The sequence below is a fragment of the Quercus suber genome, unplaced genomic scaffold (assembly GCF_002906115.3).
Source record: "Quercus suber isolate HL8 unplaced genomic scaffold, Cork oak 2.0 scaffold_70, whole genome shotgun sequence".
In the NCBI taxonomy this organism is placed as follows: domain Eukaryota; kingdom Viridiplantae; phylum Streptophyta; class Magnoliopsida; order Fagales; family Fagaceae; genus Quercus; species Quercus suber.
In genome coordinates this window covers 523734-587312 of record NW_027069535.1, presented here as the reverse complement: position 1 = coordinate 587312, position 63579 = coordinate 523734, and the positions used below count along the sequence as shown (strand labels likewise).

The window sequence follows — 63579 nt, the reverse complement described above, 5'->3', positions numbered from 1 at the left end:
CGAATTAGCTTATAATTTCCTAAGTCATAATATATATGCATGGGCAAACAGAAATTTTCTCTAATTAATCAGATTAGAAAAAGCAAATAAAATTGTCATGTTATTCCACGGGAAAGTCAGCAAAGCTTTAGTGTAGAAAAATTACCATATTGATGATAATGTGAACAAAAGTAGTCCAGTGAAAGACAAATGTTACCTATCATGTAAATCCCATCCAGAGATATTGCCCACTTCTTTCAAAGCAGCTTTCCATGCTTGTACATCCTCTTTGTTAACCTTGGATCTTTTTCATGCTTCTCAATGACTTCAGCAAGAGTACCGTCTGGTTCCGTACATCAGAGGATTAACATGGTAAAAGATGGGCAAAACTGTCAACTTGGTCTCTTCTATGCATTCAACGATCTTAGCTAGTTCAATCAAGCACCACCTTGAAGAAACATAGTTTGTTGAGAGAACGATGATTGCATACTTGGACTCTTCTATTGCTTTCAAGAGCTGTGAAGAAATATACTTTCCTTGCTCAAGTATCTCATCATCATCCCTGAAGGTGATAATACCCTTTTGTGTCAAAGCAATATAGAGATGGTCTGTAAAATTCTTGCAGGTGTCAACTCTGCAAAAACTAAGAATACATCGTATTTCAAAGAAGAAGAAGAAGAAGAGGAGGAGGAGGAAGGAGGAAGCTGTTTGAGTGGACATAGAAGGATATGGAAGAAATTGGATCAATGACCAAAAATTTCAGTCACTTTCCCCGTAAAACACCACCAAATTAAGATAGCCAGAGAAAAAAAAGAAACAAAGAAATAGATTCGGTGCGTAAACTGAAAAGCTGTTGACGAGAAAATCTTAGATGATGAAAGCAAGTGAGGTTGAAAATTGAGAATTGGGTTAGCTTAGCTTTCAGCTGCAAGAAAGGGAAGAAGAATAAAGATAAAGGTGAGGTTAGCATGAGGATGATGCCATTGCAGACTTGCAGTGCTGGAAAGAGAGAAGGAAAACAAATTAACAAAAGAGATTGTCGGAGTTGGTGCGCTTTTTTTTTTTTTTTTTTAATTTACTACTTCGAAAACTGTAGAAGGTGTGGTTTGTCTAGTCAACAAAGCAGTCTTCCTTTCCATTAAATTACCATTTACATTATTCTTTAAATATATATATATATATATATTATTTACATACGTTTTTTTTTTTTTTGGTTAAAACCATTTACATACTTAAAGTTTAGTCATTTATTATTTATACCTTAATTTTTAAATACTTAAATTAGACCCGTAACATTATGTAGCGTTTTATTCGCACTTTATTCCCATAAAGAAAAAAAATTATTTAATCAACATTAGTATTACTATTGAGGCAAATGAGCGTTCTTTAGTTCTTTATTTATTGGAGGAACTCTAGATGCAACATCAATTTGCATTCACATGCACAATAGACTTAGACGTAGTTATTCTTTCTCATATAGGATGCAACTACACATCATCTATATATATATATATATAAACCGTAGTCTTTGAAAATTTCACAATTTTTCACGTTCCCCTTATTTTCTTTTTATTTTAGGTTTTATATCTTATATATTTGTTATTTTTGTTTAATGTGTAATTATCTTATTAAGTGTTACAATAATTTAATTTAAGTAAAACTTTATTAGATATATATTTCAAAAACTTGAAAATTCTACTTCAGCTAAAATTCTATAACAAAAATGATATATCCAAGTCAAACAATGTGGAAAAGCTGATAGGTTTATCCAACCTGTCATTAACTCCTGAAAGCATTAGCATTACATATTCAAATAGAACTTTGTAGTTATTTTTGAAGCGAAGTTCCTTCCAAAGGGTCTCAAGAAGCAATCCTAATTTATACTTCCGGTTAATTGGCATGATCCAGTTTTTGACCTAATAAGTATATGGTGCAAGAGAGTAATTCTTTTGTATGCATGCGCATGTCTCATATGTCAAAATGAAAATTGAAAGTAAAATACCTCATTAGTTTCTTTTGGCTTTTCAGAAGTTTTAACATCTAAATTTTGGGTTCATATTTTGCAATATATGAAATTATCTTAACAAATTTCAATTGTTATAATGATGGATTATTCATTTGACATATCCTATCTTTCTCTTATATTTTTTCTATTATGTAGTCATATATTTTTTGGCTAATTCTTCAATTTTTTTCTTCAATTTTTTAAGCCATGGATAATAACCCATCTTTCCCTTATATTTTTTTTTCTATTATGTAGTCATATATATTTTTTGTTTTGTTTCAATAATTTTTAGGCATTGAATCTTCTGATTCTTTACTTTGTCTTTTGGCTTTTTAGAAGTTTTAACATCGAAATTTTGGGTTCATGTTTTGCAATATATGAAATTGTCTTGACAAATTTCTATTGCTATAGTCATGCATTATTCTTTTGAGGTAACCTATTTTTCTCTTATATTTTTTCTATTATGTAGTCGTATATTTTGCCTATTTGAATTAATGTGATTTAAGAATTATAAATTATTGTTATTTTTAAAATATTATTATTATTATTATTATTATATATATATGGCTCTTTTTGCATTTTTACTCTATTTTTTGTATTGTTTTTTATGTTGCTGGGTCTTGAATCTTGATGAACAAGGTTAGGTTATGCGTTAATCTCATAAATTTGTTCTTTAAATTTTTATTATTTAAGAACCAAAAAGGGTGTTGATATGTTTCTTGTGGCATTTTTTTCAAGTACATTACCTGAAGGCAAGAGTGTCTTTCTCTTGTCAAGAATAAAAGTTGAAATCATAAGAAGATGAGGGGCAAAAAGGTGGCAGCCGAGGCTATGCAGATAATAGGAGCATTCCAAGTGCTTCCTAGATTGGTCGTCTTCTATCTCGATTAAAACTCTATGGCCTTTCAACTAGTACTTCATTCTTCTTCTTCTTTTTACATTCATATATTCTGAAACCTATTCTTTCTAGTGCATTTATTTGTCTTCATTCTCTAATGAAGTCAATTTATTCATATGATACACCTTTTTGTTGTTGTTCTTCTACGTGTTAAAATATTATAACTATTGCCTATAACACTAAATTAGCCTTTTCAATTCTCAAAAAAAAAAAAAAAAAAAAAAAATTTCCAAAACCTATTGCCTTAGATTAATGACTCTTTTTGAGTGTCAATGTCATTTTTGAGTGTAATTAATTACTATTCTCTATGTAAAAACTTCTATAGTTTTTATTTTCTTATTTTTAGGTTTAATTTTGGTTGCGTTTTATATGGAAAGAAAAAACCTAGTGTAAGGACTCAATCCAAATTGAACTGAGTGTTGGGTTTCAGCCCAATAAGCCCAAACAATAAATTTATAGAGAGTGGGTTAACAGGCTTGGGTGCTGGCCGTCGATCACCATACATAAACTTTTTCTTATAAAATGGCTAAGTGTTTTCTTACAAATAGGGGAATGCTCCTCGGCCTATGGCCGAGGAGGCCTCCATGTTCCTCTCCTCTTCTTGGTTTTACTATCTCTTCTTTTATAGTTTTCATCTTCCTATCTCCGGCTTCCATCTGTTGATCGTCCATTTGCTTTTCTTCTGGTTGTCTGTCCCATCAGAGGCCTTATCGGTACTCAAGTGGCTCGCTCTAACCAACGTTATCCTGCCAAAGGGTTACCTCCCCATTAATGCGGCCAGGGGGGTTGGNGAGAATGAAAAGGATAATTTAGTGTTATAGGCAATAGTTATAATATTTTAACACGTAGAAGAACAACAACAAAAAGGTGTATCATATGAATAAATTGACTTCATTAGAGAATGAAGACAAATAAATGCACTAGAAAGAATAGGTTTCAAAATATATGAATGTAAAAAGAAGAAGAAGAAGAAGTACTAGTTGAAAGGCCATAGAGTTTTAATCGAGATAGAAGATGACCAATCTAGGAAGCACTTGGAATGCTCCTATTATCTGCATAGCCTTGTTGCCACCTTTTTGCCTCTCATCTTCTTATGATTTCAACTTTTATTCTTGACGAGAGAAAGACACTCTTGCCTTCAGGTAATGTACTTGAAAAAATGCCACAAGAAACATATTGATGTAGGACAAAATATTCTAATTAATTTCTGTAATTTTTTTATATTTGGTATTTTTATGTAATTTTCGTTATTTTAGGTTTAGGGCATTTATTTCCTTATTTTTAGGTGCATTTAATGCTTTTTAGGTCAAATTTGGTTCTTATTATGGTTAGGTATCAATTAGGAGTTAATTTAGATTATATTTTCTTGTCAATCAAGTTTTAAGGAGCCCTTAAATAGGCCCCAAAGTCTGTAAACGTTTTTTTGGAATAGACTATTATCAATAAACACAGACTTTTGTCAAATTTTCTTCTGGTGGATTCCAGTTTTATCTCCTTGTGGATTCAAGGAAACCCCTCGTGGATTCGAGGTTTACTACCAGAAACTAACAGTTTAGTTTCTGTTCCATCAAGAGAGCATCGTGTGTGTTTCTCTTCAGGCTTCCGCGACATCAGTTGGTATCAGAGCCTTGACTTACCCTGGTCTGATGGCTAACCGGCGAGACGGTAACCACCACAACAATGACGGCAGTGACGACGTCAACAACCTAGTCCTCACTAGGGCTGAGTTCCTCAAGTTTCGTGAAGAGGCTCGTTATGAGCAACAATTTCATGAAAAGAGTCAGAAAATTATGGGTGAAATCCAGCAAAAGATTGCTACTCTTCTTGCTAGGAAATCATCTCACAACAACAATGTTCAATATATTCAAAGACGCACTCCTAACTACAAGAAAATTTCATTCTTTGACGGAGATATGTGTAAGATGGATTTTATTGACTGGCTTCTTGATTTAGAAGAATATTTTAATTTTTGGAAGATTTGTGATGAAGAAAAGGTGCGGCTTGCATCTAATAAATTAGACAATGAAGCAGAAGAATGGTGGGAAGACATTCAAATTGATAGAAAGCGACGAGGTAAGCATCCAATCTGCTCTTGGCAAAGAATGAAAAAGGTATTAATTGATTTATGGTTTCCTAATGACTATTATGATATACTAGATTATACAAGTGTTGATTATAAATCTGTGTATTCATATGAAAAGCAATATATTCGAAACCAAAATTTTAACAGCCAAGTCCATGTGTCAAGTAAAGGAAAGGTTTGAGGGTTGAGAAGAAGCAGCCTATTTCTAAAGAAAATTTTGAAGTGGTTAAAAAAGATCAAGATTTGCTACCAGTTATTGAATTGAAGAAAAAAAAAAAAAAAAAAAAAAAAAAAAAAAAAAAAAAAAAAAAAAAAAAAACCTATTTCCCTAGATTAATGACTCTTTCTAAGTGTCAATGTCATTTTTGAGTGTAATTAATTACTGTTCTCTGTGTAAAAACTTCTATAGTTTTTATTTTCTTCTTTTTGGGTTTTTTGGTTGCGTTTTATATGGAAAGAAAAAACCTAGAATTTTGCAAACAAACTAAGTAATGAGAGTTGTAGGGTCAGTTTTTGTAACCCAAGCCTAAAAGGTATAGATTCGAGGCCCAACGAACCCAGGACAATGAATTTGTAGAGAGTGGGCGAAAGAGCTGGGCTGGTTATGAATTAAACGATAGTTGGCTAAGGCATTTAAGATCGAAATAACATGAAATAGTGCCTGAAAAACTCAATGAATGAATGTCCGAAGAGATGTTTTATTGAATGAACAGTAATTGCAATACTCAGAGCTACAGTAAAGTTTTTGTTTTCTTTTTTTTCTCCCCCCTCTTTTTGGGCCCTTCTTCTTTATATAGCCTCATCCCTTATCATCCATGCCGTCCACTTGTCCCTCATTTGCGTACCTACTTGAGTATGGGTCACATCAAGCATCTTCTCTAGCTTTCGGGAGTGGCGGTAGGTGTGGTTGCACTGCCCAAGGGTCTTCTCCACATAAATGCAGCCAGAAAAGTTGCTGCAGTACATTAAATACGGTGGCAACAGCTTTTCGTTGAGATATTTCTTTGTCCTTATCATCTCCTGACATGCCTAGAGTTTATCTTTGTCATTGGGATTGCTGGGAAGGTCATTCGGACTCTCCCAATGCTCGTTTGGTCTAGACTAAACGTACCCGAGGAGTAAGGTCTCTTCGAACAAAAGGTAACCTCTTCGGACTATATTCCTCCTCCACTTCCGGGCTTCCTGCCTTCAGATGGACTCTGCTCCAACCAATTATTACTCTTCGGAAATACAGTACTCCTCAACATGGGGCCCTAGGCCCACTAAGTAGTTTTGGGTTTTTACCCCCCACAAGAGTGATTATATTATATTAAAAAAAATGATTGAGACCTTAATTTTCATTAAAGAAAGGCTGCCATTAGTAATAGACATGGCATGCCTAACATTATTGGTGTTAGTATTTTATTTCTCTCTTAAATTGTAACTTATTTTTTCAAGTGATCATAACTTTAGGCAAATTTAAAATTTAAAATTTTGTTCAACCAATCCATGTATCACACGGGTTAGCGACTAATATACTATATAATAAAAGTTGGGTTTAGAAGTCATGGTTGCGCCAAGTGGCTTTATCAAATTGCAGAAATTTTGTTAGATTTAAAAAAAAAAATAGATATAATATTAGATATAATTTTTCTTCTATTATAATTTCTAAGTTGATAAAAATCATAATTTTTTTTAGGATAAAAATCATAATTTGATTACAATCCAAATTCTTCATCTAATCATTTTCTTATTATAATATCTAAGTTGAAAAATAAAATCTTAATTAAAAAAACAGCAACAAAAAAAATCTTACACGTTTTAGATTAGATTTTTTTTTTTAAATAGTTATAATTGCAGAAATTTTATTAGATTTAAAAAAAAATAGATATAATTTTTTTCTTATAATTTCTAAGTTGATAAAAATCATAATTTGATTACAATTCAAATTCTTCATCTAATCATTTTCTTATTATAATATGTAAGGACTCAGTTTAGGAAGGTTCCCCAACAATACATTTTTAGAGAGTGGGACGAAGGGTTAGGCCCTAACAGGCTAGCCACGAAACACAAGCCACCTTTTTCCATTAAAGGGGAATGAGCCTAATCTTACAACTAAGGCTAGCTCCTCGGCCCTCGTCCGAGGAGGTTCCCCCCTTAAAACTGGTATCACCCCCCAGTCCTTCTATGTCCTTCCCTTGAATCATCCAATGCCCCTAAACTGCTTTGCTTGCTTTTCCTATATAGTTCTCTCCCTCCTATCCCCTTCTTCCTTCTGTTGATCATCTATTGGCATTTTCTTTGACCGTCCGTCCCATCAGAGACCTTATCCATACTCGAGTGGCTCACAATGATCAATGGTACCCTGTCAAGGGGTTACATCCCCATTAATACGGCCAGGGGGGGTAGGTGAGCGCATTTAATGCAGAGGTGACAGCTCGCCTAAGGCCTGCTCCTTCGCCGTGCCCCCGTCGCCGACGCGTGGCATTAGACCCTCTCTTCCTCGGATATTCAAGGAGTCCCCTTTGGTGGGGTGGTGCTCGTGAGGCCTCAGACGCCCGAGGACGGGCCCTACTCGGATATGTTCCTCGGGGGTCAGTCCCCTCGCTTTCATCTTCGAACCCCTCATGAATCCTCGGCACAGGCTTTTGGGCCTGGCTTGGAGTGGGCCAAGGCTACCTGATTTTCTGGCCCCACAATAGCCCCTCAAAATCTTGCTGCACGCATCCTCGGGCGGGGAGAAGGATTTTGACCTCCTTGGGCCTGCTCCGCGCCCAGTCGAGCCTTACCCCCCGTCAGCACTGGGATCTGTTCATCTGCCCCAAGCGCGTTGCTGACGTTTCGGGGTGCGTAACGTGCCTGTCATTAAATTCAGGCAGCTCTGTGCTCCCCACGTCTAGCGAGGCGTTACCAATCCAACGGTGGAGGTTTGCCTCGCATTTATGGACGGGAAAACCCGCATGGCTCTTCGATTTGGGGTATAAATACCTATTCGAACCGCTTCTTCCTGTTCCTTATTTGCAATCAAGAATTTTCGCGCGTCCTTCCTAAGTTCAGCCACACTCTCACTTACATCTCTAGCACAAAAAGCCTATCCGAGGAGCTCCTCCTCTTTCCAGTAAGTCGCTCTATCCCTCTCTGAGCTCTCTTCCTCTTTACCCCTTCTTCTCCTTCACCTATTCTTTCTTAGTTCCTTTAGGCGTCAACTGGGATGGATAGGTTTAAGAAATACGTCTACATTGAAGAGGCGATGGAGAAATTCATCGCCGACTATAATATTCCCGGTAATGTAGGTCTGAGATATTGTGAGGATGGGGAGTGGCTCTTACAAAGACAGGAGGGCGAAGTGGTCATACCCATTATCGCCTTCCTCGAAGGGGGGATGACGATCCCGATGGGGCCGGTGATGAGGGACTACCTCACGCACTTCCGGTTGGCCCCTACTCAGTGTGGAGTAAACATCTTTAGGATTTTGGGCTGTGTGGACACCCTGAATGAGAAGATGGGGCTAAGGTTGACCCACCATGACGTGAACTGGTGCTATAACCTTCAGCTTCTTAAGGGCAAGTCTTATTACCTGAAGACGAGGGACGACAGGGTGCAGCTCATCCAGCGCCTTCCTGAGTCCAGCAAGGGGCTAAACGAGGATTTCCTCATCGTGTCTGGGGAGTGGCACGATGGCCTTCACTGCCCAACAACGGAGGGAATACCAGGTGGGGCAGTGGGAGTATGAGGGGTTTCAAGTTCTCTTGTCTTTTTTCTTCCCTTTTCTCTTTTACTAACGTGATGGTGTTTTCCCTTTGCAGACCCGTACGCTTTTGAGCGCCACTTCCACTTGGTCAACCGGGAGGATTTGCAGAAGGTGCTGAGGGCGTCAGTTTATATAAACGAGGATGACAACCAAGTTAGGGTCGCCCACAAAATCTTGGGGTATACTCCTGTCCAGAAGTCATTCTCGGTTCCGAAGCACGTGATCCGAGCCAACGATCCTCGGCTTTAGAGAATTACTGTGACCGAGGACGGATTTCAATTTCCCAAGGGGCCCTCCGAACCAGAAGTTGTTACTGTAGCCGTCTCCTCTTATTCCCAAGTATTAGCCGAGGTTGCCGAGGAGGCTCTAGAGAGGGAGAAGAACGCGTTCGACGTTTTCGCCCAACTTGATCAGTCCGATGACCCTCCCGGGGACTTGGGTGACTCTCGTTTGACCGAAGCAGACCTCCTCGCTTCAAAAGCCCCTCCTCTACCAACAATGGGTTACAAGAGGAAGCCCCCCACCAGCTTGTTGGACCTGATTGAAGGCCAACCGGGGAAGTTCCAGCAGAAGCTTCCTCCTTCTCCTCCGAAGACTAGGTCGACTTCTGCTCAGCAGAAGCTTCCTCCTCCTCCTCCTCCTTCCCAGACGAGCCTGCCTTCTGGGTCCGTACCTGTCGACCCCAAGAAGAAGAAGGATAAGGGCAAAAGGCTTATGGAGGATAAGCCAGTGTCCTCGTAGGAGGAGGACAACACTCTGCGCCCATCCAAGCAGATTAAGATAGGCGGCAAGAGTCAGGACAGGCAGGTCATCGACACCTCGTCCGAGGCTCAGGCCTGGCTCCCAGCCCCGATGCTCCATGGAGAGCCCTTGAGGGATGACGCCTCCCTCAAAGACTTCAATGAGGGCGAAGGCGCGCACGTGGCCGACATGCTGGAGAGGTGCCTGCTGCTCCCAGCGGACATGGCCGAGCTAGACTCTTTGAGGAGTAAGCAGGTCTTCCTCAGCCTCAAGCGGTATCTAGGGATGGTAAGAACTATAATTTCGGCTCCCTTTCCTTTCCTCTCCTTTTCTCCACTTTTCCTTTTGAGTTGGGCTTACAGTGCATTGGTTACTCTGGTAGGCTGTCCAGGCCATCTATAGGTTGGAGGGGGCGGCCAATGACCAGGGGAAGGCCCTCGACCAGGAGCGTAATAGGCGGTTTCAGGCTACCCAGACTCTGAAGAACTCCAAGGCTGACCTCGCCAAGGCCCGAGAGGAATTGAAGGCGATGACCAGGGCTAGGGACAGTGCAGTGTCTGGCCTTGAGGGTGCCCAGAACCAGGCCAAGGAGCAAACGAGGCGCCTAGGTGAGGTGAAGGAGCAGCTGGGGATCACGAGGGAGCTAATCGCCGATCTTCAAGCTAAGGTGGCAACGGCCGAGGGGGCCCAGAGGGAAGCAGAGTGGGCCAGAGAGGAGGCTCGGCGGGCTAAGGTCGAGGCAGATTTTGGCAAGGAGATGGCCCTGACTGCCAAGGAGGAGGCCGAGACTGCAGCCTACGCTGATGGGGTGGCTAAGGTAGAGGCTCTCTATAAAGCTCAAGTTCTGGGGGTATGTAGGCGATACTGCTCCCAGGTCTGGGCTGAGGCCCTCAAACAAGCTGGGGTGGAGGCCACGTCCGACCTATGGAAGGCGGAGAGCGTGTACTACCCCCTGCTATCCGCGAGGCCGCCCTTGAGGGCGTTAAGGCTGGGGAGATTATTGAGGAAGTGGGGGCTGCTGAACTAAGGGAAAATCCGAGCGAGGAGGTGCCCCAAGAGGTAGCGGAGGTCCCATCCGACACTCAAATCCCCACCACCGAGGAAGCAGCCATTCTCATCGTACCCCTGCAGGCCGTCCCCTGAGGCTTGGGCTCGTAGGATTTTGAGGTTGCCCCTGTCCAGCCTGAGCAGAAGGATTAGATTCCCTGGCGTCTCGGTTCAACCTGCTTTTGCCGCTTGCTTGACCTTTGTCAATGCTTTTTATGGCATTTTATTTTATTTTGTTATTCTTCTCTCTTTTTATTTTTATGTAAGGTGGCTCTTGTCACGCAACTTCTATGAACACTTTGTTGTAAAGGGAGTTTAATTTCCCTTTTTATTTATTTTAGTTGCTTATTTTTTTACACGCTGCCTGTTTCCTCTCTTTTCCTCTTATTTGCCTGAATTTAGCTTGAATTATATGTTGGCCAATTGCGTCAGTAACAATGATAAGGGGAAAGAATGTATGCGTGGTCAGTCCCTTTATGTCCCAAGGGTTAGTTAGGGTTTTGATCCTTTCCAAACTTAGGATATTTTGAAGTAGTTAGTTTCCCCATAGGCTTGAGTCCGAGGACCATGCAATGCCTTGGTTCCGTCTAACACTTAGGATATTTTGAAGTAGTTAGTTTCCCCATAGGCTTGAGTCCGAGGACCATGCAATGCCTTGGTTCTGTCTAACACTTCCATTCTTCTGTAAGTATCTAGTTTCCCCATAGGTTTGAGTCCGAGGACCTTGCAATACCTTGGTTCTGTCTAGTACCCAGGTATAGCTGAGTGGTTAGTTTCCCCATAGGCTTGAGTCCGAGGACCATGCAATGCCTTGGTTCTATCTAGTTTCCCCATAGGTTTGAGTCCGAGGACCATGCAATACCTTGGTTCTGTCTAGTACCCAGGTATAGCTGAGTGGTTAGTTTCCCCATAGGCTTGAGTCCGAGGACCATGCAATGCCTTGGTTCTGTCTAACACTTCCATTCTTCTGTAAGTATCTAGTTTTCCCATAGGTTTGAGTCCGAGGACCATGCAATACCTTGGTTCTGTCTAGTACCCAGGTATAGCTGAGTGGTTAGTTTCCCTATAGGCTTGAGTCCGAGGACCATGCAATGCCTTGATTCTGTCTAACACTTCCATTCTTCTGTAGGAAGGGGTTTGTCCTCGGACCGCTTTACTGGAGACGGTTCCTCCTCGGGTCGGACTGTTAACCCTGCGGTGCTTTGGGCAGGGATTGTTCAGACTTTGATCTTACATGTAGCATTGATCTTGCCTTCAATTCAAGTTCCCACCTTCCTCATTTGCGAGGCGCCCCTTGGCCGTTCGCACTCCGCGCTTGACGCTTCGATGCGCGAGACGCGCCTTCATTAATATTCTCGTGAATTGATACAAATCCAGCGGTTTACGGTCTCTTTGGGATTTGGCATCCTCGTGATTAGTACCGCTGATAATTCTCCTTTTGAACTTTGTGTGGATTAATTCCCACCAGTCTTCATCCTCTATATAAGGCTTTCTGGGGGAAACGTTTCTCCACACTCCATGAACTTCCCATCACAACTAGAAACACATCCCTTCAGCTCCCCGAGCCCCTTCAATAACCTTGCCAGGATTGTGACCAGAGTTGGAAGATATGGGGCGGCCCTAGGCGGGTGTGAGGACACACGGGCCAAAGGCCCTACCGTCCCGGCCAAGAGCCGTTGTGACCGTAGCCCGCACTAGGCTTCCGGTGTGGCAGAGTCTAGGCGTAACCCTGGTTGTGCCCTGCGTGGTGGCCAGGAGGGATGTCCCTGAAGTACTTAACGTTCCTCCCCGGGGCGCACCCCTGCCAGAGGAGGCGCAAGATCACGTCATGGCTAGTGCCTGAGTGTCGCCGTCTCCAACGGCCAACGCTCGCGAGGATTGGAGAGAATCAAGGGAACATCATGAGGGAGGGCGACCCGGTGCCCCTGCGTCGGCTCCTCTCTTTGTTCCAGCTCCGCCGCACCGGACAAGGAGTTGTTGGTGGCCTTGAAGCATACTAGCCTTAGCCCCATTCCCTCTAGCTAGTTTTAGAACAGGTCCGCCTGGGCCTCTGTTTGTAGAATTAGCTTGTAAAATTAGTTTTAAAACACGCCTGCCTGAGCCTCTATTTGTATCTTGTACTTTTCTGTTTAATAAAATAATATGAAGTTCTTTTTCTTTTCTGTTGAATCTTCTATTTTGGATCTTCTATTTTTCTGCAATGTTGGTTGGTTTTTTTTTTTTTTTTGATGCGTCCCCACCAACCTTCCGTAAAATGACTACTTAGGAACGATCGCCCGTCACGCCTGCCAGTGCACTAATCCTTCCCACAGACGGCGTCAATTGTAGGGACTCAGTTTAGGAAGGTTCCCCAACAATACATTTTTAGAGAGTGGGACGAAGGGTTAGGCCCTAATAGGCTAGCCACGAAACACAAGCCACCTTTTTCCATTAAAGGGGAATGAGCCCAATCTTACAACTAAGGCTAGCTCCTCGGCCCTCGTCCGAGGAGTTTCCCCCCTTGAAACTGGTATCACCCCCCAGTCCTTCTATGTCCTTCCCTTAAATCATCCAATGCCCCTAAACTGCTTTGCTTGCTTTTCCTATATAGTTCTCTCCCTCCTATCCCCTTCTTCCTTCTATTGATCATCCATTGGTCTTTTCTCTGACCGTCTGTCCCATCAGAGACCTTATCCGTATTCGAGTGGCTCACAATGATCAATGTTACCCTGTCAAGGGGTTACATCCCCATTAATGCGGCCAGGGGGGGTAGGTGAGTACATTTAATGCATAGGTGACAGCTCGCCTAAGGCCTGCTCCTTCGCCGTGCCCCCGTCGCCGACGCGTGGCATTGGACCCTCTCTTCCTCGGATATTCAAGAAGTCCCCTTTGGTGGGGTGGTGCTCGTGAGGCCTCAAACGCCCGAGGACGGGCCCTCCTCGGATATGTTCCTCGGGGGTCGGTCCCCTCGCTTTCATCTTCGGACCCCTCATGCATCCTCGGCGCAGGCCTTTGGGCCTGGCTTGGAGTGGGCCAAGGCTACCTGATTTTCTAGCCCCACAATATATATATATATATATTCTTATATATTAAAAGTCTATACACTTTTTTCTTTTTTCTTTTTTGAAGAAGTAGTACAAGACTACACGTTTTAGATTTTTTTTGAAAAATATATATAATTTTTTTTTCTTATCTTCTTCTCCCATAATTATATTACTACGTGTAAAAATAAAACAGAATACTACATGGAAAAAGAAAACAGCAACCTAACAGCAACGTAGTACGCTTATAAAATGTCTCTATTAAAATTCTATTCAACTAACATTTTACTAACATTAGACAAATAATTCATAATGAATAACTACAACACAGTTCTTTTTCTCCATTCTTATATTCTTCTACCTATAACCTCTATTCTTCTTGCAAGTATGTATTACATATTTAAACTTTTACATTTACATTGCAATATTTGTTTTCTCTTTATGTACCTTTATTTATCTATTATAGAAATTATTCTGAGTGTGGTACTGTAGAAGGTCTAGATATTAACGTAATTCAATTATAGCATAAATTCTATGATTTTTTTATAAAAAATTTTAGATAATGCAATTCATCTTTGATTTGGTGTTTTTAATTGATTATGCTAATTATTTCCTCACTTAAGGTAACATTAAAATAATTTATGTAAACTTTTACATTTACATTTCAGTCTAGAAACTCTAATAGTTAAATTTTTTGTAATTTATAGAATTTTTTTTGGTTATATATGCAAGAAATTTATATATGATTAGCACTTCTACTACTCTACATGTTAGCAAGTATAATGGAAAGATTTTTAAGTTCCATATATATATATATATATATAAACAAATTACAATTTTACTACTAAGAGCTTTTAGAAATTTAAATTTGCCTAGCATTGATGGCCTTATTTTATTGATGACTTTATCATGGACAAGGTTTGATGGCATGTTAGAAGCAATTTTCCTAGACTAATTGAGCAATTATTGGAAGATAATGGTTAAAGGTGACTCTCTTGTGAACAATGTTTGATGTGGCATGTCAAAAGCTATATTTATAGCCTAATTGAGTGACGGTTCTCTTCCTTATCTCCATCACTTTCTCATCTCTCTCTTTTTTACTACTAAATTGTTCTTCTTCTCTCTCTGTCTCACAGTATGGAAAAGTGGTCCAGATGTAGAACAAATTAGGAATTTGTCTACGTTTAGTTGTGGTGGGTTTAGGCTTAAGAAAGAAGAAGAATTAGAGAAAGTTAAGGCTATTTAATTAGGGCTGTGTGATAGTACCCATGAACAATAACCCTAGAAAGAAAGAAGAGACAAAGTGAGAAGAAAGAAAGAAACACAAGGCCAACGTGCCTATTGCTCAAAACACTCAATTTATTAATTGACCTTTGAATAAATTGAGCACAAATATATAAAGACTCATACTTGTAGTAATAAGATTCCTACTAGTATTAAGACTACTAATAAACTAATAAATACTAACTAGACCCAAAATAAATAAACCTAAGATACTTAGAATACCTTACCAAAGTTTCTAGACTCAACTAAATACCAAAATACCCTTAATTCGCAGAAATTACAAATTTGACCCTAATTAAAACTGACCATAACTAAAAAATAAAACCCAAACTAAAAATTGATTCAACCCAAAAAACTCATACTTAGACATTAAAATGGACTTACACGAGAACCTATAAAACTTAGACCAAATGAGGCATACTAATGTGCTTGTGAGTTGAAGTAACCATGGGAAGTAAATTTAATCAAATCACAAAGAAAAGAGGGAATAATGAGGATTTGAAATAAATCTATGATAGAAAACTGGGGGGGATGCATATTAGTAGCTTAGAAGGAAAAGCTCAAAAGTAATAAAGGCAGCAATGCAAAAGGATATTGTACATCTCGTTTTCCTCGTCCTTTAGCATGGAATCAATGTGTAATCTGAGTCTTTTTAGGCTGAAATGAGGGAAAAGAAATGGCGCCAAAATTCTAACAAACTAACTACCTAGCGCTGACTACACGGAGCCAATCATGTCATGACACCTGGACAGCTTCAGTAACNAAACTTGCCATAATTTTTAAAATATTTTGACTATTTATTTGTTATTAAATTTAATTATATTATCAAAAAATATTTTTAAAAATTTATCTATAATTTTTTTATTAAGTCGTGCATCGCACAGCATAATACTAGTATCATCTAAAAGTTTAAGAAAAATTCCTTGAAAATCTTAACCCACATATACGACAACTCTTATAATAATTTGCCTAGCATTGATGGCCTTATTTTATTGATGACTTTATCATGGACAAGTTTGATGTGGCATGTTAGAAGCAATTTTCCTAGACTAATTGAGCAATTATTGGAAGATAATGGTTAAAGGTGACTCTCTTGTGAACAATGTTTGATGTGGCATGTCAAAAGCTATATTTATAGCCTAATTGAGTGACGGTTCTCTTCCTTATCTCCATCACTTTCTCATCTCTCTCTTTTTTTACTACTAAATTGTTCTTCTTCTCTCTCTGTCTCACAGTATGGAAAAGTGGTCCAGATGTAAACAAATTATCATGACACCTGGACAGCTTCAGTAACTGTTTCTGGTGTTAAGTTGTGCACGTGCTGATCTTGTGACTTCATTTAAGTCCAAACTGCCGTTTTGTTCCTTCTTATATTTTTTGTACAGATACACTACACGACACTCTTTCTTTTCTTTTCTTCACAGCATCACCATCTGAGGAACACAGAGACAGGCATTTATAAAGTGATCTTTATCTTTATCTTTTTATCTAACTTTTGACTAACAAAAAGAAAAGTAGGCCTTTCTTTGAGTGCACCCTTTATTCCTTACCCTGTAGAATAAAGTCTCCAAAACAGAATAAACTAAAAATGAGACAGCGTTCACATGTCTGATCAATTAACCATTCACACGTATAAAGAAAGAGAAAAGAAAGAAAGGGCTTGAGTTTAAAGCAGCGTATGTGTGAAGTTGGAGTGGTGTCCGAGTGACCATTAATTTTTATTAGAAAAAAACGAGGTATCTTTAAAATTGTAACTTTTATCCTAAATAGACTATTGGATTTTGTTAGAGCATTTACACTGTGCATTAACTATTAAAATATACTAACTTTATAGTACACGCATTATGCTAGACTTGCTTGTAGTGAGAAATGCACTATTTAGGACTGTAAATGAACCAAGCTATTCATAAACAATTAGGCCTTAGCTTGATAAAAAACTTATTCATGTTTGTTTATTTATAAATAAGCTAAGCTTAAGCTTTAATTTTAGGCTTGTTAAGAAATCAAGCTAAGCCCAAGCAAAAATATTTGTTTATCAATAAGCTCATGAGCTACAAGGCTAAATACAAAACAAGTCAAGTATAGACTCATTTATAGGCTTAATATGTGCTTTCTAAATAAATTCATTAGACATATCTCAATAATATCATGTCTCATATGGGACTAATAACCTTTGCCTTAAATTTTCACTTCCCCCCTAAACTGATCAAGAACTACTTTAGACTTTAGTTACATATTTTTTTAATGTATAAGTGGGCCACATATGGTCCTTCCTTATCTATCATCTAATGTAAAGTCATGAAACATGTTAATCCTTTCCCATTTACAATAGTTACAAAAAAGTCTTTTTTTAGTTCCTTACTCTCTAATGTGGATGTAAAAATTATATTTTAAACAATTGACGAAGCTTTAGACAATGAAGGATGAATGGATGGATTTAATTTTGTAAAGTTGTAATTTGAACAATGGCTAATCATAGGTGGGACTAAAAGCATGATAAAATGAGTATATTATTTTCTTATTTTTGTTTACTTGATTTTGGGAGATTTAAGTATTTGATAATGTAATTTTGTTGGATCTCAAGCTCAAAAACTTAATCTAAGCTCGAGTTTGAGCTTGATATTAAGCTCAAGCTTAGCTTGACTAATGAATCAAGTCAAGCCAAGCCAAGCTCAATCTTTTTGGCTTTCCCACGAGCTCAAGCTCAAACAATATTTTAGGCTCAAGTTCAAGCCAAACTTAAGCTTTTGACTTTTACTGACGAGCCAAAATTGAACATGCACTATTCAGCAAAGCTTGGCTTATTTACAATCCTAACACTATCTAATCTTGAAACACAATGACTATATACCAGCTAAGACATGATAAGATTAATATTTAACTCTAAAATTGAGCTCAATCATTGCGCATCAGACCAATAAATGTGAAATATTAGTTTCCTACTTAGTGAGGGAGGTAGAAATTTATAAAAATCAATATTTTTTTGTTAAATGAATTAAAGATTTCAATGGTAGAGTATATTAATTTTTTGTAAGTTCCAGTTAGGTCAATTGGTAAAAATGCCATAGATTAAAACTTTATTTAAAAAAAAAAAAAGTTTTAAGGAACATAAAATGTATATAAATCAATTAATTTTAAGTAAATTAAATAATAAACGTCACTTTTATATGCCTTAATATACAAAGGAATATCATAAAAATATAATCATAACATTAAATGAAAACTTTTCTCTTTTGTTTATGGGTTGCAATGTAGCACATGTCTCAAATTTGTAACCATGAAGTTTATAGCATCTTTTCCTGTAATGGAAAAATAAAAAATCCATGCATATGTGTATCCCTACCTCTCGAGAAATTATAAGATCCACATGATAGACAAATAATATAGTCCACCATTCTACTAAAAAACTGCCACTTGTTTAAAATTGTTAGTTAGAAATTTTTTTTAAACAGAAATTAATTACTGACTCAACAATTTTAAACAAGTAGAAGTTTTTTAATGGAATTGTGGACAAATGACGTGGTCCACCAAAGGACCCTATAATTTCTCCTAACTCTCAAATTACAAAATGAAAAGAGTTTGTTTTAGGGGAAAAAATAAAGAAATTTTACTAAAGAGATAAACTTATATTTTTGGAAACATATGCTTTAAATGCTCTTAAAGTTAATGAGTAAGATGTATCAAAAAAATAAAAGAAATAATAAAAGAAAATATAAATAAATATAGATAAACTGGGGTGTTAATTCTCAATATTCAAAAATAATAATTAAATACAAAAGTTACACGAAGTCAAGTGATGAAAAGAAAATTCAAATCCAAACATTATACATAAATTCAAATTCAAACATTATACTTGTAGTTTAAAATCTCTCGATTAAAATAACAGTGTTCTAAAAATTCTCTTGAAGAAAACCAGAATACAAAAGCTTTAAAAGCCGAGCTACACTTCCTGCATTTCATACATTACAAATCCAATTCAGTGGTGTTTTGTCACTGGATCCTGAAATGCAAGCAACTTCAAATTTTAATCACATGACTATGAGAACAGAAAGCTGTACAAATAAATTTAATCAAGGTAGGCAGAGGAAGTGTATCTGATATTCATGCTATCATGCTACCAGAAAATGCTTGGGGCTCAACATACCCATAATGGAAGGTCAATTGAAGTTCAAGTTGCTACACCAAAAGAAATTTCTGTTCCTAGCTTAAAAGAATGCTTTTTTTCACATGGATTGCTTTCTTTTGGTACCTCCTGTAATGTGTTCCAAATCTTTGTTTTAACAGCTTTCTGTTCTCATAGTCATGNCAACTTCTCAATTATCATAAAAAAGAAAAAAAAAAGACAACAAGAACCTGGACAACCCGCGACGTGGTGGCTTCCTATACGCTGCAACCGGTTGTATTTAAATCTCTCTAAACCTAATGTCGGTGATTCCTACCTTCTTTATATATGTATCTCAAACGTTTCAAGTTGGATGAGACTTGACTATAATTATTGGATTCAAGAGGTTCCAGTTCAGAATAATATCTCGTGCGTCTACGGCGTCGTTTCATTCTAGGGTTTCGCATCGTATTCAAATCCAAGTGCATTAACCATGTCAGGAAACTCAGATTGCAAAGTTTACGTTGGTAAGTTCCATTTGAATTCCTTTTCACCCCGAAAGCCTTATTGATTTTGTTAATTTTGCTTGCTTGGGTTGGTTAGAAAGCCTTAAAATTTTTATTTTTGGTTTTTGAAAACCAAATTGCTAAAATTGAATTTTGATGTAATAGTTCATTAGGCTCCTTTTGATTTGAGTGCTTTTTTTATTTTTGGGTTTCTGGTCCCAAAATTTGAAACTTTTAGTTCATTATTCTATGTTTTCATTTAAACTGTTTGATTTTAGATATGAAGTTTAGTGTAGAAATCTCTGTGTATGTGTTTGAAAAGTGAGCTCTGTTTGAGTTTTTAGAGTAAAGCTATGTGTTATTGATTTATTTCCTTATATTATTGTAGTTAATGGATTCTCTGTTATCAATTGAATATCATTAGTTGTGTTATATCTGGTCAGAATCATATGTATTATGTACTTCAACACAACACTTTTATTAGGTAAAATATCATTTTCGTCCCTAAACTATCACAAAGTTCGTTTTCGTCCTAAACTTCAAAAGTTCTATTTTCGCCTAAACTATCACAAAAGTTCGTTTTTCGTCCTTAAACTTTCAAAAGTCTATTTTCGCCTAAACTTTCCAACGTATTAATTTCGTCCCTCCACATCAGCACTCTGTAAGCCACGTCAGCACTTCGTCAGAACTTGAAAGTTAGGGACGAAATAGACTTTGAAAGTTTAAGAAAAACGAACTTTTGTGAAGTTAGGACGAAATAAACTTTTGAAGTTAGACGAAAACGAACTTTTGTAATAGTTTAGGGACGAATGATATTTACCCTTTATTAATTAATTAATTAATTGTTTGTTTTGGTTATTAATTAATTTGTCTGTTTATCACACTTTAATTATGTGATTATTTCATCCCACGTGCGTGCGCATCATCTAAGTGTCAATGTAAGTGTGTCTATACATAAGTTTTTGGGTGGAATGCAGGTGTTTATTTTTGTAGTTTTTGAAGATGTACCAAATAAAGCATTAAGCCTGTGATATACTTAATTTTTTTCCTGCTTTTTGTATGGTTTTTTATTCTGATACATTCATTGATATGAAAAAGCTACCTATAAAAAAATTGATTTGCAAAAAAGGTATTTGATTAAATTGTTAGTGAGGGGGGCTTCTTTTGCCTTTGTTCTAATGTGGTTATTTTCGTTTTCTTACAAAGGTAATCTGGATGAGAGGGTGAGCGATAGGGTCTTGTATGATATATTGATTCAAGCAGGGCGGGTGGTAGACTTGTACATTCCCCGAGACAAGGAAACAGATAAACCTAAAGGTTTTGCTTTGCAGAATATGAATCTGCAGAGGTTGCAGACTATGCGTCCGCTTTTCTCTGGCCTTGTGTCCCTCTACAATCGAACACTAAAATTTGCGGTGCGTCCCTGTTTTACCTATGGTTTCTACTTGCTGTGCTTTGTTGAGTACCATTTAGCTTCAAAATAGTTTTTCTTCTAGGATTAGTTGTCCTTTGCTTTTTTTTTTTTTCTTTTTAATGATAATTGAGAAGGAGTAGTATCTGTATTTTAGTTATGTTTTTCCTTTTTGTTTTGTTTTTTTTTTTTTTTAAATAATAGATGGACGTTGCTTTATGAAATATTATTTCAAAACTTTTTATGGGTAAAGAAAAAAATAATTTTTTTCAGCTCTTTATATTTCCAATAAAAGCAGTATAAAAAATTTCTAAAAATTGTCTATTAGTAAATGACACTTAAGGGCACCGACCTTTTGTTTAATAATAGGATGGAAAAATTTAAATTTTAAAGCTTTATGATTTATCGGAATATTATTTCCAAACAAAATATTTTAGTGTGCTTTGTATTTGTGGCAACCTAGTGCCAACGGGCCAATTGAGACTCAACCTATTCTAGGCTCAGCCTCTATCAAGATGCTTGACTCGGCCCACTTGGCCTCCACCCAACAATTTTTTGACTAATTGACTAATTGAGTTGAAGCAATTATGCCGCAATGCCAATATGTGAGGTGGTCTTAATGATCATGGATGCAGTGGGACTGTTATTGGATGATATGATAACTACCGTGTATGAAAGAAAATATGTTAACTGTATTAAGAAGAATTTTATTATAATTCATTCAAATAGTTTTCTATATCTTTCCCATAATTGTGCTCTTGCCATGTTCAAGTCCTAAATTATCCGGATTTGCTTTGTTGCATGTTGATTTTGTATGGTAACATAGGTTGGCAACATATATCATAGTATTCACAATAAAATTAATGCGCAGAAGCAATGAATTTCCAAACTAAATTACATTTTGCTTCTTCTGAAATTATTACCTTTAGCCTTTTATGCATCCTAATAGCTTCTTAACACCAGTTAAAACCATCAACAGACGGGACATTTTATTTATTTGCTTTGTTTTGCCTTTTCAGCTGGGGAAGAAATTAGTTTAGCAAATGCTAACCAAGCATTACTCCTATACAACAGCTACTGCCAATTTGGCAAGTGGAACATGCAGGTCTAATATCACCTTAATAGAGACGATTTGATTTTTCAACACAAGAAGCAAATTAAATTATAGCACACCCCTGGAGTTACTGAGTCCACAACAACCGTAAAACCTTTTAAGTTCATGAATTTCAGACATAAGCCAATGTACTGAAAAACAGACCAGGTATTCTATGGGGTTAAATGGAAGACCAATTTGTGTGCAGACATACACAATACAGAAAGACATCGTATTTTATTTCTGTACAAAGGAAGACAATGCTAATGGAATAAAAGCCATAAAGGAAATTGATGTGCTTGAACAATGAGTTTATAGATTTAGACTGATAAACTCAGAAGGCCACTTGAAATATCGTGTATTTCGAATGGGCCCTATGAGGCAGAGGGAGCAGCATTCAAGGGTCAACAATTCATTTTCTATTAGAGTTCGCGATTAAGTGACCCTCCTCTTCTAGGTATCTTCCTGGCCAAACAGCTATTTAAATTAAATTGTTAAACCATATACTAATATATTGGTTATTAATGGGAACAAGCATTTGAAGGAAAAGTTTTAAGTTTAGCCGCTAAAAGCAATTGCACTTTGCTTCTACTAAAATTTTAGGCCTTTAGCTTGTCTGCATCCAAATAATCTCTTAAAACTATCACCTGCTGGGTTTTGCCTTTTTAGCTGGAGAAGAAATTAGATTTTGAAATGCTAACCAAGCATTACTCCCATATAACAGGCACATCAGCAGGTGGAACATATAGGTCTACCATCAACATAACATAAACTTGATTCAATTTTCAATACAATAAGCAGATTAAATAATAGCACACCTTTGGAATTGCTAAGTCCACAGCAACCATAGAACCTTTGAAGTTCATATGATTCAGACATTATCCGGTATACTGAATCTGAAAACAGACCAGACAATACTATGAGGTAAAATGGAAGACCAATACAACAAATGATGAAGTTCCACAATTATCGATCTTCCAAATGACACCTCAAACACTATGTTTATAGTTTAGAATCTCTTGATTAACACTGTATTCTACAAATTCACTTGAACAAAAAACCAGAATACAAAACTTTAAGACTCAAGCTCCACTTCCTGCATTTTCATGCGTTACAAATCCAATTCCATGTTTTGTCACTGGATCCTGAAATGCAAGCAACTTCAAATATCAATATTTGAATCTAAAAATAGTGAGAATGCAGTTCAATGTAGAATATACAAGCAAGAAACTCCAACAAAATAACAAATTAGATTACAAATGACTGGTCATTATTATAAATTAGTGTAAGTACTTATTAAACCTGAAAAGGAAATTTCAAAAACACCAATAGCACTCAACTTTGTTAACTTGGCAAGGCCACGTTTCTCAAAATCAAAACCCAGAAATGGAAATGTTAAGATAAAATGAAAATATTTGAAATTACCATTAAAGTTAAGAGAATTAGGATACCATATATGCCTTAGGTGTAAGCATCTATAAGTGAACTATAGTTCATAAAGTAACTGCAACAATCATCAACAACCCATCCAATTTTAATTATTTTACAATCCTACAGAATTAATTAGTGATGCATACGGCCCTTGAAGCATTTAGGTCTGCTAGATATTACTAATTGCATCAAGAGGTGGTGAATGTGATCAAGAATTTGATACCTGCCAAAATCATCACCTGTGACACTAGGAGGTATTCTAGCAACAAAAACTCGAGTCCCACCCTTGGAAGTTAATACCATTTTTTCCTGTTGAAAACAGTGAGTAAATGTTCTGTAAAGACAAGTGAAGAAGAGAGCTTTTTCTCATGAACATATTGTAAAATTCAATTTCAAGAGTTTTATATATATTAATAAATAATCAAGAGATTATCCCAAGAAGCTACAAATTATCCTGGCAAAATAATGGCAAGGGAAAAAGGCAACGTCTACCCCATGGAGTAAATAAGCATTAGTGCATTAACATTATTATCATACAAGCAAACTGCTATAGCTGTATAATGGAAAAACCAAATCAAATATTTCTTCAACATTTTTTTTCTGATAAGTAAATAATTCATTGATTGAAAAAAGGTGCTACCCTGGTAAAGGACTGCATACATAAGAGTATTACACAGAACAGAAGATAAAAGAAAATTAGGAAAGTGAAAAATCAAAACTAATAGAATACAAAACTGGTGAAAGTCAAAGAATTCAGAAATTCTAGGAGGCCTGCAACAGAGAATGAAGAAGGTGGTGAAGACCAGTCATATAAGGGAAGTCATCAAATGGTGTTGGTAAAGGCTACAAGCTGAAAATTTGAGTTTTTCTTGATCTCCTATGAGGATGTATAGCGATAAACAACTAACAAATTATGTTGTGATAACTCAGTTTTCCATGAGATAAAGAAACATATCAATGCAGATGATCATCACTTAGTACTGGTTTTCAGCATAGAAAGTTAGAAACATACTGAGCTTACACTCTTGGGCTTAATGGATTTATATTTCAAGCCGACCCTTGTAGATACAATCTGTCCAATCTATTGTAAAAAGTAGGTGGGTTCTGGCCAAGAGCAGTGGACTCACTGCTGAGATGCTCTAGGGGGATTATATGCCTTCATAGGTCTTGGTACTATTTTTGTTTTTGTGCTGTTTTCCTCACCTTCTATGATGTATTTTTCCTTTGTTTCTTATTGTATCCAAAATAGAGGCCCACTTGAAGCTAGCTTTTCTTTAGCATTGTATCTTTTATACTCTCTTTAAAATAAACTGTGTCATAGACTTAATATATTGTACAATTAGAAAATAAATAGAGAAAGTTCTTTGGTAAGAGGCACCTTTATTGATCTTTGTAACAAATTGGTCATGACAGATATCTATGAGCCAGCTTCAAGTGCATGGAGGAAGAATTTTTTTTTAATTTAACATAGGCTATACAGCTTGTTCCACAAAAAGTCCTACGTTTGAAAGAAATTCAAGAGCTCCTCAAAATATAAAATCAGAATGGTGAAAGTGAACGCGAAGACATTAGGCAATACTTCATCATGTAGATATAAGTCTTAACCCTTAATCTGAAGGATCAAGCAACATAATTTAAAATTATTTGAAGTTCAATCAATTAATTTTCAATTTCAAAGCAGAAATAGCTTTTTTCTACCTGCTACCAGAGATTTTTTACCCTTTTTTTTCCTTTTGTGGCAACTATACATAAGTTAAAGAAGGAAGTAAAAAGAGTTGGGAGTAAAACAACAGGCCAATCAAGTTTAAACACACGACTTAGTTTAATGCAAAGATAATTTAGCACAAAACTAAGGTCATAGGTTCTTTACTCTTACGTAAATGAAATGATCGGATGCTTAAGACTGTAACTTGGGCTCTTATATAGAGCTATGGGCAACTAATTCTGGGCAAGTTTTGTTGCAGAAAACAAAAGGACAAAACTTAAATAAATACTAGAAATCTCATTTAGCTGACTGTGGACTCCTATAGTGAGAAGGCAACACAACTATAAGATCCATCTCTAAATAACAACTTGCCCAATCATCCAAATGTACAGCCAGTCGATTTTCTGTTTCCCCCCTTTATAAAATTAAATCACAAGACAATGGGAACAGAAAGCTGTAAAACCAAAGATTTGGAACACAACACCGGAGGTAACATCAAGAGTGTAATTGATGGCATCCTGATGATATTCACTACAGAGTAGCATATGATGTTGCAAGTAGTCTTACGGCAAAAGTTTCCAGTGTATTGGTGGAATCCTGATGATATTCTTTATACCAGGTATGGTTACAGAGCAGAATATGGTGTTGCAAGTAGTCTTGCAGAAAAGTTACAATTGTATAGCAGGAAAAAAGCTGTGTCTGGAAGCCACTTAAGTCTAACTCTCTGGTTTCTTTTTTTTTTTGATAGGTCAATTCTCTGGTTTCTATACAAAGCAAACTTCCTCTCGTGGATATTTGAGAAGTAGATAGACCTATTTGGGTTTTTGCCAAGGGGAGCATTTATACCTGCTAAGAAACCTAGAGTCCAATTCAATTGAGGTAGTCTGAGGTTAATTGGTGGAAGCTAATCTGGATTTTTACTGCCTTTACTAGACATGACTCATCACTTGGCTTGCTATGAGAAAAAATTATCCATTTGGGATAAATTGTTATAGTGGGGGTACAAGGGGATATTCTGTTTGCATTTTGCAGAAGTTGCATAAAATGTCCAGACCATTTTTTTTTAAATGCATTTTGTCAAAAAGATTGTGGAGGGAAGTAATGAAGAGATGCCTCATAGACTCTCCGGAAACAAATTGGATTAAATGGGGGTTGCAAAGTTTAAAAGGTAAGCTGAAAGCTTCCTCATGTAAGTTAGCATGGGGGTGTGGTTTACCATTTATGGAGTCAGAGAAATGCAAAATTTAGGGAGGGAATATTTAAAGTGAGGAGCAGATGTTGGAGAAATGGAAATTGGTGTAAGGATGGAAGCTAGAGGGAATTTCAAATGCTCTTGAACGAAGAGATATCTGTGTATTAGCTGGAATATTCCATTATCTGTTTTCCAAGTGAAGCCTTTTTTTGTATGTGATGTCCTAGTAAGGGTCAAGACGTCATTAGGAAAAGTTAGAAAGTGTCTCGTCAGTTTGATGAAAGTTTTGTTCTGCTTCAAATTTGAGTGTATTATGACTAGTTGTTCTGTTGTTACTACAGAGATGTTGTGTGTGGACTTGATAAACACCTGGGCCAAGATCATGTAGGTATGCAAATTTGGAATATTTGATTGACAGGAAATTTAAATAAAGGATAATGCCTAATTTTGGTATAAATTTCTGTGAACTGTTAAACTCAGAAATTTTGGGAAAAAAAATGAAAAAAATTGGGTAGTGGTAATGTAAGTTGAAGTTTCGCATGGGAATGTTACATCTAATCAAATCACAAAGAAAGGAGGAAATAAATGTGCGATCTTTATAAATCTATGACAGAAGACTATGGGATGAATGACATACCATGAGCTTAGATATGAAGAGCTGAAAAGTAATAAAGGCAGCAGTGCAAGCAGAGGAGAGGTTATTCTACAACTCGTTTTCCCATCTTTAAGCATGGAATCAACGGAACACCAAAGCTGATTTGAATTCCATATTACCTATCAAAACAAAAAAGAACTTTCTCATCACAGCTTCTAATTCTACAGGGTCTTGCTTCACCATTACAATTTTGCTTATTTCTTTCTCTATTGTCAATAATCAGTTGACAAATGAAACCCAAATGATCAGATAACAAACCCATGAAGTGACAAAGGCCATACTCCTGCACTTGTGCAACCACTAGCAATTGAAGCTTCGAAGCAATTGTATTGATTCAAACACTAAAAATAATCCCACGCAATATGTAGGACAGCCACATCAGTGCACCTAGATGGAACAACATGACACCCAAATGACAAATAAGACAATGAGAAGTTTCTAATTCCAAATTGTCAAGGATGATAGCTGGATACTCATAGACTGAAAAAGAAGCACATAGAAAACAGGGAAAAACAAATAAAGCAAAAGTTTCATACTGACTGCTGAGTACATCAATAATCTGATTTTGACCAGCAAGAACACAACGAATGATATTCAATAGATGGTAGAGTAGCCATCTATTGCTAATATTCCAAATCCAAAGAAAATAATCAACAGAGCTAACTTGTCATACAGACACACACACATTAGGAAATCTAGACAAAATTTCGTCCTTAAATCAAATTGTTTAAATGAAAACAGAAAATAATGATATTTTGTAAGCTTGTTATAAGAAAAACAAGTCAAACCTCAGGAACCTAATTCAACTGTTTCAGCCCTAATTCAAGGACAAACTCAGCACAAAATCCTAATACCTAAGAGCAAAAAATTCCACAGCTTTCCAATCAACCAAACAATGGGTGGTGTGGTGTGAAGTCAAAATAAAAAAAATTAAAAAAAAAAAAAGAGAAAAGAAGGGTCCTTTAAGTTTTAAAATAGTTGTCCTACTTCTAAATGATAAAATAGTTGCATTAGTTCTACTGTACATGACAGGAAAGCTTTGCAAATAATTTTATCTACTTTGCTGCAATTTGACTTCACTTGGAAACAGAGGCCCAAATTTTCTTCATTCCATTTGATTTTACAACACTGGAGCGCCATGCATCAATTGCATTCTCCTATGGAAAGTTGTAGTAAATACTATAAAAAGAGAGCAATAACAGAGAGTTCCAAACATACCATCCAACACAATTGAACAAAAATGACTACCATACAATCAGTTCCACATGCCTTCGTCAGCTAGCAATGTGACAGTTTCTCCTTTCCAACAGAGTCCAAATACTTCTTCGTATCTAGCAAAAATGAGAAAACAAATTACCAAACTAAAAGAATCGGCAATAAATTTTCAAAAAGATAAAAGAAATACACAACTACAAACAATCTCACGCAAAAGGGAGAAAAGCTGGTGACTTACAATAAAATCAGAGAGGAAAAAAGTTGATCGGCAGTGCAGATTCTATAAAAGCTATAACTTTCATTGAGATTCCTCTTCCTCACAATCAGAATTCCCAAACCAATTTTCAATTAGATTTAGGTGTGGTGGTTCGTCATTAGAGGTAGCTTCTCCACTAGGCCCAGCCCCTTCCCCATCAGAGTCATCACTGCTTCGCTTAATTTTGGTATCTTTTTCTGAATCCTCAAAACCATCCTCATCGTAAGGAGTGATGATGCAGCTGCTAGGCCCAGCCTTAGTTTGGTTTATTAGGTCTTCAATGTCTCGCTCAGATACCAGATGGGCCCCGCATTTTGTAACCTCCAAGCCTGGACCTTCGGCTTCAAATTTAACTTCAATCTGGCTGAATCCGTTAGTGTCGACTTGATTCAATATTTCTTTCCAGTACGATCCAAAGTATGTAGAGGGACAATAGCTCACGAACAGGTGATACGATTCAATCGTACCAAATTTCTCCGATAAACCAATGCCAAAACCTCCATTATCTCTACCAATGAAACAGTAAAGCTTATGCGTATGTCTCATATTTCCATAATCTTGAAATGGATGATGCTTGCGGAATACAAAAACAGCGCACACAGCGATTCCCATCAATTTGTTACCTAATAAATCTGAGGGCACTTGCAGATTCACTGAACCCCCCACATTTTGGTGGCTAAACCATTTCGGAATTTCACTCCCAGGAATCGTGATAACGTAATGAATACCATCTTGCCGACCCTGAAACATACAATTCATGATGCTTAGAACTTCACATGTGAGAGAGAGGGAGAGAGGGAGAGAGAGAGACAGACAGACAGACCATAGCATCGTTGAAATAACGTCTTAGCATTGTTGAAACTAGATCACCGTAGCCTTGATTCTTGATCAATTTGTCGCAATTGAGAAGATTAAATATCGGCCGAAAATCGTTTTCCGGTCTTAACGATAATGTTTCCAGTGAGGTACACTGTGGTGCATAAATACGCCTAATATTTAATGGAAGCTTGGGCAATATTCGAAGATGAGTGCAACCGCCCAAACCAAGAGAACACAGATTAGATAGTTGAATGATACTTTCAGGAAGGCAAACAAAATTATTTCCCTCTAGCAATAAAGCTTTTAAAGATGACAAGCACCCAAGAACATTAGGAATCGTCTGAACATTGCAATAACTTAGATTAAGTTTGGTCAAAGAGCATAAGCCTGTTAAAGTATGCAGTAGCATGCCCATGGGATCTGGCCTTCTTCTAGGTCGCATTAAAGGAAACCTCGTGAGCTTATTAGATGATAGCCCCCCGCATCTGGAGAGAGATAGTCCTTTGAGATTTTTTAAGTGAATAATGGATGAAGGTAGGCCCGTTATAGCAGTCCCACTCAAGTCTAACTCCTCCAAACCTTCGATATTCCCCAAATTTTCTGGCAATTCATCAAGTTTTGAGCAGCCAGATAAATTGAGAGTTTTTAGAGACATCAAACTACAAATTGCAATAGGGAGACTTGTGAGTCTTGTACAACGTTGGAGAATTAGCTGCTTAAGATTTGGGACTCCACTAAGGTCCGGGATCTCAATCAAGTTTTGAGAGTCACTGAGGTCAATGAGTTTTAACTCGTTTAAAATCTATTATAAAACAAGAAATAATTAGACAAACTCAAGCCTTAATGAAAAAGCAGGAAATACAAATCAGTATACATGAAAATCTTACCATAATTCCTTTCCATAGTTGTTTGATGTCACTGCAATGCATTCTCAGTTCAACAAGTTTGTTTGGTTGGAAACTAGTTGGCAAGGATTTTAAAGGATATCCATGCCAATCTATTACACGTAACTCATTAGAAAGATAATTGAGGCCTTGTGGAAGTTGAATAGGACCTCTAATGAGGTCTTGTGGAGGTTGCACATAACCAATTTTAAGGAATCTCAAATTTGTCATCTTTGAGAAGGCTTCAACACTCAAGTGTTCATTTTTAATTGCAGGTGTCTTTAAGACTATACCTTCAACAAACTTTGTTCCCTAGTAACCAAGAACAATAAAATTAGAAAAAATTTTAGAAGAATGTGAAAGAATATATATACTTCTCTAAATTCAAGTTTAAACTTGTCAACTTACAATATTATTTTTCAATACATGCAAGACATCCTCATAACGCCATAACCTGCTACGTCTACCAAGTTCTTTAAGGGATTCTTGACGAACAATTTCTTGACCCATTTCTTGTAGCAAATCATGCATCCTCAAATATCCATATCCAATGGTTATGAGAGATCTGTCTACAAGAACACCAATATTGTAGGCTGGATAGAAACCAAAGCTTTGAAGTATATCTATTATGCCATCCTTGTACTCTCCTTTAAAAAAACATGCAATATCCAAAAATAAGTCTTGTTGCATTTTTGTTAGCCCAACAAAACTTATTTTAAGAATATTAAAAATTTTGTTATCAGGTTCCTTTTCTAGTTTTCCTAGGGCACTTTCCCATTCATCTATTCTTTTTCCAAATAACAAAGAACCTAAAACTTCAAGAGCTAAGGGAAGGCCGTTAGCGTACTTCACAAAATGCTCACACATATCCACATAATTTTCTTCAGGATGAGGTTTCTTGAAAGCCTTCCAACTAAAAAGTTTCAAAGCTTCATCATAATTCAACTCTTTAGCTTCATATATATGTTTCACTCCATGCCTTCTCAACAAATGCCTATCTCTACTAGTTACAATGATTATACTCCCTACACCAAACCATTCATCTTTCCCAGCTAATGCTTTTAGTTGTTCATCTTCATTCACATCATCAAGAACAATAAGAACCTTCTTATTGCGGAGTCGCTTACTTAGAACATTGATTCCCTCATAAACATTCAATATATATTTTTGGGTACTCATGAGGATCTTAGAAAGAAGTTGTTGTTGTAAAGAAACTAGCCGTTGATTTTCAGATTCATCTCTAATATTATCAATAAAGCTACTAGCTTCAAAGTCACGAAAAATTTTATTATAAATTTCTCGAGCAAGAGTTGTTTTGCCAACTCCACCTATACCACAAATCCCAATAAAATGGACACAATCTAACCTTTCACCCAAACATAAATCCTGCATTTCCTGCACACGAGATTCCATTCCAACAAGGTGCTCGGAAACACTTGGGACTTCACGATCCAACTCATTATTTATCTTCCGAATGATTTTTTCGATAACTGTTGATTCAGGCCTGCAAAAAATATAGCAAAACATTAATTTTGATGAGGCAGAGCTAGATACATTAATTTAGGGACAAAACATTCATCAAAAGTAAAATCTTAGCTTTGTTCAGTAGCTAAAGGGGAACTCATATGTGGTACAAATTATGCATGCAATGTTTTTCAACCAAAGCACAATTCGAGCTTAAAATTTTTTCCTAGGTTTGTAATATACAGGAGACAATGAAAGTTGTCATGTGGCCAAAAAAAGAAAGCAGCGAAAAATAGTAAAAAAAAAACAAAAACAAAAACAAAAACAAATCCTTACTCATCCCGTAAATCCCATCCAGAGATGCCAGCAACTTCTGTCACAGCATCTTTCCAAGTTTGCACAATCTCAGTGTTATCAATGAGATGTTTTGCAAAGTCATCCTCAAAAGTCCCTCTCAGTTTGCGCACATCACTAGGATCCACATCACGGAAAACAGGCAGAACTATCAGCTTCTTCTTGCCCATGCACTCGTAGACCTTTGCTAGTTCAGTCAAGCACCAACTCGATGAAGCATAGTCTCTAGAGAAAATAACGACAGCAATCTTCGATTCTTCTATTGCTTTCAAGAGTTCTGGTTTAATGAATGCTCCTCGATCGAGACTTTCATCGTCCCTAAAAGTGGTTATGCCATTCCGTTTCAAAGCTTCGTACAGATGGCTTGTAAATTTTTTGCGGGTGTCGGAGCCTCTGAAACTGAGAAAGACATCGTATTCGTATGTCCATCTAGGCGTAGAAGTAGAAGAAGAAGGAAAACATGAGGAGGAGGCGTTTTCTGTGCCCATAGAATTGCTATCGGAAATATACTAAAGATATGTATTAAGAAAATTATTCAACTAGTAAGAATTAACACATGAAAGGAAAATAAATTGGGGAAGAAGAAAGCAGAGCACTGGATGGAGTGTTTGTAAGTGACAGACAGAGCACCGGTGCGGTCTACTTGCAATTACGTGCTTAGAGATAGGAGAAAATTTCTGTCGGAGATCGAAGATCAAAGCTCACAGATCGGAGCTCTCTCTATTTGACGTTGACCACAGTGGATCGGAGTACGTTGGCACAGTTGATTTGGGTTGTCTGTGAAGGAGTAGAACCAGGTTGATAGGTAGAGAGAGAGGAAGAAAATTCAGTGCGAAGAGAGGAGGAGAGAGGAAAACAGAATTAAGCAAAGCAGAAAAGTGAGACACAGAGACAGTGACAGAGTATTCAATTTGCAACTGGCCTCAGTCACCATATCTTCCAGGTTAAAAAAAAAGGGCTTTAATTAAAGTAAATTTCCCTTGTGAGTCAAAGCAGCGTATGTGTAAATACAGTGCGTGTCCACACCACGCGTGTATCAACAAGGAAACATCGTAGCAATGTAAGTAAGAAAAAGACTAGGTAGGAAGTCCAAATTTATTAGAATAAAATTCCGCGTGGAGTAATGTTGGCTCATTGCTGAACTCAGGTAAGAAACTAACGTCGCCTCATCTTCCAGGTATCTTCCTACTCCAACAACTACTTAAATTAAACATAATATTAAATATATAACATCACAAGATTTAAAAAATTTCTAAGAAATTTAAAAGATTTTTTTTTTTTTTTTGAAATGAAATTTAAAAGATTTTAATGGTAAAATAGAGTAATTTTAAATAAGGCTATAAGTGAACTTAGCAAAATGCAAGTCAACTAGTCAAGCACTGTTGCTAAAGTGTCCCTCCCTTCCCATCTTCTCCTAAAAAAAAGAAAGGGCTTGACTACTTGAGTTTTATGTAATTTCTTTCTGAGACAAAGCAGCGTATGTGTAAAGTTGAAGTGGGTGTCCTCTTTTTTAACAACGAAGAATTATGGAGCAATGAAGAAGGAAAAGATGAGGAAGGTCTTTCAAACCTATCTTAAAATCTTAGGTGCTTTCACTTAAGTCTTGACATTGTGGTCAAATTAATTGTTTTTAAACCTATTCTTTAGTATTTGGTCTGCTCAATTAATCATTTTTTAATGAATATTTGCTATTTTGCTTATAGAAAAAAAAAGGGTATGCCATTACTTAGAAATTTCTAAGAGGATAAGTTACAACGAAAAACCGATATAACAAATAGACCAACTAAATTGCAGGACATAGTCGGGCTTTGGCCTAACCATTACCATCTGCCTGAACATCATATCTTGGTTATCAATGCAATTCTAGAAAAAAAATAAAAAATAAATTAGATAACAATTATAAAGTGTTGTGAAAATATTATAGACATAAGAGCAACCGCATCAGTCCATCTAAAAATTTCCGTCTATTTTATACTAAAAACTTACTTTTTCTATTTTACACTATCACATTTCCAAAACACTCACACCAGTTTATCTATTTTACAAATCTATTCTAATTAAATAATATTATTTATTGTTTTGTTTATTATTATTTATTAATATCCATTCTCTCTTTCCCTCAGAATCTATTTTACTTTTTCAACTCTCTCACCCGTTCCTCTCTTTCCTTCACTCTCTCCCTCACAGCCGCCTCACCCAGCCCACTGTCGCCGCCAATCCAGCTCGTCGCCGTCGCCGCCGCCGCCTTAGCCCTCCGCCGATTTGGCCTCCCTCTCGCTTTCGCCCTCCCTCTTTCCTTTGCCGCTCCCTCTCTCCTCCACCACCGACCCTTCACCTCCCACCCCCAACCGACGACCCTCAGCCTCCTAACCTCAACAAACGACAGAAATGGAAGATTCGGCAGCAGCAATGGAAGACCTGACGACAGCAGATTGGGTGGCAGCAATGGTAGCAGATCGGGCATTTTGGGTTGGGTTTCCCGGTGAGTTTTAATTGATTTTGAGTTGGGTTTTCTAGTGGGTTTGTCTTGATTTTGAGTTGGATTTTCTAATTGCTTTTCCGTTGATTTTGGGTTAATTTTTTGTTGATTCTAGGTTAATTTTTTGTGCTAGGTTGCGGTGTTTGGTGGTGGCACTGGGTTTGGAGGTTGGGTGGTTATTTTCTTTTTCCTTCTTCTTATTCTGTTGCGCTGGGTTGTTGTAAACATTGGGGAAGAGAAGTAGTTTGATAGAGGAAAGAGAAAAAAAGAATAAAAACATCATTTACACATGAACAGTAATTGTGCATATATGCACGGTTACTGTTCATTTGCAAAGCCATGGTGTATATTTGCACATTTTTACAAAGATTGATGTGGGTGTTTTTTGGGTTAAATTGTGCAAAATTGAGTACTTTTTGCATTTTACACATTTTTGCAACTATTGATGTGGTTGCTCTACCACTTCTCATATAAAATTTGTAACGTGAGATGCAAGGACACTAGAGAATGTATATAAATTGTGTTTAACGGTTGAACAAAGGAATTTGCAAGATAACTAGAAAAACTTGAGGCAAATATCTTTCTTTATTCTTTAGAGGAACTCAAGATGCAACATTAATCCGCACTCACAAGCACAATAAGCTCACGCGTAGTTAATCATTATAGTATAGGATGCAACTATGTTGTTTAAATTTTAACTCGTCTATACAACCCTCATAATAATTGCCTAGCGCTCATGGTCATGGGCCTTGTTTTAATGATAATTTTCATGTGAACAAGGTTTGGTGTGGCACATCTGAAGCTATATTCCAAGTCTAATTGAGTAATTGCTAGATACATTACTTTAGAGACAATTAAAATATTCAGCAAACATACAATCTGAGCTTCGTTCAGCAAAAAAAAAAATAAAAGGGAACTCTACAAGTGTATAGTATGTACGTGGTACAAACAATATATGCATGCGATGTTGTTCAACCAAAGCCCAATTCGAGCTTATAATTTCCTAGCTTTGTCATATACAGGCAGGGGCGGAGCTAGGATTTTTTGTTTGGGGGGCCAAATTTTGGTATTAATATATTAGTTTCGAGTCAAGATAAACCATCGTACATATATGTAAACATACATACACAAATATAAACATTAATATTTTGATAATAGAGTAGGTCATAATTTATAAATATATTGTATATAAAATTAACAACTTTCAAATATATATATTCGTAAAACAATTTTTTAGGGAACTTATTATCTTTTAAATTCCAATGAGTATACAAAAGCTGTTTAGTTTGATATTAAACATATACAAAAAATGAATTAGAGAAAACAAAAACTACCTTATCTCTGTAACTACTAGACCAATTGACAAATTCTATTGGTTTGGTTTTTAAGAGCATTATTGGACTAACTCAAACATTTGGAGGGCCAACTTTTATTTTTGTAGCTAAATATTTAAAGTTTGAATACTTATACATAATATAAAATAATTTTTTAAGGGGGGATGCCCCCAAGCCATGCTATAGCTCCGCCCCTATGTAACAGGAGGCTAAGTAAAAGAAAGATGTCGTGGCAAAGTAAAGAAAGTAACGATAAGAAAATTCAGGAATTAAAAAAAATAAATAAATAAAAACCATCATTTGAAAAGAAAAGAAATTCTTACTCATCCTTTAGATGCCATCCAGAGAGATTGGCAACTTCTGTCAAGGCTGCTCTCCAAGTCTTCACATCATTAATCTTATCTTTGAATCGATTTTCATGTTTTGCAAAAGCTTCCGCAAAAGACCCTCTCTAATACCTAACATCACTAGGATCCACATAGTGGAACACAGGAAGGACTGTCAGCTTCTTCTTGTCCATGCATTCAACAATCTTTGCTAGTTCGATCAAACACCAACTCGACGAAGCGTATTGTTTGGATAGAATGACAACAGCAATTTTCGATTCATCTATTGCTCTGAGGAGCCCCGAGTTAATCTTTGTTCCTTGCTTGAGCCTCTCATCGTCCCTAAATGTGAATATCCCTTCTTGCTTCAACCTATAGTATAGATGGTTTGTGAAATTGTTGCGGGTGTCGGTGCCCCTGAAATTGAGAAGTACATCGTATTCGTATTTGCATCCAGGAGTAGAAGAAGGAGGAACAGATGAGGAGGAGGAGGCATTTTCTATGGCCAGAAAAGCCATCGGAAATATGCTAGAGATATGTATTAAAAATATATTAAAATAGTTTTTTGAAGAATTTAACACAAAAAAGAAAATATAAATTGAGGAAGAAGAAAGCAAATTTGAGTTGGATTTTAATTTTAAGAAGTGGAAAAGAAAAAAAGGAGATGGATATACGTGCTCGAAAAGTGAGTTCACAGATTTTTTATGAAATTGCAGAGAAAACTGAAAAGCTCAAAAATTTTCTTTTGAAATAACGCTAGATTCATGAATCAGTTACGATAAAATGAGTGTAGTGTTTGGAAGTGACAGAATGCTTGAGAGGGACAGGCATTTATACATCAATAATATTTTCGCAGAGTTGTAATAAGTAATTCTCTTCTGAGTTCTTTTTAGTCAAAGCAGCGTATGGGTAAACTGTAAAGTTGGAATCCCTGTCCTCCCCTCTGACACTGAGGAACCATCCTAGCAATGCAGTAGGAACTACGAAATCACGAGGAAGCCCTTGTAAAACATATCTTAAATTTGTACTATCATTTAAAATATATATATGCCAACTGAATTTTGTCACACCATTATACTACTATATAAGTTTATTAATTAGAAGAAGAAAAATTTAGAAATATTATTCTTGTAATTTTTTGTTTTGTTCATAACTTTATTTATTTATTTATTTTTATATATATGAGTAATATTACATACACAAATTATTTTATAACATTTTTACAAACTGCTACGTGGCTTTAGCATTTTTCAAATAATTATTGGTAGATAAAAATGTGATATTAGTGGTGGTCCAAATTAAAAATAGTAAGAATTTGTCACATCAATAGTTTGTGAAAATTTTGTAAAATAGTTTGCGGATGTAGCATTACTATTTACTAGCCTCATCACATGTGTTTCGCGCGTATAATAAGACTTTCTTCCTTTTTAGTGGTAGTAGCCAAAAAAAAAAAAAAACTATGTTTTTTTATTTTATATATATAATTTGTATTTTGAGAATCTAATTTATAAGTGGATAAATCAATTTGAAAATCAACAGGAGAGTGACCCTAATTTTTAGGCATTGTTTTAGTGGAAGTTAGGGTTGTATTTTTACTTAATTGTCCTTTAATTTTGTCTTTACTTAAACATAGGGATGTAGGGGTATTTTAGAACAAAAAAAATCTGGTCCAAAGGTGCAGTCCCTTAAATAGTAATATAGATATATAAATCAATAGTTACACTAATGAGAAGATTTTTTTTTTTAGATAGTTACAACAATATGTTGCTAATGAGAAAATCGGAACCCTTTTATTGAACACAATATAAATTGTTAGTTGAACTACAAAACTATAACAAAAACAACCATTAAACACGTTATAGGATGTGAAAACTAAAAAGATATGCACCAAGTAATTTGCAAGGTAACTCAAAACTCTTTCACTGCATGGTAACTAATTATGTACTTGAGGCAAACTATCTTTCTTTATTTATTCATTAGAAGTACCGATGATATAGCATAGCATAAATCCGTACTGACATGCATAATTTGTAGTTAATCTTGTGAATAAGTTTTGATGTGGCAAATCAAAAGCTTTCTAGCCGATTTGAGTGATTGCTTGGAACATATTTTTAATAAAATTAAATGTTGATAGTCTTTTTTTTTTTTTTTTTTTTTGAGAAGATGTTGATAGTCTTTTTTTTTTTTTTTTTTTTTGAGAAGATGTTGATAGTCTTTTCTTTTTTAAAGGTTTCATAGAAGTACATTGAAATGTGGTCGCTTTTTCTGAGTATGTGTATCGAAGTCATTTTTGTTCGCCTCCCTCAGATTAAGAAAATATAATTTCTACCTTTTTTTATATTGAAACTTTGTTCTTCTTCAAATAAAATTAATTTGAACGTGATTATGTAAACATGATGCTTTCACTTATTAAGTCTTGACATTGTGGTCAAATGAATTGTTTCTAAACCTATTATTTGGTTTTTAGTCTACATTATTAATATATTTTTTTAATGAATATTTGCTATTTTGCTTGTAGAAAAAAAAAAAAAAAGAGTATGCAATTGCTTGGAAATTTCTAAGAGGTTAAGTTACAATGAAAAACCGATAGTTAGACCAAATAAATTGCAGGACATAGTCGGGCTTTTGACTAGTGGTAGCAAAAACATATATATATATATATATTATGCTCGTAGGGTAAGGAAAAAGAAGTTCCTAGTTTGTGGATCTGGGTTTAATGCAGGTGGGAGAAGGAAAAAATAGTGGGGAGAAAAAAAAATTCCCAGTGAAAATCGAGACTCTTAAACTCGATTTTTATAAATCGTGTTTGAAAACATCGATTTCTGGAAATCGAGTTTAACAGACTTGATTTTTAAAAATCGAGTTTAACAGACTCGATTTCCACTAGGCATTATGCCAGTGGCATTTCGCAGTAAATATTGAAGAAGTCTCGGCCTGGCCTGGCATTTCACAGTAAAAAAAAAATTGAATATAAAAAATTAAATGTAAAAAAGTAGACGTGAACGTATTAATATCCAACAAATGCTTTTTAGCTTAAACTCGGCAATATTTCTATTTCATGTGGACAAGTTTTTTAATTCTTACACGAAGAGCCATTCAAATTTTAAATCAACTGCAAATCGGATAAACATTATTTTGAATTTCTATAAATTCTACTACAAATAAAATTTAGTGAATTCAATTTGGCAAATAGCTAAACCAGTTTTTATTTTTTATTTTTTTTCTAGAGCTGTATGAATTCTTTCCTTCTTTGTTTTGTTTAAGAATTTAGGACCTTTGTGTTAAACAAAAAAAAAAAAAAATACAAAAAAAAAAAGTTGAATTTTGTGATGGATTTTTTTCCCATGATGTGTTGTTGAGTGTACTCCACTATCAATATGGAAATTTATTGGGATCAAGTTTGCGAGTGCTCTCTCAACTTAATTGCTTTTGCTAGCTTGACATATTAAATGCTTAGTTTTTCTCCTCTTTGGTATTTTGGATTAAATTTGAGATTTGGGTATAGATTTGTGTTTTTTTCCTTTGTTATAACCTCCCCCTACCACCCCCTTTTTTTTTTTTTTTTTGCATTGTCACTTATGATTAAAGTTATACATCTTTCTTTAGTTTTAGTTTATTTGCTTGGATTCGAATCTAAGAATTATGTGATGGGCAGGTGGATTGTGAATGTGATGTTGATGACAACAATGGGCATGAAGATCAGTAGGTCATGCTGTGATGGTCATGTTACAACTTTGGGCTTGTTTTAGAACTATATTTCTTCATATTTTGGGTTTTGGAGTTCAAATTTCTTATTTAGGGTTTTCATTTTTTTTTCCTCCAAGTGTCCTATCAGTTTGGTTGTAGAGAATTAACGTATTCAGTTTTCTTATATTTTAATAATTATGGTACAAATGTTTTGAGTAAAAGATATATATTTAGCATGATTGAGTTCAAGTAAAACAATGTATATAGAAGTTTATAATTACATTTATTTCTATATGACAATGAATACTCTTATGTTTGGGTATAATGAAATAATTTCATGTGCTATAGATCAATGGCTACTTCTAGTGATTTGCTCTCACCTACAATCTCTTTATTTCTATTGATTGGTATTAATTCTTAAGCAACATAAGTCTTACGATAGAATTTTTGCCGTAGAGGCATTTTTTTTTAATCTTTGGTAAATACAGAAGAGACTAATTGGTGTCTTCATTATGGGAATAAATTCCGTACCCTGTACCCAAGGCCAAGCCTATACATCTATGAAAAATAAATAATAAACAATGTAAATTTCAAATACAAAAGAAACTTTCACGTGAACTGAGAGATAAGAAAAAAGGTTAGAAAATGTGGAATTGTATAGGTCTTTTGACAGAGTTTGTAGGGGCTGGGAAAAAAAAAAAAAACCTAACTTATCAAAGCTTTTTTTTCTAACATATCTTCGCAACATTCCCTTGCCAAACTAAGACGCATTTGTTAGGAGGTTTATCATCACTTTCATCTTCATCTTCATTCTCCTCTTTTACAGCAGAAGCCCAAATTATGCGTTTAAGCATAACCTTGCCATACCTGTTTATGGACTTGTGTCCACCTTCAACAACCACAACACTAATACCATCACAAATCACAGCACATCCACTCAAGCGGTTCTCTTGGGCATTAACATCAACTTTGAAGCGTGTCTGAGGGCTCACGTTCAGCTGCTGCACTCCTGATTTCCTTTTCAAGCCTAGTTGGATCTTGGTTAACTTCAAGGGTTGAGGTGGTGGAGGAGCTGGCTCAGCAGGGGGCTCAATTGGGCCCTCAGTTCAATTGGCTCAGCAGGGAGCTGCCTCTCAAACAACAGCTTTCTCTGCAATCAAATAAATCTCTAACATAATTTGACAAAGACTTAGTTTTTCAGCCCTTACTTTGGCAGTAAAAGAGAATGATAATCAGATTTCGCATTACCAACATAGCCTTTATATCATATTCATTCACCCAAATCATGGCAATCAAACTAATAAAATGCCTCAAATAAATGGAAATGATTCAGTAGAAACCATGTAAGAAGAATTCAATATCAACTTACCACCACTCAACCTATCAATAAAAGGGTCCTTAGGTTTTTCTTTGGTAATAACTCTCTCTGCTACCTCTATTAAATTTGGATTATTATCAGGTGCTGCCTTTGCCTTAGCCAACTGTGCCTGTTTTGCCTTCTGCTATTTTGCTTGTGCTTCTCCAAATTTACTCTGCACAACCAAAATGTCTACAAGACAAATAATGTAAGAATTGAATTGGTAGAAGTTATAAAGGAAACATAACGGCAACAACAAATACCTTCAGTTTAATATGCTCAGCATCTTTTGACCATTTGCTTCTTCAACAAACTGGAAATTCATCCTCTTAGGCCTCAATAGCTTAGTTTTGTTAATACCCTTCCTTTCATCAAAATGAGGATTTGAGTCTGGATCAACATCTACTTCAGGTTTCAGAATATGAAATGCTTCCTTTTTCTGTTTATTAATGTTTACCTGGGAAATTTAGAAGACAGGATTAAAGCACTCACAAAATATCCCTCAAAAATTATTTTTACGTGTCTGACAGATTAAAATACTCACAAAGCTGATCAGCTGTGAGGCCTGTAGAAGCACCAGGATCAGCTGCAGCAGATGCAACAGGTAAGGCTGATGAGCTTGATATCAGCCCTGGTGAAACAGATGTTGGGGCAGTTAACAGAACCGGCCCTTTCCCTGTTCCAGTAGAAACAGATTGTGCTTTTGGTTCCTCATTCAATCCTAATATTGACCTGGCCTCTGAACGTGTGCTAGCACCCTTGTTCAACTACATACTGAAGATTAATCTCTTCTGATACCTGTCTTGCACACAGGTATCAGAAGAGATTAATCTGATACCTGTGTGCAAGACCTTGTGTCCAAGCAAATATTGATGCTATGCTGTTTATGCTGGTTTCACCACCTCTCTGATGGAGCCACTAATAGTGGTAACTGTCCCAGGCAGTAAAGTTCCACATAGAAGAAAAAAGGTCATGCCTCATATTAATGTAAAAGAGAGTCTTTAATAATTCAATTGGAACAAAATTGGGCAGAATTAGAAAACAAAAGAAAGTCTAACAAGGTAACAGCATACCTTCCATCATATTTCTTAAGAATGGTGTTTTTAGTACTAAGATAAAGTAGCCACCTTTTCTGGTAAGCAGTATTCATTGAAGCCTCAGAAAAAGCATGAATGAACTGTTTTCAAAAAAATTATAAAAAAACAAAAAACAATAAATAATAATAATAACACTAAAAACACTCTTTTAGCAAGTCAAATTCAGGTCAGGCACCAAGTATAAAAGAAACAAAGGAAAAAGAATAGCATTTGTGAGATCTGAACCTCATCAATATTATACATGGACAATGCTACACCTCTAGCACCAGTAAAGTTGAAAACCTCTAACTCTTTCTTCTCATCATGTTTATCCAGTACTGCAGATATTCCAGTTTCCCTTAATAGGATGATTACATACAAGGCATTGACAGAAATATAGAACTGAAAAGACTAAGTTTTAACAAGTCTCTATTAAAAGTGAAACTAATAAGATCATTCAAAAGCTGTCAACTGGGAGAGGATTTTACCAAATACCAATTTAAGTTTCCTGGATCCTGGTAGAACAGTAATAGTTGCCTTGTACTGATCACCAAAAGCATGACAATGGACATAGGCTCAGTCCAACCTGAGAAAGAAAACCAAGTTAATCTGGGCCCTTGGCTTTTTAATATTACAAACCAAGTCAAGAAAACATTACAAACCTCGTTCAAGATGGGGGATGTTTTTGCAGATATTTGGTTCTTTGAAAAGAGTACCTGGTGTAAATGGAAAGCACAGTGACCTCTTTCATCAAATAAAAATCTGGAGCAAATAACCAAATAAAAAAAAAGCAAAAAAACCATTACCATAGGTTTGGGTAAAGAATTTATATTTGCACAGAAAAGAGAATGGGGTTTAAACCCCCTCATTTATCAATTTCATTGTTTCGTTATCATATATAAATACAAGGAAATAGTACCAATATATATGTAAAATTCCTTGTTTAAAAAATTTTGCAATTCCTTGACCAGTTATTGCTCTACTTTATCAAATTTATAAGAGAGGAGGGCGGACCCTGAATCCCATCAAATACTTATTGCTCTGTATAAAAATACCATGTGACCATGTTTTGGTGAAAATTATTTATATATTTGTGGCAGAACAGGCTACAGGGCATATTACACAAAAGCTGCTAGCTGCCTTGATAATTAAGGGCCAAACCACAGAATCTCAAATCTCACTGCTCTAAAATATACTGAAAAATGAATGTACTATTTGGGGGCATGCATTGAGAAAAATTGGCACTTAAATGACATTGCCACGGTCAAGACACATTTGGAGTGAAAATTAAATATTTGCTGGATTGACATCAGCAAGATTTGGTGTGCAAATCCACATTGTTTCATGTGGATTTTAATGCCGAAAGCTTAAGAATTAATCTTCAATCATGTCAAACTCAATTAAAGTTTGCCCAAATTGAATTGAGGATATTAAACTGAAAAGCCAATCGAAAGAGCGATTTTGGGTGATTTTGATGCAATTAATTGAAGTGGGGAACAAAACTGTAAAAAATCTAGGACGATGGTGGAAAAGTTGAGATGAGAAAGATAAACATAGCTCCGATGGGATCTGGAACAACAAAGTTTCCACAAAGACAACTAAGGTAGTGAATCTAGTGGTGCTAACTTTGATCAAGGTTGTGGCATAGCAAGGAGTATTTCAGTCAGTGACAAGTTGGCCAAGGTCAGAGGAGCCAGGGTATTTAAAGCAGGGGATGAAGTGGGAGCTGGAGACAAGCTGGTAGGGGCCATGGAGATGGGAAGGAGGTATTGACTAACGAGCGAGCGAGCGAGAAATGTGGAGGACTTTAGAAATAACAACTGAATGGGCAGAATTTGTAAATCGAAATTTAAGAACTGAATTTCTGGGTAAAAGTCTATACAGAATTTAGAATTTCTTCCTACAGCACACCAAAACAAGGAATTTTATTTTATTTAAATTTAAATTCTGTCATGCCCCTATATTCTGTTTACAAATGATCTAAGTAGCCTCCACATAATTTGACAAGAAGACACAGCATTTAACAACTGTACAACCAAGCTATTTAAATAACAAAAATAAGGACAAGAAATTACAATATCTTTCTTTGCGGCAGCTCTAATACATTGTTCAAAGAGAAAACCAGCATTAATGGACACAACAACAAGCCACATTTTGTTGAAGATGGTAATCATTTTTTATTTTTCGTTATAGTAAGAGTAATTATATTAACAAAAAATGAAATAAAAAAAATAAAAACCTACTTCATGCACAATGGGCACAAAGTAGACTAAAGAATTACAGAAAAAATATGCGGAGGGTAATGTCGTGAGTTTGATAGCCATTGGCTGCGTGTATAATACACCAATAGAGACAATGTTATGAAAAAGAAGCTAAGAGGTAAAAGATAGTAGACACACATAAGAGCAGCTTAAGCATTTTTAATTATAACTCTATTGTTGATGGCATCACAATTAGAGAGACAAAGATCAAAGTATTTGATATCCAACTCCACAAAGAGAAAGAGAGAGCGATAGTCTATTTGCAACTTTAAATCTTCCACTTGTAATGATTAATTTTTTTTTTTTTAAACTAATTCATGGTAAATGATGGTACAGTTTATTAATTTTCACTTTCCAGCCTCATAAAGAAGTTTAGTCAAGATTTGTTGCAGCAATAAAGTACTTTTGCACTATAAGTTATGTTTATATTTCATTTGAAAATTAAAAGGAAGGTTACATATAAAAAAGCCAACTTAAACAAGCTTCAAACCTCCCATCTTTATAGAATAACTTTTTTTTTTTTTTTTTTTTTTTAAGGAAGCATAACAACCAATCATAAGCTTTGCAACCAAGAAGTTCTCTAGTGAAGAAAAGGCAAAAGTCATGCTAAACAAAAACTAAGATATGCAGGGGCAAAAAAAGAGACAAAACACAGGCTACAGAGATGCATGACAGATATACTCATATGTTAGGACATATATGTTTTAATTTGTTTAAGAACATATGTCACTTAGTTATGTAAATTGGCTAATCCTTTGACAAAACGCACTTTGCTTGTAATTAGGTAGTTCTAGGTGTTTTTAATACTTCAAGAAACAATGTTTCAAAGTCAAGTATTGAAGTCATCAAATCTGTCCAAGAGAAAGCAAGTTGAAGTGCAAAATTTATAAAGCTCGACACCTCTCGACAGTTACCTCGACACTTGCTATCTGTCGAGATTTAAAAAAGTCAGATTTCCAATCTAATTTTCTTGGGATCCGTGAATATGTTTTTGGGCCTTCTTTTCTTCTAACCCTAAACATATAAAAGGATTATTTTAAGAGCCGTTTTGGATGACACAAGTTGCATTATCATTGAGCAATCTCTGTTTAAGAAAATTGTGATCAACAGACGAAGTTCTTAACCTAGTTCATCTTCCATCAAGAAGTTGCTGTGTATTTGCACCATAGGGTTTTGTAACCAAGCATCTTCCTGCTATTCATCAGAAAGGATGATCTGAAGAACTTTGCAGCCAACCATTCTTCATCAATTGGTGTTCTGAAGTCGCGTACTTGGATCCGTGCATTGATTAGTCACGTACTTGGGAGTCGTGCATCAAAGGTGGAGATTGTCACTACAGATCAAGTCCAATTGGGTATTGGAGTAAGGGTTCAACTGTAGGTTGGTAAGGTACTTGAGATTCCTTTACTTGTAACCGCTTGATTTGATAATAGTAGAGTTTCGGGAGTGGTGACTTGAAAATCACCCGGTGGGGTTTTGCCATTAGGGTTTTCCCCATTCGTAAACAAATCACCGTGTTATTTATTTTCCGCTGCATATTTAGTTGATTGGTGATTTGTTTGTGCTTCCATAAAATTGCATGATTAATTGATTAATTAATTACTTGGCTAAATTAATTAATTAGGGTTAATCACAAGGGGTCATTCAGATTGTGACCTATCATCATACAAAAGTGGTTTTCCTCCTTTATTTGTAGTAATTTTATATACCCCGTATTACAGGAAAGGGAAAATATGTAGGTACCATTTTTCTTTGAGCTTGCAATAATATTTCTTACTGATTCATCAAATATATACACGTAGAAGTACTTGAATGTGGAGTTAATGGCATTTTGACTCAAATATATAGTTGTATGATACCTGAAGATGAGTGACTTCAGAGAGGCCTACCCAGAGAGCTTCCTTTCTGCTTTGCCTGCAAAATCAACAGCCACCTTCAATGTAAGGTTACAGAAAAAGTGTTCCCATGTAAAGTAAGACAAAAAGAATTGACACATGCCAAAATGAATAATGTAATATGGAGGCTGGTTTTAAAGTTCTGCTTCAGCAGCAGCAAGATTCTCTTTACATTTAATGATTCTTTGTTGACGAGATTCCCTTGCGTCCGCTACTCTTCCATTTCTTTATATTTTCCCCTCGGACCCCGAGGGAAAAATATAAAGAAATGGAAGACCTGCGGAAGCAAGAAGAATATCGTCAACAAAGACTCATTAAAGCTAGGGTTGACTTTTTCTGATGCTGAAGCAGTAGTTGAAAACCTGCCCGCATATGACAAAACCATGGGATGAACTTCTTGCTAACTTTTCTAGCCAATTGTTGATGTTTGCTGCTGGGGTGGGTGTCTTTTCCGGGTTGCTGAGAACCTGCCATAAATCACGTTCAATGTGTTATCTCTCTCCAATATTGCTAGTTTCTAAGGATTTTAATCAATACTATTAACATTTTCTGAACCATTTTGGTTATGATCATGATCCAAGACCCTAGGACAGTACTGTTTTACTAGCAGGTCCAGTTCACTAGTTTAATGCACAAGACACTACTCCAAGCCTAACACTACCAATACATTAGACTATATTGTAGCACTTATGCTTACATTAGTATAAGTAAATCCATTAATCAGTCTTCCATAAACTCTATACAATAACTTCTGAATAGCCCGATTTCTTTTTCAGCACCATTAGCACCATTATTTTTTGTAAGAAGAATACAAAAGTAGGAAAATGCCTTGTTTATAGCCCCCTTTTCCAAATAACATAGCAAGGCTTTTAGTGCATTATACAATTCAACTCTCACATGCTTAATGTCCCAAAACTTGCATCCAGCAATTTAATGTTTCAAATGATTGAGAAAATATTTGTACCAAGGGCCAGTTGCTTTGTTGAAATAAACAAAATTATGTAATGCCAAAATGTTGAAATTAGTCATATTAAATGAGCATGGGAATTAATGTCATCTCCAAATAGCTTCAGCAATGAGGCTAGTTAATTATAAGCTCAGAACTTCTTTTTTTCTTTTTTTCTTTTTTTCTGTCATAATTTTTTCTGCACAGAAAATAACAAATTTCTTAGAACACCAAAAGAAACTTTGACATGCAAGTAGCAGGCATAGAAGATGATCTTTTATTTGTAGATTTATTACTTGATAAAAATGTAATTGCTGGTGTTAAATCATTTGCAACTCTTATAGCAGCCATATTTTAAACCTACTAAATACGATTTCAATAAAGAAGTAAAAGAAACATACAAATCCAAAGCTCGATAATAGTTCAGTCCTCCAGTGAAGCCTCTATTGTCAAATTTGCTGACAGAATAATTGACATCTTCTTCACACAGCCAAGCTGGCAAGGTGGTATTAGGGGAAGTTATGAATCCTCCTTTAGGTATACAAGGTGGACGTGGACTGCGAGATGTAAGAAATCTCTTTATTATTCTTGCAGTTCCTGCATGAGCAAACTCTTCTTCAATCTCCCCAGGTTCCTACAGAACAATTTAACACTGCTTATAATATTGACGAACCTAAATCATTTGAGAAATAAGAACTTGAGTGAATGGTGAACCATACAGAACTTAGAAGATGAAACTTTAAACATCATGGTACAAAAGAAACATACTCCTAACATGATTTAAAAATAAAATTTCATTACTTTAGAGATATACAAATGGATTAAGATATTACATCCTTTAGATTGAACACATTTATAAGTGAATGGTGAACCATACAGAACTTAGAAGATGAAACTTTAAACATCATGGTACAAAAGAAACATACTCCTAACATGATTTAAAAATAAAATTTCATTACTTTAGAGATATACAAATGGATTAAGATATTACATCCTTTAGATTGAACACATTTATTAGACTTATTCATTAATAAAGAACCAGTCCAAGCAACTTTGTCCAAATAGTTTTTTAAGTAAAATTTTCTTACTAATCAAAAAAATTTCAAAGAAAAATATTGTTAAGCATGATCAAAGAAATTCCATGTGGTTGGAATCATTTTGTTCTGTTAAAGCATCTGGCCCAGAAGCATCCTTTCTGGGAAACAGTATATGGGAGCATCCTGCCAGGTATATGCATATCCAATATCCCAACCCCACATGAACTTGATCATCTCTCATAAACCAGAGACAGAACAAGGTAACCTCTATAGAAGACATTGATAGTGTGACATGTAAATGGTGATCTCTAACCATGCCAAAGTTGGGATATTATCTTGTCCAAATCACAAGTTTTCATCTCTCTACAAGTTTATTGTTGGTATATTGGTTACTATGCACAAAAAGAAATGAAAAATTATCTTTACATTGAAAAGATTCAGCTACACTCTTTTTTGTTTTTCTTTTTTTTTTTTTATATGCATTTCAGCTACACTCCTTTTATGAACATGTTATTTCTTTTTTCTTTTTCCTGTTATAAGCATGTTATTTCACATTTATCTTTCTCCCATATTCTAAACAAAAACAGGAAACTATTTTATTAATGCATTGATGAGGTTCAAAATTAGAAATATAAATGAATACCACTAATCCCATCAAAAAAAAAAGAAAAGAATACCACTAAGGAATACCCATACAAGAAGATAATGTTTTGCTTGTATTTAAGTTAGTAATACGCCCAATGAACGCGTCTAAAATATTATTTCCAAACCCTACTCCAACAATAAAGCACCATGACTGCCAAACGGCTGAGCAGTTTGCCCCTTGTTACCATCTCATTGGCATCCCCTAGTACTGTAACCGATACTCAGGGAAAACAACCACTCTTTAATGTATTCCAAACCAATGAAGATACAAATCAAAATAATAATTGCTTCTATAATTTAGAAATAGGAAAGAGATTAAATAAACGAACCCAATCACAATTTTTTTACCTCACTTTCTGCAAGCAATTGCTCCAATGCCTTTGGGAGGTATGGAAATACAGATGCTCCTAAAGTGTCCACCATTCGGTGTATAAAGGATGTGACCTGAATGCCACACAAACTAGCATCAGGTAACAGGTGTAGTTTATAATATGTCAAAACAATATGAGGCTGTTTGGTTAAGAGACAAAAGTGGTGTATTTTGTCTTCATTTTTCAGTTTTCAGTTGGACCTACCACTAAAAAACTGGTACCTAACTGGCTTTTGGTCATTGGATACTACTCAATTTTACAAAGAACACTGTCATTGATGTCTCATACATACATATGCCAAAATTGTTCATAGAAAGCAGCTGAGATCCTCTGACCTCTCTCTCTTTATACTCTCAGCGCTTGCAGGAATTGATTGTTCCCTGCTTGCCAATTTGGACCGCCTCAAATCCACTTGGCAATGTCTGGATATTATGCTTTTTCGCTAGCACGTTTTATTTGAAGAAAGCTCTAACAACATTTCCTCTAGTGATAATCCCAACCTTCAAGTTATAATTTATAACTAATTAAGAACCAGAAGCAGCAAAACCTAGATGCCTGTGCTGGAAAGAAGACCAAAACAGAATCTCAATTAATCCAACCCTAGAATCAACCCTATAGAGTTCCCTGTTAGGCAGTTCTCTACTAGTCTGGTTGCATGGTCAGGGGCATTACTGCCATCAGGTTGATAAGGTCATCTGATTTAGCAATGCCTGTGCTGCAAGTCAATTGTTCTTTTACCCCGTAAATTCTGCCACCATTATTCCAATTTTCCTGCCCTCATGAATATGATTCTATTTAACAAAAAGCAAATTCTTGAGAATTCTCTTTTGTCTTATGGAACATTTAGGAAAACGGCAAAACCCCCTGGTCTTTAATTGCCTCTATCAAGATATGCAAAAGACAATAATAGTTCTACAAAGCTAATATTCATCAACCTTTAATCTTTACCCAATGTAAAGATTGACTCTATGAATGCTAATTATAAACAATATGAAATAAATATAAAAAACATGGACAATCATGAAGAGAGAGTTTATTGTAGAGAAATAAAGTTTCTCACATACTTTCCAAGTGATGTCAACTTCAGGAAACATGCTAGTGTCGCTTCGTGTGCCACCTAATTAGAATATTGGAAACTTTTCCATCATGTAAGAAATCAATAAAAATCGGTGTACACACAAAATTTTCAGTTTCAGGACTGTACAGAGTTCATTCAAAAGGTAAGATGTAGCTTGAAATTTTGAATTTACCAGATATGGAGTCCAATGCTAAGAGGTCATAATCTGAAACTAGCCCAACCTGCAATCAAAGAGAACCTTGCAAAATCATTCCCACAATATATTGTATTAACACAATGGAACCTCTTCAGGTCACTTATATAATGTGAATTTGCAAAAAAGACCCAATGGCGGCGTTAAATAGAAGTCAGGGTGTTCATGAACACCCTGACTTGCCCAAAACAAATTATACTTGCGAAAAAAATGTATATACATAATTATTTTTATATTAAGCTATCCTGACTTGAGAATCTGAAGAAATTGGGTTCAACAAAAATAAGAGTAATACTCACAAAGAGAATCTTGGCCCCCCAAACATAATTCTTAACCCATTAAACAACAACAAATGAACAAAAAACTCAACAAAAAGCTCATTCAAAATAAAAACCCCTAATCATTCAGATTCGTTACTCGTTCAACCCATTTCATAAAAAAATCATGTCTAATTTCATTTTTCCTAAATAGGGTATGAAGAGAGATAATGCAGTTATGACTTCTCCTCAGCAGTGCTGCCAGCTTTGCTGTCTTGGGCTTTGCAGTCACAGCTCCTCTCTCTCTCTCTCTCTCTCTCTCTCTCTCTCTCTCTCTCTCTCTCTCCATTTTTATCTTCTCAATCATCACTTCAAACTGTAATTTTATTAATCTCATCTTAGCATTCTTAGTTTTTGCGTTTTAATTTTATTAGTAGAAGGAAATTGTAAAACTTCAAGTATTTGCCTTTTTTTTTTTATGTCAATATATTCAAATTCTCTTTATTAAATTTTGTATAATTTTAAGTTTGTTAATGAGTACCCTAGAAAAAATTTCTAAAACCGCCACTGAGAAAGCCAACAAGGAGAAGTCAAGAAACTGAAATTAGCTATGTAAAGATGTGAAAACTTCTAGAAAAGAAAATGCATGATTATAGCTACAAAAGCAATAGAGGATTTAAACAATAATCTGGAGTTTGGATATTTGTTTCAGTACAACCAGCAGTTATGTCACTATGCTGAACTAATTAAAGTGAAGCCCCAAATCCCAATGACGCTAAGCTATTATTTTCAGTAGTTCTCAAGCTCTATTTCATTGTTACTTTCAAAGATATGAGCTGGCCACTAACCCTCAGATTTGGGGTCCACTGGGAACAATTTCAATACCTAACCCTGGTACATAACTGATAATGTTCTCAGTAATTAAGAGATAGTGATGTATGAAACTATTTCAAATTAGTAAGAAGTTGTTAAGCCTGATATTGGACTTTAAATCATATATAATCCACGAATCAGGAAACTGATTATATCCAAAGACTGAAATATACTAACAAATTTCTGCCACGTCAAAAAAGAACAGAGGGACTCACAAAGCAGCGTATGCAAATCTTACCAATTTCCAGCCGTCATCAATGACAGGAAAACCAGTGATTCTGTTTTCCACAAGAGCTTCCAGTGCTGTTGGCAGAAAGGCTGATGCATTAGGGAATCAAAACTATACAACATAGTCTGAGATGAAACCCAAGTATAACAACTACCTTCATCCACAGTCGTTGTAGGCTTTACCACATGCAAATCTTCCTTTCTTGTCATAAAATCACCAACAGTGTATACTCCATATCTTGGCTGCAAGTTAAGAAGTCAGTGTGACAAACAATAAGATATGAAAATAATACTCCCAGTAGAAAATGAGTACAAGATTTGAGAAAGAGAAAATGAGTACAAAAAAAAGAAAAGTGAAAATGAATACACACCCAACATGAACCAAACAGCACCTGAAATTATTATAGAACCCTGATGTAGGACACAATTTACTATTTAATTATTGTAATTTATTATTTTTGGTATTTTTATGTAAAAAAACGTTATTTTAGGTTTAGGTGATTTATTTCCTTGTTTTTAGATGCATTTAATGCTTTTTAGGTCAAATTTGGTTCCTGTTATGGTTAGGTATCAATTATGAGTTATTTTAGATTATATTTTCTTGTATGTCAAGTTTTAAGGAGCCCTTAAATAGGCCTCTAAGTCTGTAAGAGTTTTTCATAGTTTATTATCAATAAAAATTCAGACTTGTGTCTATTGTATTCTCTGGTGGATTCCAAACCTATCACCTTGTGGATTCAAGGAACCCCTCGTGGACTCGAGGTTTACTACCTAGGAACTAACAGTTTAGTTTCTGTTTCATCAAGAGAGCATCGTGTGTGCTTTTCTTTAGGCTTCCGCGACATCAGTTGGTATCAGAGCCTTGACTTACCCTGGTCTGATTGCTAACCGACGAGACGGTAACTACCACCACAACAACGACGAATAACTTAGCGAGTATTACGTGACGTACAACAAGCACTCACAAATATCTATGCTAGGATGGCGCCGTTGAAAAATGGAAACAATAGGGATAACTGCAGCGGAGACATAACTCACGGGCAACCTATTGGTAAGCAAATTTCATATAGACCTTATAAGAGAATTGCAAGTTTTAATAGTTATTTTTTAAAAGAAGATTTTCTTGATTGGTTACTTGATCTAGAGGATTTATTTGACTATGAGAATATTTGTTATGAGAGAAAAGTTGGACTTGCTTTGTATAAACTTAGTAAGTATGCCTTACGTTGGTGGGAACAAGTACAATCTGATAGAATTCGACAAGGTAAAGATAAAATTCGATCGTGGCCAAGGATGAAAAAGATGCTTGCTATCAAATTTTATCTTTAAATAGGTCCCTAAGTCTGTAAGCGTTTTTCATAGTTTATTATCAATAAAAATTCAGACTTGTGTCTTTTGTGTTCTCTGGTGGATTCCATACCTATCACCTTGTGGATTCAAGGAACCCTCGTGGATTCGAGGAACCCCTCGTGGATTCGAGGTTTACTACCCAGGAACTAACAGTTTAGTTTCTGTCCATCAAAGAGAGCATCGTGTGTGCTTCTCTTCAGGCTTCCGCGACATCAGTTGGTATCAGAGCCTTGACTTACCATGGTCTGATGGCTAACCGGCGAGATGGTAACCACCACCACAACAACGACGAATAGCTTAGCGAGTATTACGTGACGTACAACAAGCACTCACAAATATCTATGCTAGGATGGTGCCGTTGAAGAATGGAAACAATAGGGATAATTGCAGCGGAGACATAACTCACAGGCAACCTATTGGTAAGCAAATTTCACATAGACCTTACAAGAGAATTGCAAGTTTTAATGGTTATTTTTTAAAAGAAGATTTTCTTGATTGGTTACTTGATCTAGAGGATTTATTTGACTATGAGAATATTTGTTATGAGAGAAAAGTTGGACTTGCTTTGTATAAACTTAGTAAGTATGCCTTATGTTGGTGGGAACGAGTACAATCTGATAGAATCCGACAAGGTAAAGACAAAATTCGATCATGGCCAAGGATGAAAAAGATGCTTGCTATCAAATTTTATCCTTTGGATTGTGAAGAAATCTTGTCGTATACAATACAAGATTATTATTGGCCAAGAAGTTCATACTTGAATTATTTTGAAGAGCCAAATATTCCACCGTTAAAGGAAGAATTACATGTTCAAGAAAATATCATTCTTGAAGAATATGGAGAAGTAAAAGAAGAAAATATTGAGATTTATGAGGAAATTAATGAAGGTCTTGTTATAAAAAAGAACCTAAAATAAAGATTGTGGAGGAGATTAATGAAGACCCTATTATAGAGAAAGATCTTGAGGTTGAGATAGTAGAGACCATTAAAGAACAAATTATAAAGGAAGTTGTCAATGATCTCGATGAAATCAAGTTAGATGATTGCAACATTCAAACTCCTATTATTTTATTGGAAGACACCGAAACAAAGTTTATTGATTTTATTGGGGTGGAAAGATTTGATTTGATCATTGACTCTTATTTGGTGAATATTGTCAATTACATGAATATCAAGGAAGAAGAAGTTCAAGTTGCCCAATTAATGACTTTCAAGTTTGGCAAGAAGACAAAGAAGATGAAGTATTCAACGTATTTGTTCTCTTGGCATGGGAGATTCCAGATTTCAAAGATGAACTCGAGGACGAGTTTGTTTCAAGTGGAGGGGTCTGATGTAGGACACAATTTACTATTTAATTATTGTAATTTATTATTTTTGGTATTTTTATGTAAAAAAACGTTATTTTAGGTTTAGGTGATTTATTTCCTTGTTTTTAGGTGCATTTAATGCTTTTTAGGTCAAATTTGGTTCCTGTTATGGTTAGGTATCAATTAGGAGTTATTTTAGATTATATTTTCTTGTCTGTCAAGTTTTAAGGAGCCCTTAAATAGGCTCCTAAGTCTGTAAGCGTTTTTCATAGTTTATTATCAATAAAAATTCAGACTTGTGTCTTTTGTGTTCTCTGGTGGATTCCAGACCTATCACCTTGTGGATTCAAGGAACCCCTCGTGGATTCGCGGTTTACTACCCAGGAACTAACAATTTAGTTTCTGTCCATCAAAGAGAGCACCGTGTGTGCTTCTCTTCAGGCTTCCGCGACATCATATAATTAGTAGATAGCCTTATCCTTTTTTGTTTTATTTTTAGAGATTGATTCCCAGAGTAAAGCTCACTACCAATCGCGTTTTGTGGAAAGCACTTGTAGTCAGCAAGGAAGCATGTGCTTCAGCCCACAAAGAGGTTCAAACAAAGAGCAAATATGCCTTGTGATCTCTACAACTAGAAGCTAAAGTCATAAATTGATCTTAACTAATCTTTGGTTGTGTTGTATGTTTTGATAGCATGAACTTTGCATAGTTCTTTTAATAAGACTTGCCTCCGACTTGTCTTTTGCTTTTGTTGCTAATTTTTTCTCTAAAGTTGACCATGATGCAAGGATATTCTTATTATTATTGCATATTCTTCTTCTTATTATTTCTTTCTTCCTCGTTTTTCCTTTTTATGGTATTATGTGAGGATGTTCCACTTGAACAATTTAGTCAACGCCAAACTCGACCTTGTAAGACCCTTTTTTTTCATAAATAAGTTTGATAAATGAGAGTATAACATCATTTTATTAAATATGAATGATTGAGTGATGTGGCAAAATCATGTACATATAATGTGATCATTGACTCAATTAAACTGAAAAAAATTGTAAAAGAAGGCCCTGTTTATCATAAACATAATGCCCAAAGGTCAATTGTTGCTGTTGGAAATTGGAATAGGAAATGTAGGGTCTAAATTGAGATTCTCATGAAAAATTTTAATGATGAGATTTATAAAATGGTCATGCTAACGAGGATATGAGGACAGTTTTCTTATCTTTGTGTACATGAAATCATGTTGTGATTGGTTCCCAATATCTCTTCCTCTTTTGTTCACGTGGGGTTAAAGCACTTAAGCCACTTAAACTCAATTATCATGGTTTTTATCCCCACCAACCCAACGTTTTAGACTTACAGTTAGTATGGGAAAGAACTTCTTGACTTCGTTAGTGGGGAAAATTCTGAATCCATTACTTGTCATGACTCATGAGTCAATTCTTGATGAAAACTTTTTTCTCGAGATGATCGAGTTGGGCAGCTTGGGATGTCGAGCTAAATATCTAGGTTTGTGAATGTTGGGTCTATTAAAGGGTAATCAAATTTCATGAAGTCACGAATGAAACAAGTGCATCATAATTTGATTTTATTGGGCATTTAGAGGTAACATGGCAAAGAGGGTGATCAATCTTCTTTACAAGATCTTGTCGGGGATGTGAAAGAGAGAGACTCAAGTAATTGTTAGAGAGGGTTTTTATGATTTTGGGGTTGAAAATATTTTGACTTGAGTTTAGTCTTAAGTTAGGAATTAATTCAATTTCGTATCATTTTTAATGATTTCACTTTATATTATGTCATTTCATCATTGGTGATTACTGTTTGTTGCATGGCCATTTAGTTGAAAGGAAGATAAGGTCAACAGTTTCTTCCATTCCATGTGTTTTTAGTCATAATTGAATCCTTTTGCTTGGAATTTCTTTTAAATTTTTTTTTTTGAAAACATTGGTTGGAAATTATTTTTTCACAAATCTTTAAATTGTCACATCGCTTAGGTTGTAAAATGAGAATCCAATTATTAATAAAATTCCAAAATTTTGTTATATATTTTTGGTAGATTCCATATCTCTACCATGTGGATTCAAGGTAATTTAAGGTATTTTAAATTGTGTAGTTACATCAATAACTCTTACTCACTATCACCAAGAGCCTTGTACTTCAACTAGTTAACATATTTTGATATTTTCAACGGGAACATTTAAGATTAAATCCTACACCTCAATTATGGAATACTCAAAAATAAAAACCCTTCTCTCACCATCACACTGCTTTAAAAGGGACCAAAAGGTGTGTGAGTAATTTTTCTTCTTTTGTCCAATTCTTAAGCTGCTCGTTTAATTATGTTTTTAATCCTCAACTTTTAAGGATGGTTTCATTGAGGTCCTCACATAATTTTTTCTTTCAATTTTAATTTTTCCTCTTTTGACGCATGTTTCATTGTTTTCATTTCCGCCAATGAGAGAAATTGTTGGCATGGCTAATAAAATTCGTCTGTATTTTATGATTTAGTTTCCATTCTTTTCCTGAATAGTTTCCAATTTCTTAGTGCATAATAGAATATGTATCTGATATGGAAGGATTATAGCAGGTACCATAAGCTTAACCCGTCAGCTTCTGTTCTGGCTGACGGGTCAAGTTGTGACAAGCTAAACGTAATGAAATGCATGCTGACTAGATCAAGACAAAACCGACGGGCTGAAGTCCCCAAGTCTAACTGACGGCAATTTGAAGCCCCTAGGCTACTGAACGAAGCGTGAAGCTGATACTAACATTAGCTGAAGGGAAGTACAGGCTGACGGTTTAAAGGCTGACGGTTTAAAGGCTGACGGGTCTATGAAGACCATAACTTGATCATCACGCATGGGTTTTAGGGAAATTGCTTGTATTCCACGCCCAGTATCAGGGTCCTATAAGGAAAGGATTCCGCAATCTACGCGCATAAGGATTCCTATAAGGAAAAGACTTCTACTCCAAGGAAGAAAGGTCCACCCTTTACTACTATAAAAACCCCAATACCCTCATAAGCCGAGGTACGCATAGTTAACCCCTCTCTAGCACTCTAGAGTTGAAAGAAGTTCTAACTTGACCTTCGGAGGGTATTTGGCCGGCACCACACCGGTGCTCTCTGTTAGGTCTTTTCTTTTTTGTTGTGTAGGTGTCGTTTTGAGCGTACAAGTATCGCGCAACTCACTGGTGAGATTTTTGGCATCATCAGTATCCACATTATATCTACTTTATCAATGTATCTTTTCTTATGCCGGTTTGCATGGATATGGTCATTGTGCCCATTTCTTGGCTCACCTATGAATATAGTGCTTGCTTAAATTTCTACTTATACAATATATAGGCTAGCAATGAAAAAAGTAATAAAGAAAATAAAATAAAGATCCATGTGTATGCCTATTTATAACAAAATGTCACATAAATTGTTACTTCTTGGATGAAGTTTGCACAAATTGGAGGAAACGAAAGAGTAATAAACTTAAGAAAACGGAAGCTCAAATATCAAAATTAATTATGAAAATTATTATAAACTTAAGAAAGATCTCCAAAATAAATAACAGGAATGAAGAAAATCTGAAAGAGAAATAGTCATAATTACACAAATGAGAACACTATGAGTTTGGTTGGGCAATAACCTACGTTTACAGATAACAATGGAAGAATACATTATATTAAAGGAAGATTACAAAGTGTATGCACATTTAGAGGAGAACTCACAAATAACAAATCCCCTCTAGGGTTCTCCCAAACTAATTCAAAACTTGGACTCCTACAAGTCCAAATTTGTGTTTTTGCCCTTAGGAAAGGGTGATGATTTTCCTTCTTGAGTTTTGGACTAAGATTTAATGCTAGTCAACTAGAGAAACAACTCGTGTCCAATTCAGGGGCATAGTCAGAAATTTTTGTTTGGAGAGGCCAACTTATGATACTAATTATTAGCTTATACAAACTTTCATAAACATACACAAACACATACATTTATACACATTTATACATCTCCTTAAAGTTTTCATTTTTAATATAAGTTACCAAATTGTCTACCAAGGTGAGTAAAAAAAATTTCAATTAAATTAATGAAGTATTCAAAGAAATGAATAATTCAAAATTTTAACAGACACAAGAATATATTTTATAGTAAAAAATAAATGTGAGAAAAAAAAAAATCTTTATAACTACTAAATCAATTGGACAATTTTTTTAAGAGTATCTTTGGATTAGCTCAAATATTCCTGTGAGGAGGGAGGTAAGTCCTATTTTTGTAGACTAATAATTAAAATGTTAAATATTTATATATAATATTAAAATATTTTTAAAATTTGGGAGGCCATATCCCCCGCTCATCCATCTAGCTTCGCCCTGTGTCCAAAAAAAAAAAAAAAAAAACAATTTATTAAAAGTGAAACACATATTTGTACTTCTTCAAGGATGTGATGTGATCGTAGTGCTCCTACACACATTTCCATGCTATGTAGATGTGTTTTCCTTTTACAGATGGCAATATGTGATTCAATTTGATTGAGCCCTAGCATTATAACAAAGTTTATGCGTTTGAAAAATTTAAGATTTGGGGATGATTCATGGTTCATAATCGATATATAATGTTGTGTTTTTGTTTTAAAAGGGCCACTCAGAAAATGGGACTTAAATGTTCCAAGTCAAATATTGCTAGGGAAAAGGGTAAGGGAAAATTCTAGTAACACAAAAAATTTTATAATTATTGTTATAACTTGTCACGTGATGATCTGTGAATCTTGAAGGTCAAATAGTTGATTCATACATTCACCACTTACAACTTACTATGTGGTGAATTATGATAAAAATTGTAAAATTTTTGTGTCCTTACATTGCTCAAGGATAAGATAAGAGGTGCATTTAATTTCTAAATCAACTCGGCATTAGCTCACCCTTACTATCTATAATAAGTGAAACATGTCACCACTACTTTTTATTTGTCCAATAAATTTAATGATGAGAAAGGGACTTCACTGAAGACTCAAATGCTTTTAAATCATATTGATGTGCCTTTGGAGTGAAACTATTGATGAAGTTTATTTTGCATGTCGTTAGTGTTGGATACTTACTCAAAACTCAAGTCTATTATATAATCTTATTCCAAATTTATTAAACATAATCCTATTTAAGATTTAAAAAAAAAATGCTCTTTTTAAAATATCAATATTTTAAATCTCATTTTTAGAGCTAATATATTGTAACAAACCATTCAAAATAATAAAGATGTAGTCACTTGACTTTCAGCTATGGATGCTCTCTCTCTCTCTCTAAAATTTAACTTATAGTAGCATTTTCTCGATTACTTGTTTCAATGTATTAAGGATAGTAAATATTCATGCTTCAATTTGTACCATTTAGGTCATTAAACTTTGTTGCATGTTAGCAATTCTACGTAGCTCTGCCAATTTAGCTACCTTTGGTAATTCTCTCTTTCCCTCTATAATTCCTGCAATACTAGACACACTTTCAGCAACTTTTTAAAATTTGGAATATTTTATTAATGTTATTAACTGAAGAACTAATGTGTTGATTACTAGATTTCTTTCAAATTTAAAGAGAATGATGTGTCATGTCACTTAGGTTTTGGGACAAAATGTCATTCCTCCAAACCTTAAGGAAGACTTTTGTAATTTACCCTTTAAAAAAGTAAAATATTTAAGTGACTATATAATATGGGTCAAAGACTCAAATTCTCTTTTCATGGAGAATATAAGTTAAATGGTCCTAAGTATAATTTAGGAAATTAGAGAACACTTATTATACTTATATATTATGTTTCTTTTTTCTTATAATTTGTTTCCATAATTTTGGCGATGCGTTAGCACTGTAATCAAATCATCTTTTGCATTTTAAACAAATAAATTTGCTAAATAAAAATAAGGGTTTCTTTTCATCCTTATTTATCCTTCTCATTTTCTTAGTCATTATTGTAGTAGGGGTGTCTAGACTTGACCAAAATCCACCAAACCGACCGCATCCAACTCGTAATTCGCCTAATTCGAAGCTCCCATTGGTCAGCAGTGGGTCTCTGCCTCCAAGAATCAATGCCACCAGGTCTAGTGGCAGGTTTCCTTCTCCAAAATCTGAGCCACCTGACCCAACCAACGATATACATAAACTCAAGTCAAATCTGGCAAGATCACAATCCAATTTGGTGAGATCTAGCCAATTTTGACAATTTTTTTCCCAAATTCTAATAAATAAGAGACATGTTTGTGGTGAAAAATGCTAGGATCACAAAAACGTCCACAACACACCATATGGCGAGTTGTGTGTGGTGGAGCTTTGGGCTCACCACTTCACCTAGACTCCAAGCTCTTTGTGAATGGAGAGGTGTCAATTAAACTACAAAACTCTTAACCAAAAAAAAAAAAAAAATGATATGATTTGAAAGATGGATTATTCATATTTTGTTGTTCTATGGTTTGCTTGCCAGATCCTAGAGGTGAAAAAGGATAAGTTGGGGGAAAAAACTTACAAATAGCATTTGAGATTGAAATGCAGAGAGTTACCAATTTTACGGGATATGAGAGGAATAAGATTTGGTACACATTCTTACTCCTAATTTCCTCTTTCATCCCAAAACAAATTAACATAGAAAACCTCAAATATTAGGGAGGTCATCAAATTACAAAGCAAAAACACAACTGAGTTTGATTGAGACTAGCCCAAGTATGTAAGTGACACTAGTCACTATTGACTATTGTTGCACAAAGCTTCCTTTTGACCCCACTCCACGTTTGTAAAACTCATTTAATAATATTAATAATAATAAGGGTAAATTATATATTTGGTTCTTATCTTTTACACCATATTTCAATTTAATTCATAACATTTTAATTGTGTTAATTTGGTCATGAATCTTTCAGTGTCGTGTTAATTTAGTCTCTGTCATTATCTCTTAGATATAAATTGCTGCCGTGGTAAACGGTCAAAATAAAATTGCCACATCAACAGACACCTATACCGCCACATCATTTTTAAAAAAAATATAACAAATGAAATCATTTTTGTTTGATACGAAAGTTGCTTATTTGGGTAAACCCAAACTAAATCTAAAACACTATCTCCCTAAAATCCAAAATCCTAACAGTGAGGTTTGTGTATTTCGTATTTTTCTGCCCTACAACACGATGTTTTTTGCTTGTATATTACATGTATTTTCTGCTCTATCTAGCATCAGTGGAGATTGGGCTTATGGTTTCTGCAATGGATAAACTCTTTTCTTTTTACCCTTTAACCTCATTAGTCCACCGTGAATGTCTTTAAGACCATGTATGCCTTAAATGGTTGGATGCAACTTGTAGTAATAGACAAATACAGACAAACACATTCAAATGAAACTTTGCCGGATAGAGTCATATGGCGAAAATTGGGGCTCTCTTATCTCCTATTATCCAAAAATCTGCACAATTAAAAGGGAACCTTAAAGGTGAACGAAAAGGAAAACAAAAACAAAAACTTTTCATGGAAGACATATCAGTAGAAGTTGGAGAGGCAAACTGTAGAAGTTGGAGAAGCAATTGTGAGTTAGGGATTTTGGTCTCAAAAGTTACTCACTTATCTGTTGTTGTTGGTTTTTTTTTTTTTTTTTTAATATATATATATATATATATTAAATTTAAGATTATGTTGACATGTTAGTCCAGGTGGTAGTTGAGGTAGCAATTAATTAATTTTTTATTTTACCAATTTGTCATGTCATCAATTTCCATCTAAGAGATAACGATATGAACTAAATTAATACGACACTAAAAAGTTAGGGACCAAATTGATATAATTGAAAAGTTGGGAATTAAATTGAAATATAGTGTAAAGCATAGGGACCAAATATGTAATTTATCATAATAATAATAATAATAATAATAAATGAACCAAAATTAATTGAGAATTTGAGATTGTAAGGGTGCCCATATTTTTTCCATAAAAATAGTAACCTCAATTGGACCCACGAGCAAATGATGGAACAAATGGGGCAAAAAGCTAGCGATCTTTTAGTGGATGACGATATAAATTGAACCATGTTGTCCTCTACATGACACTCACTTTCCTTCTTTCCTTTTCTAGTTGAACAATCCATCCTAGATGTATACATCAATTTCTAAGTGACCTATTTTGGAGAAACTCAAAGGCTTTGTATTTGCAAGACAATGCGTCAATCCCACTACCATGGTTAGTTGCCATCTCCTATTCACTATCTTGTCACAGTGGCCCCATCCAGTTAGTGGCGAAATCAAATATTTTGCTCAAAGGACCAAACTAAACATAACAACAAAAAAATAAATTCGAAGTAGAAAGATAACCTGTTTTTCATTCATACAATCTTAATAGCTGAAAAATAAAATCACCAAAATACTCTTAAGAACTTTCAAAATGATCAATATAGTCTTGAAATTACCAAAATTATCAAAATGCCCCTGGAACCACCAAAATGATCAAAAAACCCTTAAAACCTCTAAAAGGACCAAAATTACTTGAAGCCTCTACCAAAAATAACCCCCAAAATTTCCAAATTAAGCAAACTACCCTTGGATGTCCATGATGGCCAAAGTGATTTCAGGGGTATTTTGGTCATTTTTGTGGTTCTAGGGATATCATTAAGCAAACTACTCTTGTGGTAATTTTGTCAATTTTGAAGTTTTAAGCGTATTTTGGTCATTTTAGGGTTCCATGAGTATGTTTATAATTTTGACTTTTGAGTGTTTTGTGTGTGGGGGGGAGGGGGGGGTATTTCGGTCATTTTGATGACTTGGGGACTTTTTTTGTCATTTTGGAGGTCCCAATAGTATTTTGGAGGTTTTAAGGATATGTTTTTTATTTATGGATATCAGGGGTAGTTTAAGCATTAGACATTTTGGTCATTTGGGAGTTTTCAATGGGTATTTGTGCCAATTTAGGCATTTTAGGAATATTTTGGTCGTTTTGAAGTTTTCGATGGCATTTTGGATATCATAGGGATATCTTGGTAAATTTGGAGGTTTAGATGGTATTTTGAA

The 63579-nt window shown here is 35.4% G+C and overlaps 3 protein-coding genes across 11 annotated transcripts; all 3 read right to left on the bottom strand.

Annotated features, from left to right (window-relative positions):
- Positions 1–22701: 22701 nt before the first annotated feature.
- Positions 22702–36834, bottom strand: LOC111991557 (disease resistance protein RUN1). 6 transcript variants are annotated; one of them, XM_024023339.2, is made up of 10 exons: positions 36011–36834; positions 30465–31560; positions 30060–30368; positions 29177–29974; positions 28336–29094; positions 28101–28213; positions 27141–27269; positions 26865–27001; positions 23554–23639; positions 22702–23044 (listed from the first exon to the last, which is right to left on the bottom strand). In XM_024023339.2, exons 2-5 carry the CDS (start codon positions 31467–31469, stop codon positions 28396–28398), a joined length of 2811 nt encoding a protein of 936 aa, XP_023879107.1. In that variant the 5' UTR covers positions 31470–31560; positions 36011–36834; the 3' UTR covers positions 22702–23044; positions 23554–23639; positions 26865–27001; positions 27141–27269; positions 28101–28213; positions 28336–28395. The 6 variants fall into 6 exon arrangements, with proteins under 6 accessions (XP_023879107.1, XP_065629239.1, XP_023879104.1 ...); XM_065773167.1 differs by lacking the exon at positions 36011–36834 and adding an exon at positions 31857–32892 and having other exon boundaries at positions 28152–28213; XM_024023336.2 differs by lacking the exon at positions 36011–36834 and adding an exon at positions 31857–32891.
- Positions 36139–36531, bottom strand: LOC111991552 (TMV resistance protein N-like). The gene has a single exon (XM_024023331.1). It carries the CDS (start codon positions 36529–36531, stop codon positions 36139–36141), a length of 393 nt encoding a protein of 130 aa, XP_023879099.1.
- Positions 36835–40133: 3299 nt separating the features above from the next.
- LOC111991551 (uncharacterized) lies at positions 40134–52430 on the bottom strand. 4 transcript variants are annotated; one of them, XM_065773163.1, is made up of 15 exons: positions 52073–52430; positions 51928–51992; positions 50539–50587; positions 50353–50405; positions 49266–49361; positions 47637–47869; positions 46695–46756; positions 46254–46308; positions 42796–42895; positions 42622–42719; positions 42131–42234; positions 41602–41988; positions 41321–41514; positions 41070–41249; positions 40134–40850 (listed from the first exon to the last, which is right to left on the bottom strand). In XM_065773163.1, the coding sequence occupies exons 1-7, from the start codon at positions 52125–52127 to the stop codon at positions 46699–46701; spliced, it is 609 nt and encodes a 202-aa protein (XP_065629235.1). In that variant the 5' UTR covers positions 52128–52430; the 3' UTR covers positions 40134–40850; positions 41070–41249; positions 41321–41514; positions 41602–41988; positions 42131–42234; positions 42622–42719; positions 42796–42895; positions 46254–46308; positions 46695–46698. The 4 variants fall into 4 exon arrangements, with proteins under 4 accessions (XP_065629235.1, XP_065629236.1, XP_065629237.1 ...); XM_065773164.1 differs by having other exon boundaries at positions 41070–41232; XM_065773165.1 differs by having other exon boundaries at positions 42796–42849.
- Between the last annotated feature and the right edge of the window lie 11149 nt (positions 52431–63579).

Coding starts and splice junctions, on each gene's coding strand:
- LOC111991557 (XM_065773167.1), bottom strand. CDS start 32,362: ATGGGCACAGAAAACGCCTCCTCCTCATGTTTTCCTTCTTCTTCTACT. Junction 29,975..30,059: donor AACTATGGAAAGGAATTATG/GTAAGATTTTCA, acceptor GTTTTATAATAG/ATTTTAAACGAGTTAAAACT. Junction 29,095..29,176: donor GTTATTTCAACGATGCTATG/GTCTGTCTGTCT, acceptor TGTATGTTTCAG/GGTCGGCAAGATGGTATTCA.
- LOC111991552 (XM_024023331.1), bottom strand. CDS start 36,531: ATGGCTTTTCTGGCCATAGAAAATGCCTCCTCCTCCTCATCTGTTCCT.
- LOC111991551 (XM_065773163.1), bottom strand. CDS start 52,127: ATGACAAGAAAGGAAGATTTGCATGTGGTAAAGCCTACAACGACTGTG. Junction 50,588..51,927: donor TTGATGACGGCTGGAAATTG/GTAAGATTTGCA, acceptor CTTTGATTGCAG/GTTGGGCTAGTTTCAGATTA. Junction 47,870..49,265: donor AATTGCTTGCAGAAAGTGAG/GTAAAAAAATTG, acceptor ATTGTTCTGTAG/GAACCTGGGGAGATTGAAGA.